The sequence below is a fragment of the Pleurodeles waltl genome, chromosome 6 (genome assembly GCF_031143425.1).
Source record: "Pleurodeles waltl isolate 20211129_DDA chromosome 6, aPleWal1.hap1.20221129, whole genome shotgun sequence".
Taxonomy (NCBI): Eukaryota; Metazoa; Chordata; class Amphibia; order Caudata; family Salamandridae; genus Pleurodeles; species Pleurodeles waltl.
Window position 1 is genome coordinate 1,656,046,174 of NC_090445.1, and position 72,089 is coordinate 1,656,118,262.

Genomic DNA, 72,089 nt, shown 5'->3' on the forward strand with positions numbered 1-72,089 from the left:
GCACACATAGAAAAAGCAAAAATGAGGAGAAATAAAAGTATTTCTCCTCGTTGTGCCATGATAGCACCTCCCCTGGTGTGGCGTTAGTTTTTGGCTCTGCCTCAGATTTATGTTTTTCTTGTAAATATGGGGCAGTGTCAAAAAGCAATGGGTGTTGCATTGGTATTCCCACCCATTGTACGCCCCTCTGCAGCAGAAAACTGGGTCGGAGGGGCCCACATTTACAAGGTGGCGTGAAGCCACAAAAAGTTAACCTTTCTTCTTACCTCAGCCAGAGGTCCATGCCTAGGCAAGAGGAAATAGTCCAAGCATGTTTACAGGATTTTGTAGCTTGTAACATGATGCTTATATTGTGTGCCATCAACTAAGCATCAGTGATATGGTCTTCCCCCATCACATATGCGATTTTACTGCAGTTCTGTAAATGTGCTATTTGAAAAAGGGGTGGACATAACTTTCATAATTTGCTGTAGCATGATTACTCATAATTAAAGCAAAATTACAGATTATGCACATTTAGACAAGGAGCGTAAACCTGCATTTAGTGCAATTTCTTAATGCAAAATTTACTCTCAAAATGGACCCGAGAATGCATTTTGTGTTAAGAAAATAGTGCTAAATGCATCAGAAAGGGAACAGCAGCAGCCAGCAGCCTTTTGAGCTCTGTTATAGTGCTCTTGTGTAGGCATTTCTGCCTGAACTTATGTAAAATTACGCAAGCAAGTGTAATCACATAATTTTCTGTAATTTTGCATCACAAGAGTAAAGCAAAATTATTCAGAACACTCTGGAGTAATTACAGTTTTGCCCATGCCTAGAAATAATGTGTGGTCACAAGGTGACCAAAGGATTTTCCTGGCAAAACTGTATGAGGCAGATGTACTGAGTTACGATTTGCAAAACGTGGGGCAAGTTGCACACCACGGTTGTGTGAATCCTATGGTATTTTGTGAACTGAACTCTATACTAATAGGTGGGTTCACAAGATACCACAGTTCGACTTATCTCATGGTTAATAATGAGGCAGGTTGCCAATTGCGACCTACTGCAAATCCCTGCTCTCACAGGGATGATGGGTGGGTGTGATAAGCAGACCACAATGTCTGTGATTTGGTTATAAATAATGCATCATTTTTTTAAAGAAATGAAGCCCATTTTCTTTAATTGAAAACAAGATGTATCTAAAAGTAATGAAAAGTTTAGGGGTAGGCAGTGTTCCCATGGGCCACTACCTACTCATAAAATTTTTTTGTCAACATTCACAATGGTAAAGGGGTCTTGAGGATCCCTTCATGTTTACAAATTGGTTACCACTACCTTTGTGCAGTCTGTAAAATATTATTGTTTTGTGACTGGATTTTGACCTCAAAGCATTTATACATTCCATTGGGAACATGCTTTTTCTAGATAGCTATTCGATATGTGCCTGCAAATGCAAATTATGATTCAGTAACATGTTAACGAATCACTGTTCGGGTTTGGCACATACCAAAAAGCTATTTTTGCAGTTAAAAACGCTCCAGTTTAGCAAATCGGAGTCTTTGTAACCACAAAATACATCTGGCTCTTTGCACTGATTCACAAAGCTATTTGCATATGTAAATTTTGACTAAATGCGCATATAACAAACACCATTTAGTGGCGCAAACCTACTTGGGTGATTGTTAAAAATTAGTTTTGTACTCTTAAAAAGATGTACTCACAGAAAAATCCTCATGAAAGCAAATCTACCTAAGGGACAAAGATGGCATTTACAGAGCAGTAATACTCTCCAAGTTTGTGACTACGTAAGGATTTGTGGATTTTAATACATTTCTGTCTGAACTCTCCCCACTCTGCAAAAGATTTTTTCCTCTCAATCGAAAGAGTAAATTTGTTTCCAAGTTAGCAGTACCAAGGGGACACCTTACGAATGTATGGGGTGAATTGAAAAGAGTTTCTCTATGCAAAAAAACATTTTTCCTTGGAAAAAAATGTATTTTAAGCGGAGTTGCACCGAGGCAGAATAACTTTATGGGGCAAATTTAAGAGCCCCACTGCCTCCTTTCACCGTTACGCTAATGTGGCCCAAAGAGGCCAAAATCGAAGCATCAAATTTACAAAGTGGCGAAAAGCATGCATTGCACCACTTTGTAACCCTTCGTGCTACATTTTGCTTGGAGCAGGTGTTAAAAGGATGCACACCATTGTTTACAATGGGCCTCAATGGGCTTTGCAGGATTAGTGTCACATTTTTTTACACTAACCATGCAAAGCTCTGAACTAGCATTAAAAAATTCTGACGTGGTTCCTTAACTACATTCATGGTTACGGCGCACACATTGTGGCATTAGGGGGCATTAAGGGGCTCAAGAAAGGAGACGCTGCACTGGATGCAGGACCACTTTTCTTAAATCTGGCCCTACCTGTGTAATCCACTTTTTACAATGATATGTGTAAAAAATACCATCACATTTCTGTTAATGGGAATTCTAAACAGTGCCCAGGAGTGCTTCCGGGGACCTCTGAACATTACAGCTATCGAAGAGTAAATCTACACCCAAACATACATAAAGTAATAATCAATTTAGAGTGTCGATTTTCTTTCTGGAACAGTCCCAAACGGGACAAAAGGTTCTTAAAATCATACCGATACGACATGGAGTAAATTGTTGCCAGAAATTTGCCAGTGTCTGAGTGAATAAAAAGTATGAGTGAGCAAATGAATAAGGAGCTAGATCTCATAACATTGCATTTTTTAACTGTAATGCTTGTAAAGTTGTTTTTAAACACTTTGGGCAAATAAGGGAGTACGTTCCCAGTGCCACGCAGAAGAGTGAGCGCGCCGCTCACCGTGTTTTTGCCATTACTGCACACCTCTCCTTTCCTAGCTGCCACACATCCCATGGTTGAACTTCTGGCAGCAGGAAAAGGAGATGACATAGTTGTCGAGCAGCTACTCAGAGCGAGTCAACCCTGAGTGACGTAATAACAACGCAATCCCTAAAGCATGATTTACTGTCCATGTAGGCCAGGACATCCACCTGCCAGGAATTAGGACTGGCAAAAGTGAAACTATCACTGGGGCGAGGTAACAAAACGTCACACTTCTTCACAAATTTCCAGACTACATCTTATTTCTCAGATGTATGGATTACCTTCAACACCGCCTCGCAGAAAGACTGCACACTCTGCATTAAAGTGGAAGCTTGTTAGCACCCGAGAGGAGGTTCGTCATTAGAGGGTTTACACACATTGCTTAATTTATAAAATAATAAGCCCTGGGGCTCAAAGACCTTCAGCCAAAGCTACAAATATTGGGGGATGGTGAATACCACAGCTTTGTAGTCTTGATTTTGCCTCATGCTTCTTTAATTTTACATCAGACCCTTCCTGCTCGTTTTCTCAACCTTTCTGGTTCCTTCTCATCTCTGCTTTTCCCATTGTCTCTCGATTCTGTGTAGTGTTTTTCATCTCTCTTGCTTTGGATGAAAGTCTAATGAGAAAGCATATGTGCAGGTCCCCAAAATTGATGGCTGTAGCTAAAGATGGGCGAGCCACTGAAAGTCGGAGCCATACTGAAGGCAGAAGCTTGGCTCTGGCTCGGAAAGAGGTCATCTTGCCAGTGGAGCTGGATCAATTTTCAGAAAGGGGGTTTACCACCAATAGTACAACACTGAGGTCATAGGGATTGTGAAAAATACAAACATCACACAAAGAGCATGGGTAGCAAATGTGCCACAGCCATTGAGCAGGAGAGCTGTAAGGGTGTTGTATGTAGCCAGCTGTGCATTTTGGAGCACACAAGCAAATATATTACTAAAAAAATGGAGAGGATGTACACTGTCATTCACAGACAGCACATGTTCTACTGAAATTGCCACTAAATTTACACAGACATACAGTTTTACTGATAAAGCTACATAGAGAACAAACAATGTTTGGAAAGTGTGTTTCAGCGAATACCTATAAGTTATGCATCACCAACTATCTTCATTGGTTGTGATTTGGTTAATACTGTTCTTTTCATGACACTTCAACATTACAAAAATGTGCTTCCTTTGAGTTTCTCTTACTGCAGATACGCTTTGAGCTATGTGCATAGTTCATATACACGTATTTAAACTTTGTTGTGTGTTAAAAGAATGACATTATTCAGTCTTTTCTTTCTCACTCCCTGTACCTCAGCACAACAAAAGCCTCTCCATTTGCCGTTGGAGAAAGAAAAGTAAGTACAAATCTTGATGACAAAAACTAAGCAGCAGTTTGTCAGATACAGCCTTACATTTGACCTCTATTTTTAAGCACATGTGAGTAGAAAAAACAAAAATCTTAAAGGCATCTTTGTTGCTCATGCTCCTTCTGAACTCCAGCACAGTTGTTCTTCACGCCTCTATTTCCAGTACCTATGTCCCTTGGAGCAGCGAGCTGAGCTTTCACACGGCCTAATGGCCAGAACTGCTAACCATGCAGCACTGGGAACCAAGATTGAATCCCGGCCTGGGCTCAGCCTCCTGTGAATCCCAGCAAATCGCCCTGTTCATAACTGTGTCTGTTTTGAGACCTCAGACAAGACTATCACATGTAAAAATACCAAAAATAAAATGTGTATTGTGTTTGTCTCTATGCGCGGAGCTTATCCTCCAATTAAAATATTTGAGTTCAGCATGTGTGCTTTACAAAAAACCTCATGTTTGATTTAGTAGCCTGTGTTGTTGCTCCATTTATAAGAATAATAATGTAGGCCACATATAGGGTACACATGACAACTAAGTTGCCTCTTAGTTCACAAACAGCATCATCATCAGGGTCAGGGCAGAAATGTTTCTCAGGCCATGTTTAAAAACTCTCAGTTTTAATAAATACTTTTCAGTGCAGACATACAGGGGGTCATTACAACATTGGCAGTAAATGCCGCCTACCGCTGTGCAGAAGACCGCCAACACACCGCCGCGGCCGCGGAATTCCGCCACAGCTATTGCGACCCACAGCTCGGAATCCGCCAAAATCCAGACACCCACACAAGTCCGCCACACCAAAGGTCAGTGATAAACTGGCGATAACAAAACCTCCACCGTCACACCAACAGGAATACGCCCACACTATCATGACCCACAAATCCACGCGGCGGTCTTTCAACCGCAGTATTCCATTGGCGGTACACACCGCCGCGCTCAAAATACACACACATTTACAAAACACTACCACATTGGACTATTCCAAATACACATACACACACCACACCCACACACTCAATACAATATAAAACACACACCCACATCACCCACAAACCCTTACGACCAGAAATTTAGACGAAGGCCAGAGAGACAGCACAGAAAAGACAACCCCACCATACAGAGGCACAAAACACCATCACACATACACATCCACGCACAAAACACCACACACCCCTAAACATCACCCCACACATCACAACACACACCGCCTCACACATCACCCACACCACCCCATGGCACCGCAAAGACACCCCAGATTTTCTGAGGAGGAGCTCAGGGACGTGGTGGAGGAAATCATACGGGTAGAGCCACAGCTATTCGGATCACAGGTGCAGCACACCACCATAGCTAGGAAGATGGAGCTATGGCGCAGAATCGTGGACATGGTCAACGCAGTGGGACAGCACCCAAGAACTAGTGATGACATCAGGAAGAGGTGGAATGACCTACGGGGGAAGGTATGTTCCGTGGTCTCAAGAAACCACATTGCGGTTCAGATGACTGGCAGCGGACCCCCACCTCCTCCCCCACAACTAACAACATGGGAGGAGCAGGTCTTGGCTATACTGCATCCTGAGGGCCTTGCAGGAATAGCTGGAGGAATGGACTCTGGTAAGTCAAATCTTTCACTACTTCATCCCCCACCCTACCTGCATGCTATCGCATACCCCCACCCTCGCCCTCACCCCCATCACTCCAACTCCTCACATATGTCCCACTATTACAACCCACCCATCCCAACACCAAGCCCTGCATGCAACACCAAAGCATGGACACCCATCACCAATGCATGGCCACTGCACATACCCACACACACCCCTAAACAATTATCACACAAGGACCTACACAAGAATGCAAGCACCGGGGTACAGGGTCACCCACCGATTGCACACTATGGCACACACAGATACAATAATTATGCCTTTGCACCCCTGCAGGACCCCTACCCAACGTCACCGGATAGGAGGTTCCAGACATGTCCACTCCCCCCACAGAAGAGGCCCACAGTGATGATAGCAGCTCTGTCCAACTGGATCTAGATGACCAGCCCGGCCCATCTGGGACCTCGGGACAGTCGGTTACCCTCACACTGGCACAAGCCACAACAGAGCCTCTCCCCTCTGGAAACACCAGCACAGCACCCACCCAGCGGGCCCAAACCTCTGTCCCCAGGACACGTCAAGCAGCAGTGTGTCCACTACTACAGGGAACCCAGGCTAACCCAACAACAGCTGGGACCTGGGGGCAGTGGCAGTGGGCACACGGTTCAGGGGACAGAGGCCCAGGAACACAGGGGAACTGGGAGGGCTGCTGTGCGACAAGGGGAGGACAGGCCCAGGGAACCCACTCTCGACGAGGCCCTCGCCAACATCATGGGAGCCTACCACCATTCCCAGGAGACGATGGCAACAGTACTGGCCAAGTTTCAGGAGACCCAGCGGCTGCAGGAGGAACAGTATTTGGGGTTCAGGGAGGAACTCAAATCCATCAATACCACCCTGGGCACCATTGTAGGGGTGCTAAAGGAACTCGTGAACACCAGGAGGGACACTGTGGCACACAAGGGGCCCCTGACACTAGCCTGGATGATGAACTGCCCACCACCTCCGCCGGCGCTAGTGGACAGGAGGCACCGCCACAGTACCACAACACCAGCACCTCACCCCCTGCAGATGGAGAACCACCCTACAAATGGTCCCTGAGATCCAGGACAAAGACAAATGCTCACACGGAAGGGCGCTCGACATAGCCGGAATGAAATCTAAATAAGGTAGGAGACCGACTTCGAGTGGTCTATGAATGTGGACTTACCTTGTGTATGCATATTTACAAAACAGCATACATATGTAGTTATTTGGATGTCTTGGATGCTTAGAATTACTGAGCAGTAGGGTTCATGGTTTTATTTGATTACTTGCTAGAAGGCTCTGCGGAAAAAAACATCAGCAAAGTTTACTGTTTGTTAAATATGTTTGAGGCTGTGCATTGTGTGAATTTTTCACACTTGGGAACGGTACAATCGGAGTCGAAAGATAAATAAGTACAGGTCACTGTTAATCTTGGGTTATTGACACAAGGGAGCACTTGTCGCTATTTTTATTCGACATGGTCTATTGACGTCACTCTATTGGAATTTTGCAGTGTTGCTGCGTACAATTTGGCTAACCTAAGCCTTGAAAATGGAAACTAATTCTTAAAGAGTACAGATAAATAAGGTACTTAATCGAAAATATTTCTTCTATATCACCAAGCTCTAAACTAGAGCTTTCTACTCATGGTTGGATGGAGTATTTCCTTCTCCTTTAATTTATGGGGACCGGGCATATCGAATTCCAGTTCACCTTGTATAATAATTAACATCAACTTGCATGAACACAGCATGCACATCACTCTTCTCTTTGGTTATTTGATAAACAATGTCTCCTTTCTGGGATTTCTAATAATATAGAAGCCACTGGCTTAGACAGACTGGATAGGTTTTGAATTACTTCGAACATATAAAGATTTAGTGGCATGTTGGCTGGTGTTTTTGGTGTAGTGAGTTTTCTCTATTTGCACTTTCTGTTGCTCGAAGGATTTTACACGCATTGGGTGTTTGTCACCACACCAGATTTCAAAATTTCACTTTTTGGGGTTAAGATGGAAAATGGTTGAAGTATTTATGGGAAAATAAGTCATATTAAGGATTTACATGATTTATTTTGTAGGCCTTGATAAAGTCCCTTTTGGGACGAAACACGTGTCGGCTGAATTGGATCATTAATCTACAAATTGATCTTCTACATCGGGTTTAATTGGATCATCAATCTACACATTGATTTTCTACATCGGATGATAAGAACTTTCAGTGCTACAAGTCAACGATTTGGACATCATTTATTTTGCTCTATGGACTCATTGGAGCATGATGCTTTGACGTTGTAGTTGCTGAAAAACGCTAGGCTTTGATTAGGCCAGAGGTTTTGGGTTAATTGTGGATTCTTTATGTTTGTTTTTGACTTGGTCATGGTATATATGTTTTTTCTGTTGTTTTGTTCCTTACAATTATTTTGTTTTATATGTATAATACATCTGTATTTTTTTGTATCAAAAGCACAATTGTAATAGTGTAGTTTCTGATACATCGTACACCTACACCATTGCCATATACATATGTTTTCTTTTTTTCTTAATTACCTCATGGTTATGCACCAAACTTTTCAGTATAATTTAGGATTTTATGGACTTGATTAGAAAATGCAATCCCATTTACTTTTTTAAGTGTGCTCCATTCTTAGTTCAAGCTACAAAGACAAAGAACAATGCCAAGACCCCCGCCAAGAAATGAGACCACCCTGATTGTCATCCTTTTGTCCCACTTTGTCACCCTGTCCATCCATCAACTGTCCCAGCTCCACTTCCTATGTCCCTTTGGACAATGCACCTGTGAGACTAATAGACTGGACTCTGCCATGGACATTCCTCCACCATCACCCCTGACCATTTTACAACCCACTCCACTATTTAAATAAACACCCTTAAATCACAAAACTATCTGGAGTCAGTCTGTGCTTTCGAAAATGTGCATTTGCAATAACTGAGGAAAAATGATCTATCCATTGTATTGTCAACATACCTATGTCACACAGCTCTAGTCCATGAAGAAACAAAGAAGATGTCACACAGTGGGACCCACATCTGTGAAATCGAAAGGGAAAGTGACAACTCAGGGTCCATACACTGGGTGAAAGTGACAGACAGATGAGAGGTAGAACAAGTGTATCAGATGTAGCAGGCAGTGATGTCATCTTACCTGTGTCTCACTGGAAGTATTGATGAATCATGGTGTTTCTGTTGTCGATATCCTCTTCTTCTGCTTCCTCGTCTTCTCTGTCCACAGGCTCCACAGCTGCCACAAGACCTCCATCTGGACCATCCTCCTGCAGAAAAGGCACCTGTTGTCGCAAAGCCAAGTTGCGAAGCATACAGCAGGCCACAATGATCTGGCACACCTTCTTTGGTGAGTAGAATAGGGAACCACCTGTCATATGGAGGTAACTGAACCTGGCCTTCAGGAGGCCAAAGTTCCTCTCTGTAACCCTCCTAGTTTGCCCATGTGCCTCATTGTAGCGTTCCTCTGCCCTTGTCCTGGGATTTCTCACTGGGGTCAGTAGCCATGACAGGTTGGGGTACCCAGAGTCACCTGCAAATGTCGAGGGACAACTGTGAGACACACACTAGCCCTTAGGGACAACCCCAGACACCTAGTCACACTGTATAGGGTCCATGTCCTCACCTAATAGCCACACACGGTGCCTCTGGAGTTGCCCCATCTCATAAGGGATGCTGCTATTCCTCAGAATGTAAGCGTCATGCACTGAGCCTGGAAATTTGGAGTTCACATGGGAGATGTACTGGTCGGCCAAACACACCATCTGCACATACATAGAATGGTAACTCTTCCGGTTTCTGTACACCTGTTCTCTCCTGCAGGGAGGGACCAAGGCCACATGTGTCCCATCAATGGCACCTATGATGTTGGGGATACGTCCCAGGGCATAGAAGTCACCTTTCACTGTAGGCAAATCCTCCACCTGAGGGAAAACGATGTAGCGGCTCATTTGTTTCAACAGGGCAGACAACACTCTGGACAACACGTTGGAAAACATAGGCTGGGACATCCCTGATGCTATGGCCACTGTCGTCTGAAAAGACCCACTTGCCAGGAAATGGAGTACTGACAGCACCTGCACTAGAGGGGGGGATACCTGTGGGATGGGGGATAGCTGACATCAGGTCCGGCTCTAACTGGGCACACAGTTTCTGGATTGCGGCACGGTCCAGTCTGTAGGTGACAATTACATGTCGCTCTTCCATTGTCGACAGGTCCACCAGCGGTCTGTACACCGGAGGATGCCGCCATCTCCTCACCTGCCCCAGCGGGCATGCTCTATGGAGGAGAACAGCGAGCAGAGGGTCACCCAACACTGAGGTACGAAAACACTACTTTATTGCACTCATTTTTCAATCCGCTATGTCCCTGTCTTAATGTGTACGCAAGGCCTAGATATGCGTGACGCATTTAAAATTAATGCCATGTGGCCCCCTGAAATGGCGGCTGCCTGACCTGTAATGTGGGAGAAGGGGATATGAGGTAACTGCGCTGGCGTTGTACACCGTCGCGGTAGGCAGTCGAAGACCACGGCGCAATCCTGCATCGGTTAACATTGGACCCTATGGGTCCCAGGAGCCAATGACGATGTACGCCGGCGGTGACTGTACGCACCGCCGCAGACCTGACCGCCATTTTCTATCTGTTCACTCTCTTGATACCTGATCTTTGACAGGAGAGGACCTACACTGCAAGTGCTGCTGTTACCTCAGTCTGGAAGAGACAATGGCTCATGTGTCTGGGGAAAGGGCCCCTGCCTTCACCACGGAGGAGTTGGAGAAACTAGTGGATGGGATCCTCCCCCAGTACATGCTACTCTACGGTCCTCCAGACAAACAGGTAAGTACGCTGTGAGCATGCTGTATGGGCAATGCCTGTGTTGAGTGGTGTGGACGGAAGATAGGGGGAGAGAATGAGGCATGCATGAAACAACGGTGAGTGCATGTGCATCATGGCAAGGGTAGGAACGCTGGCCAATGACTGTGATGGTCCGGACGGTTATATCTTCTCCTTTTCCCCTGTAATATTCCTGTAGGTCAGCGCCCACCAGAAGCAGGATATTTGGCGTGCCATTGCCAAGGAAGTCCGGACCCTGAGGGTCCACCACAGACGGAGCACTCTCTGCCGGAAAAGATGGGAGGACATTCGCCGCTGGTGCAAGAAGACGGCGGAGGCCCAGCTGGGGATGTCCGTCACACCATGACCCCCCTGATGTTCCGGATCCTGGCGGTGGCGTATCCGGAGTTGGATGGGCGCTTGAGAGCATCACAGCAGCCACAAGGGGGTGAGTACACTCTCATTCAGCTGATTCAGCGCGCATTACGAGGTATCTGGGTGGGGGAGGTGGGCTGTGGGTTCTCCTAGGCCAGGGCGAGTTTAGTAGGCAAGGTCCCTTCGTAAGGCAGGCCATGTGGCACCCCACCTCACCAGTGTTCAGAGCCAATTACACTTAGTCAGGCTTGTGTGACTTCCAGGTGTGCATCAATCGGGCATAGGCCTTGTACCCCATGTCCCTGTGATTAATTAGGGAACTCTAAGTGCATGACATAGTGCAGAGGTCTTCTGTGTCTGTAGTGTCCTCCAACGGTAGCGGTATTGCATGCACTCAACATGTCTTTCTTCTGTCTTTCCCCCCCTTTTCTTGGTCTCCCTGTTCTAGTGTGCAATAGCATCATCAAGTGGAGGAGCAGTGGCACCGTAGCAGGAGGGAGCTGCATCCTACAAGGCCCTGGAGGGCGAGACAACAGAGTCTGAAGGCACCAGTGGGATGGAGGGCGAGGGGAGCTCCACGGCGGGGACAGGAGCTGAGACCAGGACACAGACTCCTCCTCTGATGGGAGATCCCTTGCGGTGGCGGGCCCCTCTGTGCCCCCCGCATCTACAGGTACAGCCGCCACCCCCCCACCAGCACCGCCGTTCCAGCAGCCCCTCAGCATGTGCCCCGTGGCCACTCACCCAGGAGGGTGGGTATCTCCTTCGCCCCAGGCACCTCAGCCCCTGCCCCTGTCAGCACTGCTGCCCTCAGTGAGGAGGCCTTTGACCTCCTCAGATCCCTCACTGTTGGGCAGTCTACCATTCTGTATGCCATCCAGGGTGTAGAGAGGAAGTTGCAACAGACCAATGCATACCTGGAGGGCATTCATTCTGGTCAGGCAGCCCAACAGCAAGCTTTTCAGACACTGGCCTCAGCACTGATGGCAGTCATTGTCCCTGTGTCCAGCCTCCCCCCTCCAACTTCCTCCACCCAGACCCAAACCCCTGTAACTCAGCCTATCCCAAGCACACCATCAGACCAGCATGCACACTCCTCAACACGCAATGGAAGCTCTGGCAAACATAAGCACCACACATCCCACAGGCACTCACACAAGCATCATACCCATGCAGACATTCCAACAGCCACTGCCTCCACTGCGTCCCCCTCCTCCTCGTCTCCCTCCTCCCTCCCTGTCACGTCTCCACTCACACCTGCATGCACTACATCTTCATCCACTACGTCCATCACCAGCACACCCACCACCACACACCGCTCACGTGCACTCACCACCCCCACTACCATTCGCACATCCCCTGTGTCCTCTCCCAGTGTGTCTGTGAGCCCACTCCCAAGGTACACAAACGCAGTCACACACCCACCCAACAGCCATCCACCTCACGACAGCATCCAGCCCATGTACCTACACCCAAAGTCAGCAAACGTACACCTCCTACAACCACTACCTCTTCCCCCACTCCCAAACCCCCTCCATCTACCTGTCCCAGTGTGTCTAAAAAACGTTTCCTGTCCAACCTTGACCTCTTCCCCTCACCTCCCCCACCCCTTCAGTCCCCTAGGGCACGCCTTTCCAGGTCCCAACCCAGCACCTCAGCCACCACAGTCGTGCCAGCAGTAACCGGCCTCTAGAGTGCGCAAAGCAGCAGGGCAGCCAGTGTGCCAAGGAGCCAGACCACGGACAGTCCCCAAACCTCAGAAGCATAAGAAGTTGGCCACTGCCCAGAGGGAGAAGGGTAAAAGACCTGCCACCAAGGGCCCTCCCAGGACTACAGTTGGGAGTGGGAAGAAAGCTGCGCCACCATCCAAGGTGGGGAAGGGGCACAGAAAGAAAGGGAAGTCGCCGACAACCTGCACGGCGGACAAGACCGCTACCAGCACCGCTGCCCAGGACACCACCGCCAGAAGCACCGCTGCCCAGGACACCACCGCCACCAGCACTGCTGCCCAGGACACCGCCGCCACCAGCACCGCTGACCAGGACACCGCCACCATCAGCACTGCTGCCAAGGACACCACCGCCACCAGCACCGCTGCCAAGGACACCACCACCAGCAGCACCGCTGCCCAGGACACCGCCGCCACCAGCACCGCTGCCAAGGACACCGCTGCCACCAGCACTGCTGCCCAGGACACCACCGCCACCAGCACACCGCCGCCACCAGCACCGCTGCCAAGGACACCGCCGCCATCAGCACTGCTGCCCAGGACACCGCCGCCACCAGCACCGCTGCCCAGGACACCGCCACCATCAGCACCGCTGCCAAGGACACCGCCGCCACCAGCACAGCTGCCAAGGACACCGCCACCAGCAGCACCACTGCCCAGGACACTACCACCACCAGCACTGCTGCCAAGGACACCGCCGCCACCATCACCGCTTCCAAGGACAACGGCGCCAGAAGCACCGCTGCCCAGGACACCGCCGCCACCAGCACCGCTGCCCTGGACACCGCCGCCAGCAGCACGCTCACTGAGCCACCCACCAGCACCGCAGACCAATGAGCGCCGCAAGCACCGCCGCTACTGAGGCCGCCACGAGCAGGATGAAGCACTCTGGGCACGAAGCCCCCTCCAGAACCAGTGGAGAAAGGCATCTACTACCTCTGTCCTTGGCAGGATGAAGCACTCTGGGCACAAAGCCCCCTCCAGAACCAGTGGAGATTCACATTCACTACCTCTGTCCTTGGCAGTATGAAGCACTCTGGGCACAAAGCCCCCTCCAGAACCAGTGGAAAAAGGCATCCACTACCTCTGTCCTTGGCATGATGAAGCACTGTGGGCCCAAAGCCCCCTCCAGAACCAGTGGAGACTGTTATCCACTTGAGAGACTGTGGCTTTGCACTCCCCAGGATAAAGCAGTGGGCAACCCACCCACTGGAGAGACTTGAGAGACTGTGGCTTTGCACTCCCCCAGATAAAGCTTGTGATTTGTGTATCTGTTGTAGTGGGTGAGGGTGGGGGTGTTTCGTGTTGCATGTGTGTGTCACTCTCTTTTCTCTCCCCCTCCCCTGTGTCGTAGGTGCAGTACTCACCGTGGTCTTCGCCGCCGGCGTTCGTGCTCCTGGTAGAGGAGCAGGAAGACAAAGGCAGGTAGAATATGGAGTTCTGGCTCCATGGCGTCCTGGTTCCTCGTGGGGTGTGTAGAGGTGAGCGTTTTCCCTTCTAAGTCCTGTTTCCGCCATGTTTGTGTTTGCGGTGAAACCGCCCCGGAAAAGATGGCGGATTAGCCTGTTGTAATACTGTAGGCGGTACATTGTCTTCCGCCTGCCTGTTGGCGGTTACCGCCGCGGTGTTTGTTTGTACCGCCGTGGCGGTCGGAGTGTTAAAGTGGCTGTCTATGTTGGCGGTTTCTGCCATGGTCGTGATTCCATTTTTTCCGCCGGCCTGTTGCCGGTTTTACCGCCACTTTAACACCGACCGCCAGGGTTGTAATGTGGGCCATAATCTGACTACTAAGGTGAAATACCGTTTTTTTGCACTTGACAACATTTTATATTAGTCTAACGTGATGTTTGTTGCTTGATTTAAAAGGCAAATGCTTTCAGGGCTCTGCTCCTGTGCGGGTTCTTAAAGCCAGAGCAACACTTGGCTCTGGCTCGTATCTCCCCATTAATTTGTTGGCATGTCCACTTCTACAAGAGGCTCCCACATGCAACCAACTCATATTCTGAAATTAGTAACCTTTATTTTTGTATATGTAGTTTAGATTTTACATGCAATAGCTTTATCAGGTTTATTTCCATGTGTATGAACTGAATTGCCATTTTTCTTGCCCGAATGAACACCTGTAATTGAAAAAGCAATGGATTTATTAATTTACATTCTGCTCCATGACAACGCGCTCTTCGGAATAATTATTTTTATCAGACTAGGCAGTGTTTTAGCACAGGCAATTGCATTATATTACACCCTAAAACCAGGAGGGCACCGGTCCCCAGTCATAGACAAGATCTGATCAGAAGGAAATTAACTTCCCGTTTTTTAGCTTTCATTTTTTATATTTCTATGAATAATGTTTGTTCATCTGCCTCATTGACCAGCGCCTGGAAGCTACTATATATCATTTGCAAGTGCAATTAGATGAGAACATTATACTCCAGAGGTAGATGTAAGACTTAGCTGAAATAGGAAATTGCAAGTATTCTTTTATATTTTGTCGATTTAAGCCCTCATTAAGAGGGAAACAGCCTTTAGAACACGGTTATTACCACTGAATACCATTAGCAGGTATCCATTACAATTCATATGCCTTTTCCACGCGTACCTTTACCACCCAAAATTTTACCACTGGTGCTTCTATCACGCATGCCCTTACAATGAAAATGTAAGAACTTCGCAGGTAAAATTATACATATATATATATATATTACTTAGTAGCGGATGCCACTAGGTAGTTATAGTTAGGACAAGTTTCTATAGAAAGATTGGGCCATATGTATCATGAAGGCCTTTTGCAATTCGGAAATAGCGATTTTTAAGAAATCGCTATTTCCGACTCGCAAAATGCCATGTATCACGTTTGCGAATCGATAATAGCGATTTCTGAAAAATCGCAAATTATATTACCGAATCGCAAATTGCAATACCGGCCCCATTCGCACCTATGGGCCTGTTGGCCCATGTCTGCGAAATGTTTGCATTTCCAAAAATGCGATTTCTTAACCAGAAATTGCAATTTTGGAAATGCAAAACCCCAGGGTGCTGGGGGGCCTAAGGCCCCCTCTGCTGCACCCCAAAAAAAGTTTTGGGGACATGTAAGGGGCACACATGCCAAAAGGGCCTGTGTGCTTTACATGTGCATTTTAAAAATGCATTTTAAATGCATTTTAAAATTTTGCACATGGTTACCACCAGGTTCAACCTGGTGGTAAATAGTGATTCCTAAATGCCCAAATCGCATTTAGGAATGGCTTCATACATGTGCTAAGAAATCGCAAATAAGGAATCCTTATTTGCGATTTCTTATTTAGAGAGTCGCAATTTGCTATTTTAGCGATTCCTTAAAATTGCGTTCAGAATGTCTTTCATACATTCTGAACTGGTTTTTTGCATTCGCACCGTTTGCGAATGCAAAAAACCTTGATACATCTGGCCCTTTGATTTTTGTTTTGCTAATAACTTTAGTGCCGCTTGACAAATCTTCACAAATTCTTTTAAGAAAATACGACGCTCACTTTAGCTGTTGTCTGGAAAGTTTTGAGGTGATCCGTCTGGGGGTGGAGGGGGGCAAGGAAAAAGAGGGGATGCCAAAACACTTTTTCACCATTCATTTTTCCATTGGAAAAATTAAACATCAATAGCACTGAAACTACTGGACGGAATTATACCAAATATGGCAGAAAGGTAGCTTCTGGTCCAGGAAGTGATCTTTGTTTTTGTTTTGATGTAAATCCATTTAGAAGTTTTTGAGGAATTAAGGGGAAAACACATTTGTATATATATAGGGACGAAAGGTTTTGTGACCCCTCTTGGAATGTTGCAGTGATAATATCAAAGATGCCACACAAGATCTCATCAATGATATAATAATGTGTGGCGTAATTAACTGTGCATTACAAAGGCATGAGTCATAGTTATCTTAGGGCGCTAGTTGTAGTTACTTGAAAAAACTCTAACTATAACTGCTAAATATCTATGGTTTTGTACCAGTAAATTCAGAAACTAACTATATAGTCCCTGTAACTTTTGTTTTTTTCAGTGAATTTGTATGTTTTTTTAACATAAAGTAATTTTAATTACTATACATTATTCCAATCCCCGCCACGCACAGCAGCGGGTTGGCCGCAAGGCCTGGCCTGCAGCTCAGCCTTGCAGTCAAGCCCTTATAACCATCCAACCCTACACCGCACATGGCCTTTGGCCGTGCTCAGCACAGGTTGGTCGCAGGGCCTGTCTCTTGTCAGTGGATCTTTAAGTGGGTGTGTGAGTATCTGAGTGGGACTGAAAGTGAATGTTTGAGTCTATGAGTGGGTCTGAGTGGGTGAATGAGTGTCTCAGTGGGTGTGTGAGTGAATGAATTAGTGTATGAATGACTGTCGTTTTTCTTTAAAAAATGTTCGTATTTGCGAATATTTTGGAAATTATTTGTGAAAATATTCGTGGGTACCACGCAAGGTGATGAAAAATGATTTAAACCCACAATTTGCTGCTAAAAGACACCTATATATCACACCCCTGGGATCAGGGTAACTCCACCCTGACCCCTTATGCTATCTTTCATAATTTGTTCAGAACCATGGACTGTGTCTACTTCCCTAAAATGGCAGCCGCAACTTTCTACTCAGGTTGCGGCCAGCCAATGACAGCATGCCCATTGTACTTCGCGAACATTCTGAAAAAAGTTGGGATCACAGCTACACAAATTTGCTTCCCCTTAAATATCTCAAAAACTACTGAACAGATTTACACCAAATAAACAAAAGCACAATCTGCATGCAAAAATGCTAGCTTTCTGCCAAATTTGGTGGAATCCCGTCCAGCGGTTCGGGCTGTAGTCCAGTTCAAAGGTCCTATGAGAATTAACATAGGCAACACTACTTTTTTTAACCCTCCTTTGTTTTGGCCCCTGCTTGACAGATCACCCCAAAACTTTCCACGCACAACAAGAATCACCGCAACACTATTTTTGAAGAGTTTCGTTAAGATTCGTCAAATGGTGCCAAAGATATAGGCAAGTCAAAAAATGTTTCTTCTATGGAAACATGGTCCCAACTATAACTACCAATTGACGACCACCACTAGGTTTTAGGCTACAGGGACATTATACTTAGGTTCTGAATTTACTCGCACAAAATCCTTAGAAATTCAGCAGTTATAATTAGTTCAAATAACTATAACGTGCACCCTCGACATGCACAGTTTTCTGTTCACTAATTTTAGTAATTAGCTGCGCATGGTGAAGACAAGAGTTACAGTTATCTTAGGGCACAAGTTCCAATTATTTGAAATAATTATAACTGCTGAATTTCTAAGGATTTTGTGCCAGTAAATTCAGAATCTAACTATAATTTCCCTGTAACCTTTGTTTTTTACAGTGAATTTCTATGTTTTTTTTAGCATGCACAGGCATGAGTATAAGCAGTGCTGTGCATGGCCTTCGTGGTGTGCAGAGGTATTTGTCCACAGCGCCAGGCTTGTGGCCAGGCCCAGTGACCAGCCCTCCAGGATGCACCCCAAACCCAAGCTGCTCACGCCCTTCAGCGGTGCACAACATGAGTTTGAATACAGAGGGTGGTTTGTTTTTTGCAATTTTTCTCTAGATTCAACAATCCTCAAGTATATTTGCAAATCTAGGATTCATGGATCCAATCATGAATCCGCAGATCCGTGAATTGGATGAAACAAAATGGGCAATTTTTGCCTATGAGGAGTCCCTACCCTTCTATGTGTCCTACGGGGTCAGGATACCTGTATCCTGACTCTTTAAGTATTTTTTCTCCCTTGTTTTCCCACCCCCAAGTCGATACAACAAGTAAAATGGCAGGTGCAAATTTTCTGTCAGGTTGTGGCCAGCCAATCAGATTCTTCTTGTGGCGCGGGGATTCAAAGATTGATCCGTGGAGGGTCTGCATCCCTATGTATCTCTATTTTTTGGCCTTAAATTACACTAAAACTACTTATTTGCACCAAATCACAACAAATTTGATCTGTGCAACAGAATCTACCTTTGTGCAAAATTTTGTGTAATTCCGTTCAGTGGTTCAGGCTGTCAGCATGTCTGAAGGTCCTATGAAAAAATGGGGAAATGGGGAAAAAAGTCCCAACTTCACAGATCACCCTAAAACTTTCGAGACAGAAGCTGAACTTAGCAAAGTATAAGTTTTGAAAATTTTGTGAAGATTCATCAAATGGTGCCAAAGTTATTAGCAAGAACAAAAAACACTTTTTCTATAGAAACTAGGGACCATATGTACGAAAGCTTTTTCCCATAGACACAGAATGGGCAAAATCCTTTGATACATCTGGCCCTAGGTCCTAACTATAACTACCTAGTGGGGACCGCCACTAGGTCAAAAATATATATATATATAGACTTTTTACTTACCTGAAAAATATTTTCAGAGTTAAGGTGTGCATGGTAAAGGTGTATTTGTCGTAAAAGTTTGCATGGTAAAGGCATATGCTTTGTAATGGACACATTGTGATGCATGCACGGTAATGACATGCATAGTTCCAACATTTCAACATTAGGGGTAGCCCCTTAATTTATACGGGGATGGTAATGTAAAGATTTTTAGTTTCAAACTGAAATCACTGTGGTTGAAAATGTAAAAGTCTGTGTAAAATGAGGATTTCTTAATTTTAATTCAAAAGAGCTGTAATTCCTGATTCTCCCAGTAATTCCTCATTGGTTAGTGAACATCAGGGTCTAACTCATAATGGGCTGATTTTTCATCACCCCTGAATTTACTAGTTCCTGTGGTATTTGTAACTACAGTGGTGGGCAATGTGTAATAGATGCATTAGAGGAACTAGTTTCAGAACCAGTTCAGGGATTTTTTGACTCCAGGCAAAACTGCTTTTAACCTAGGGAGCACAACCCTTACTCTGAAAAATGACAATTTTTCTGACCTTCTGCTCTAATTCTGTGTTCTCACTGGGATATACCTTTAGACTTGCTGACTCATCTCTCTTTATAGATAAAAATACTGGCTTTGGTTGTCCTAAAATTTGCAGTACCATATAAAAAGGAAAGGTGGTAGTAGCCTGTAGACAATATCTGGAGAGGATAAAAGTTGTGTAGAATCTGGACTAAATTAGTGGTGATTGAAGCTAGTTTCTTTCAACTTCATAAAGGTTAAAAAATGAAATAGGGAGTCAAACTCACACAAAAACTAAAGTTGATGGAAGAGAAAATGTTTTTGCAAGAACTGTCTATACTGAAACCACTTCTCAGGTAATTTTCTGTTGAGAATACATTTGCTCAAATCTGTCAAACTGACTGCAGTGGCTTACTGGAAGTGAATTGTAGGAGGGACACAGAATGGTCCACAGATAAAACAGGGTGGGCCGCCTACAATGGGCAACCATATATTATTGACAAAACTAAATGGTTCAGTGACATTTTAGTTAGGTAAAACAAACATTTAAATACCTAAAAAACACTGAAAGTCACCAGTTATAGCTTCCTGAGCTCACAATAACTTTTATCCCCACTATAAACTGCTTATGATCAAAAATATTACTTTAGTTATGGCATGTTAAATATCATCATTGATGACATCATTGATCTTTTCGGTACTGTAGGAAAAGCACCAGTACTGTGATACTGAAATAGGCAGTGGGAAAAAAGTTTCCTTGACCATTCAGATGTGAGTATCTTTAAAAATGTTGGTCCCTAGATACTCTTGCCGTACAGTGCCGAGGGTCTACTGTGGGTCCAATTGTCCAGGTATAACAACTTTTTTCTCAGGGTTAACCTCTTCATGAGTAACTCAAACATATCTTTAAAAGCTGATTTCTCAAAAACAGCTTTACATACTTACACCAAATCACAAAAGAAATATTTTCTGAGTATGGTGCTTTCTTTGTGCCAAATGTTGTGTAGTTCCATTCAGATGTTTTTTCTGTATCAGAAAGCACAGGTTGCTATGGAAATTAACATGGGAAATCATACTCTTGGGACCCCATCCCCCTTTAACTTTACCCCTGCATACCGCTGGGTCCAAAACTGAGATGGCAGAATGGGAGAATAATGATGGACTGGAATGTGGCCCAGGGCGCTTACCAGTGGCAGAGAAGAATTCAAACATGAATGTTTATAGAAAAGTTCAATGCAGATTCATCACAAAGAGTCATGTTTATTAAGATAACAAAGAATCCGCTTCCTATTGAAACTCTGACCTAAGTATGAATACATAGCGTTGACTGCCACATTTATTTACACATAGTTAAATGAGAGTTTCTATAGAAAAGCATTTTTGTTAAGCTAATGACATTGGAGGCATTTGACAAATCTTCAAGAAACTTTCTGAAGAAAACTACCTCCAACTCAGCTCCAGCCCTGAAACTTGTGGGGGATTCGCTAACCACGGCGAAGAGCCCAAAACATTGATTTCCCATGTCAATTCTTATTGGAACTTTTTGGGAAGTGATACAGAAAAGATGGATGAACAGAATGACACCAAATTTGGCAAAAAGTTAGAACTTATTCAAAACCTGTGTACTCTTTATTATTCATGCACTCATCAGCAGCAGACTGGACTACGGCAAAGCCCTCTACGCCGGTGTTAACGCGTCCTTTTATGTTAATTTATACACATTAGGACTCGTTTTAGGCCGATGAATCTTTGGACCCAGTGGTGAGACACCATAGGATGAGACAACTAATTAATACATCAAGCAATATATCAATAACGTTGTCAACATATACCACCACAATATATTTCACTTTAAACATTAGTTAAAACTTCGGCGCAACCATGACCTTTCAGTCATGAATAACCACACCTTATTAGGGTTTTGCGAATTTTATTCCCTATTGATTACAATCTAAATAGCAAACGTATTAATCTCAAACCATGAAGCAAAGGGCATAGTCACAATACGGTAATAGTGCAAAGATCTTAGAGATAAGATAGTAATATGGAGATTAACAACTCTAACCTATAGAACCCCGTAGGTTTTTAGTTCAGCATAGCACCACGTCAGTCTCGTCAGTTATGTCAGTCAAAATGAATGCCTCATCTACCCACTAATTAGCATCGGCATGTTGGACTTCATGCAAAACAATTTAGAACACCAATTTGGAAAACATCTAGCTAAGGTCTCTAATCAAAAATACACAGCAGTTGGTACCTAGAAAGAAAAGGGAAATAAGTGAATTTCAATAGGCAACAATATAATTACCCTCCTCAGGATAGGTCAGCATACAGGATCAGTCTTCGTCTTCAGGAAATCAGTTTGATCGCCGTCAGTCACTAACCCCTTACAACTCATACAAACTAACGCAAATTATTGCGAGCAGCTTAAAATGACAACACAAATCTGTCGGTTTACTACAGGAAGGGTAACACATTCGCTTCAGAACTTTACAGAGTTTTCACTTGAAGCCTCGGCCGCTTCTCTCTCCTTCTCAGTTCCCACATACGCAAGCAGAATTCGACCTGCAAATCCTACTCTCGACTTGTCAATGACTCCTTCTAGTGCACTTTAGAATTTGTCAAATCTCCATCGAAGGTTTCACACATAAATCATAACTCAAACTCGACTTGTCAACCACGCCCGATTGACCTATTAAACTGCACAGATTACAACATAAACCACATTTATCATCATACTCCGGAGTCTTAGACCTCAACAGGTCCGTATACGATAGTCAACCATGTGGATAATTTTAAGCAACAAGCGCTACATTCACATGAAGTATGCCAACTTCCCTACTCTCATACTGTGGAGTACGCCCACTCCTGCTAAACAACACTTAGGGGGTCATTCCGAACCCAGCGGGCACCGCCCGCCGGGCAGAAACCTCCAAAAGACCGCACCGCGGTCAAATGACCGCGGGGGTCATTACAACTTTCCCGCTGGGCCGGCGGGCGATCTCCAAAAGATCGCCCGCCGGCCCAGCGGGAAAGCCCCTGCAAAGAGGAAGCCGGCTCCGAATGGGGCCGGCGGATTTGCAGGGGTGCGACGGGTGCAGTGGCACCCGTCGTGATTTTCAGTGTCTGCAAAGCAGACACTGAAAATCTTTGTGGGGCCCTGTTAGGGGGCCCCTGCACTGCCCATGCCAGTGGCACCGACACCCGTTCCCGCCAGCCTCTTCCTGGCGGTGTAAACCGCTGGCGGGAAGGGGGTCGGAATCCCCATGGCGGCGCTGCAAGCAGCGCCGCCATGGAGGATTCCCTGGGCCAGGGGAAAACCGTCGGGAAACCGCAGGTTCCCCTTTTCTGACCGCGGCTTTACCGCCGCGGTCAGAATGGCCCGGGAAGCACCGCCAGCCTGTTGGCGGTGCTTCCTCCGCCCTCCACCCTGGCGGTTTGAAACCGCCAGGGTCGGAATGAGGGCCTTAATTTGGCCTAAATACACACACATTTTCACAATCTCCTGCAAGATGCATAAGCTTTAAGCAAGCGCAAAGACCCTAACCACACATACTATAGCGCCGAGAACATTCCCAACTCATTTAGGCAGGCTCCGAGATCCCGGGAAAGCCATAGCGAACCTAGAAACCCATCATCTCTCCGAATTGCATTATCACAGAAAAACAAATTAAACAATGAAACTCCGTCCTAGGGCCCTCAAGGGCCAAACCGTCGCTCTGCTACCAGAACTGTTAACGCGTCCTTTTATGTTAATTTATACACATTAGGACTAGTTTGAGGCCGATGAATCTTTGGACCCAGTGGTGAGACACCATAGGATGAGACAACTAATTAATACATCAAGCAATATATCAATAACATTGTCAACATATATCACCACAATATATTTCACTTTAAACATTAGTTAAAACTTCGGCGCAACCATGACCTTTCAGTCATGAATAACCACACCTTATTAGGGTTTTGCGAATTTTATTCCCTATTGATTACAATCTAAATAGCAAACGTATTAATCTCAAAACCATGAAGCAAAGGGCATAATCACAATACGGTAATAGTGCAAAGATCTTAGAGATAAGATAGTAATATGGAGATTAACAACTCTAACGTATAGAACCCCGTAGGTTTTTAGTTCAGCATAGCACCACGTCAGTCTCGTCAGTTATGTCAGTCAAAATGAATGCCTCATCTACCCACTAATTAGCATTGGCATGTTGGACTTCATGCAAAACAATTTAGAACACCAATTTGGAAAACATCTAGCTAAGGTCTCTAATCAAAAATACACAGCAGTTGGTACCTAGAAAGAAAAGGCAAATAAGTGAATTTCAATAGGCAACAATATAATTACCCTCCTCAGGATAGGTCAGCATACAGGATCAGTCTTCGTCTTCAGGACATCAGTTTGATCGCCGTCAGTCTAACTAATCTAAGGACAGGGGACATCTCCCTCATAAGGAGGGAAATGTAATGGGGCGACTAAGGGTGAGGATGATTTTATTAAGTCTCAAGTCACCAAATAAAGTGACAGAGTTTCGGGATGCAATCAATATCATTCCCTACCTAATGCTCTCGAGTCTCCTGTGTCAAGAGTTTTTATCCCTTTTTCGTAATACATTCCCCCAAAATTCTATTGGACAATCACTACACCCCACTATCTGTGGCCTATTAAATTATACATTAAGTAATGAATTTGTCATTCTTCGATAATTTTCCACACTTTGATTGGTCTTCGTAATTGACGTTTTTCGTAGGTGGCACATCCGGGGTTACTTCATTTTCTGGCACCCTCTTCGGGTCAAGAGTTCTCTTCTCCGCGATTTAGTGTCCTTGAAAGTGTCCATGTTTGTTGCAAAGCCTACATTTTTTATACTGAAGCTGCTAGTATGCGGATGAGAAAATCTAGCAATGTTACATATAACGGAGAAAAGAACAATTGCTGGGTCATGGCCTTTTGCGAGTCAGCACACTGAAGAAACAGAAAAATACGCTTTAATATGAGAGCTGCATAGCTAGTTTTTCGACTCACGCTAACTTAAGATGTATGAATTCTAATGCAATCTTTATATGTGTTAATAATTTTCCAAACAATTAATTCCTACAGTCAACATTAGTTTATGCATATGAAAAATTCTCCACATTAAAATACGTTTCAATGAATAATATTATTAATGCAGCATTGTTAAATATAGGCATTTCACATCTAAAATAGGTAATGTTTAAACTACGCTCTCTCAGTCCCTCCTCTGATGACGCTCGTCATCACACAATTTTCTCTCTAGTTTTAATTTTTCACCTTGCGCATAATACGCATTTCAACATCTTGCCCTTTATGTGAGCTTTCCCATATTTCATTGAACATTTTCTCTCTTTCACTTTCTTCATTTCTTCTGGTTCTTTTAGTCCAATTTCTTTTTATTTTGTCATAAATTTTACATGCCCCCCATAATCCTAATAAACAAACCAAAACAATTAATAGACCCATCATAATTTTTGCAAGTACCCCATTCCAAATGTTGGTAAACCAGCTTCCCACTCGGGCAATTCCTTTCCCAAATTTCTCCCAAACACCAGGTTCTTTCAGATCCTTCAAGTCTGTACTATCTCTAGTAAGGTTAGTAAGCATGTTTCTAATTTTCTTACTGGTATCTAGAATAAATGAGCAACAATGACGCTCATTAAGCATTTTGCAAACACCTCCACTCTTTGCTAAAAGAATGTCTAAAGCAAGTCGATTTTGGAGAGTCATAGCTCTTTCTGCAGCAAGTTCAGTATCCATCAGGAGTATTGCTCCTGTAAAGTTTGTCAGCATGTTATCCACAATAGTGGACAACTTTTGAATTTTCATAGAATTCAAGATAACCCCTACTGATGGGATTAGCGCTCCAAATATATCACCAATGACAGCCGCCACTGATTCTCGTTTTTGTCTAGGATGTTGTAATTCAGACGTTTTAGGTATTTGTTTCAAGTCATCAATCTGGTATATCTTTGGAAATACTATTCCCAAATAACATGTCCCATACCATCCCTTAGGGAGACGGTAATATGCATTGTGGTTCTAAAAATTCTGGACCCATGTAATTTACTTTGCCACAGCAGTACGATTTTAGTATCAAAAGACCGATAATGACTAGTACACTAAGCATGAGCATTTTCGCTCAATTCCAGCAGCGTTTTCACCTCGAAATCGCCATTTTTGTCCTGCACTCGTGGCTCCCATTTTATACACTGCAGCCATTTTTAAAAGTTGCCCTCACATAGGCTTATAATACAGTCAGATTTGATTCCAAGGACACGTACACCTTGATTGACTTTTCTCTGACCTGGGCAAGCTGGAACCATTGCCTCAGGCCAAACCTGTTTGGTCAGTCCCTCTCCCAGTGGCCGAATCAGATAGCATCAAGGCACACCATGCCATAAAACCCTTATTATCGCTCACACACCCTGCCTAATCTTGCTCACACCTGCACCTGCCCTTTTCTTCTTCTTACTTTACGAGGGGGAGGTGCCCGTTTTTATTGGGGGTCCACACTTATCTGATGTAAAATACTAGGCCTTGCCAGGTAATTTATTATGGGTTGGATGACATGAAATATGAGGTTTCATCATGACACTGTTTTTTCCTTTGTAGTGAAAACATGTGAATGACCAACCAAAATGTCAAGAATGTTTGCCTGAAGCTTAAAAAACTGTATATAAGGAAACCTGACTTTGTATTGGAGAACAGTCTCCTGAGAACATACAAACCGTGCTGTTGTACTTCTAGGACGCTTGTTACTTGGCTGCAGCCAATAAATTTGATCTTTGACTTCACCTAGAAGACTCTGAGTTTCTGTGGTCTGAATCAGGAAAGTACCCGAGGTCTTTGGGTGTACCCTGGCACCGCTGGGTTACCGGATCAGTACCGGTTCTGAAAAACCCAGTACCTCAGTTGGCGCCCAACGTGGGGCAATACCAGCGGTACCGGTCCAAGCCTGAGGTCCGTGGGGAGCTTTGTGTGAAAATTCTGGAGGAAGGCCGCCACTTCATCGACCCCTGCATGTCGACGTGGTCCGAAAGTCTTTGCTGCGAGGTTCCCCGCTTCCCGACGGCTATGAAGGACTGCTGCTCTGGCTATCGCCCTGATTTGGACCCTTGATGTTTGGTAGAGCGAAACGATAAGACGAGTCTTCTGGTGACGTCATCGATATTTTCAGTTAAGTATAAGTGGAGCGTCTCCCAGTCCTTAGTTGGACACTTGGTTTGGTCCTTAGTTGGACATTTGGTTTGGTATCCCTTTGGGATCACTTTGATTTGGAACTTGCAAGTACCAAAGCCGAAGGACTCGTGTATTCACGAGACTATCGTAAACGATAATCCTTTGAAGTTTGAAGCTAGACTAGTGAGCGAAGATGCCTGGTTTTAGCAGACTTGGAAATTTGTTTTGTCTTGGTTGTAAAAGGGACTCCCGGTTGGAGGACTCATGTCCGGTTCCTCCGATTGGAACTCCAACCTATGAACTATATGTGAAGCACGGAGTAGACCCCATCATGTTTAATAAAGTATGGGTCCGCTATTCTTGGAAATAATTGAGAAAAGTTTTTTTTTCTTGTAAATATGACTTACAACTAGGATCTGCAAACGGTTCTGTAAGTAAATTGCGACGGCGCTATTTATGAAAAATGGCTAAAGCGCGCTGTATTGTGTGTACTGAGTGTTTTCTGTTTATATCTGAAATGAGCTCAATGTGTGTTTGTGGGTCTTCTTGATGTTTACAGTTTGTTAAGTAAAATGTTGGTTAATTAATATTAAGTAGAAACTTAGAAAAAATCCAGAAATGAACCATGTGATGTGCTAACATAGCTATATGTTGCTCTTTAATTTATAGAATGAGCAATTGTGCACATATACAAAACTGCCGTTAAATGCTTAATAAATTAGAAAACACATTCAATAGATATAAATAGGGCCTCAAAAAAAAAAAAAAAAAAAAAAAAAAAACGAAATTATCTATTTTCAATTCAGCCAGCACTTTCCCAGTTAAACATGGGTGGAATTTTGCATAACCTTCCTTTTAAATGAAAGTGGCGCAAAAATGTGACGCATTTCAAGTTAGGCTTATGCGCTTAGGCTTGTGAGTTAATGTATCCCAAATAATAGGCAAGGGATGCAGCTTGCTTTTATATGTGGAATTATCACCAAAAAAAAGAATAATTGTTTTTTTTTGTTATTTTTTTTTTTAAAGAAAATTATTAATTATGGAAAAATTATTTAAAAAATAAGTGCCTTTCAAAATCGTTTTTTAATATTTATAAAGCTTAATACCTATACTATGACCTCCTAACATTAAAATTTAATTTAAGTTATATTGCACCGCTAAAATGACATTTGTATGTGCAATTTTCCCTTGGCGCAGGAGCAAACAAGCAAATTTCTATAAAGTATAAGTTAATATTTTCAATGGCTGACTCATGGATTGTGTAATAGACATTCTGGTAATGCATATTATGCAAGAAAATTGTAGGATATTGATTTTTTAATGCCTAAAATATCAAAGTCGATTTTGGGCAAAAGCACTGTTTAAACTGCATTTTCTTTCATTCAGAGTACTTTTTAAAGTGTCTCAGGCTTCAGTAAATGCATACATTTAGGTTTGATATATATTTGCAGGTTGTGCCTTCTTATGATTCAATGAGTCAATGTGCCAGTACAAAGGCTTGTTTTAATATCAAGGTTGAAGGTTCTAACTTCAGCTGGGCCTACTGAGACGTTCATTCATTCAAGGTTGATGAAATATATACCATTGCATGGGATTGCAACAAGCATTTATTCTAACAACTGGTATGTGTGTTATTAAGGTTTGTGAATTATTCACAGTAAATGTAGTTTAATAATCTGGAAATAGAGATAATTTTTTTAGCGCCTAAAAAGGAAAAAAAATTTTTTTTTAAATAGAGTGAATTATTACAGGTTAGAAGGAAAATAGGAAGGCCTACTGTCTTTGACAGATTCAGAGTGGCAGAAGCTAGGAGAGCCACAGAGGCTGGCTCAAGTCATGCTGCTGAGATGCTATCTTTAGTTTTCCCATAAACAATGGAGGAGGCTGTCGTGTTGACACTTGTGACCTTTTAAATTAGGGCCTTGTCTCTGTAAAATGCAGAATGACCCTACGGGCCTCTAAAAGTGGGATTTCTGGTTTCTCCAGAAGAACATCAATACAATTAAAGAACTTAATTCCAAAGGGAAAATATAAAAAAAAAGGGGTTTCTTCGAAAGTCCCAACATCATGTTAAATGCTCTGCAGAACTGATACATTTGTATCTCCGCTCTAAAAAAATAAAATGATGCCTGCTAGTTGCTTTTATTTGACAGAAAACGAAGTGTTGCATTAAGTCTTAGACAGAAAATAAGATGCAGCCCTTTTTCTCAAATTTTGAAGGCTACATGCCTTAATGAGAACGATTTGCCAATTAAGACTTATTTTTCACATTGGAAATTGTAGGTGCCAAATTAATATGGAGTGTCAGTGTAACAATTTGTACTTTTAGAAAGGTAAAACTAAGGTGGCTTGATGTTGCAAAGTAACTGACAAGAGGGTAACAGTTAAGTAATGGAAATTTATTTTCATGTATTTGGTCCTATCATGAATTGTTCTTGCTGGTCCTGTATGTTAGAAGAGAAACAGTAAAGTTATAATTGACAGCAGATTTCCATTGCCTGGTGATCTACTGTCAAAAGGAGGGTAAGGATTTTAAACCTGACAAATTAAACAGGCCCAAATATTGGGTTTTGGGCTGCAGGTTTACAGTGCATAAAGTACATGACATGGTGTTGTGTGTCACCGCTTATTCACACATGCTATTATTTTGTCTATGCTTTTTGTGCTTGATACACAGCAAGTATATCTGATGGCTTGACGTTTTGTGCGTTTTTATTATTTTTTTTATTTGTTTTTTGCATGTTTGTTGCTGCTTTTGATACTATTACAAGCTCCCCTGTGTTGTGAGGGGATGGTCATGACGATGCCCATCGCTACGCAACAGTTGGTTGAACTTGTTCTGGTTACTAAATTCCACAGATAATGATATTTCATGCTGTGAACATAAAAGACAACACTTCATCAGTGCATGTCTATTTGGCTATAATGGTATTGAAGGAAAATAAAAAGAGATATACAGGATCAAAGTGTGTCACCTGCAGTTAGTCATGTTACTGCCCCTTCCCTTAAAGGAACAGGCAGCCCTACATTTATGTATCCTTGATTGGACCTAAGGATGAAATTATAGATCTGTGACTCAAGGTGGCCTAATTTCTATATTACATTAGTTAATGATGGTCTGTTTCCTAAGTAGCATATGGCTTTCGTTCCTTAAAAGAAAAGCAGGTTTTAATTTTTTCCTGAAGAAGGAACTGAAACATTAGCTAGGAGTACCGTATATGGTGTAGTCGCCAACGGTAGAGTTAAAATTTGTGTAACTTTGGCCTTTGTGTATCACCCGTACACTCGGTGTTGTGTCACATGCCTGACTATCACCCAAATATTTTTTTTTGTTCTTCCTATAGATTTTTTTCTTTTGTTACTTCCCCTGACCAATGTCGCATCATGCTTAGTTATTGAGATTTTAGCTATGTCCTAGTCCCATTTCTCTTTTTCGAATTCCTTTCACCAGTCAGCCCTTTTATTATTATTGATGTATTGTTCAGGTTCACATTTCCAGACTGCAGTGATGTACCAGGGACCCCCATGTTATGTATAATTCCCTTTGGTATGACCAGACTGGTTTTCAAGAATTTGCCTGCTTCAATGTTTTCCAGCCTGACTGTCAGGGTAGCGATAGACTGGTTAACTGACTCAATATTATAGTAAGACAAGTTTTCCATTTCAATAGGAGATATCTTATGTTTACCTTTTTGAACATGACGAATTTTCAATGTCTATTTTTATTTGGTTTTCGGTTCCCTTCTGTTCCTGCTACTTTAATTTTTGGTGGGATCAGATGTGTCCTAATCATGCAAATATCAGGACCCTCTAGTTCCTGTCTTTTTGTTTGCACATTTGACTATTAGCCTGTGTATTGCATAGTGCACCTGATGCACAGTTTTTAAAGGAAGGTTTCTACATGTCCCTGATAATCGGTATCATGTGATTTCTCTATTGAGATGTTCTAAGGTAAGGAGGAACACCTAGACTTAATCATTGAGGAAAATATGTGTTTACCCCATTAGACAATGCCACTGTGTGAGGAAATCCATTCAGATAGAATTCTCATGTAGCTATAGATGGCAGAGAATAATGGAGAGAACTGAATTAAAGATGCTACAGACCCTGTTTTGCCCTCCTGCCTTTGTCTTTGTATTTTATGCCCATGGTGTATGGCTACTCCTTTGAAGATTGCAGACCACCTGCTTGCAGTCCCCTTGTTAAAAACCATGAACTGTTTTTGTACTAAATTGAAGGAAACTAACAACTGTGGCACACTTCCTACGTCACTAGATTCTGCGGGTATCAAGTCATAATAACCTGCAGGACATTGATTTAAGCCTAATTCCCATCAGTGACAGCTACAGATGAAAGACGGACGTCTTGGCCCTACAGTCTCAGCACCCAGAAAGTAGCAAAGCTGGACAGCGATCGCCAGCGCATGGTATCGTACTTGCTCCATCAGACGGCGTTGGACATCACAAAACCAAAGTTTCAGTGTAAAAGAGCTAAAGAGAAGGATTCCTGTTGTTGATAGCAGAGCTGTTTTGAGGTTTCATTTCTCTACCTGTCATGTGCTGGTAACCTCTGACAGTGTGCAATCCCTTGAGCCCCTTGGCCTGAGTTTTGGCCACACACCCCCTTTTCTTTGCTCCAACGGAAGAAGGGCAGTGCACCGGAGATTTCAAGTTTGGAAAAAGGCACTATATTGTGGTGCCCATGAAAGAGCAGCTTGAGCGTCCTCTGACACTAAATAATGAGTGTTGGAGTCTGAGAGTGCTGCTGAGCTTGAGCTATTTCCCAATTAATGGTGCTTGGGTCTGCACGAGATGATTTGTGCCCTTGATCAATGAAGAGCACATTGTTTGTAGTATCTGCCACAGAGGAGGGACACTGGTGCATTGCTTCAAGACATTGAGACTTTCGAGTGAGCTGTGGGTGTTTGCCAGGAGGGCACTCCAACTAAGCAGTACTTTTCTCACGAAGAGGCCTGAATTGAGAGGCCCATGCGAAAGAAAACAACAAAAGAAAATTTGATGGACAATAGAAGCCTGCCAGAGAGGCTTTTTGAACGGACTCTGGGCATAGTTGGTTTCACAAGAGGTTTCCGTGTGATTGTATAGACTAGGTGTTAGGAGACTGATTGTTTTGCTGGCATTGTTTTAAAGTACTATTCTGTTTAGTAAAGGCAGAATAAAGTCCATTTTCTGTGGAAAGAGTACCCCCTTTTCACCTTAGAGCATTGATGAGAGTCACCACTGTTCCACCTGAACATACAAAAATTACTGAAATGCAGAGGAGCCCTAAAAATGTTACTAGATAATTTTAGGATTTGCTTTTTGGCTAGGGTTGTGAAAAATTATTATTTCATTTGTAATAGTGGTCACAACTTTCTCCCGTTGTCTATATGTTCTTCATAACGTGTTTTCTAGTGTCTTTTAAACATGACGTTGTCATTTATGGGTGGGATTGTTTTTCTCTACTCAATTGACTTCTGCACCCACTTTCCAACCTATGTCTTTTCCTACTATTGTTTCTTTGCACTCTTTTCACCCTTTTCCTGAACATGAGCAGGTTAGAATATCAGAATTCGTAAGCAATTCTTTTGTACAGCTTCTGCATCAACACTAGTTAGTAGTGAACATCACTAATTGTTGGGTGTGTGATCTTATGCCACCTACTGCAGATAGAGGTATTCCTTATTTTGTCCTACCATATGTGGCCTTTTTGTGCTACTTCATGTTCGAGGAGACCTGTCCAGAGGGAGTTACCAAGTACTAGAATTTTGCTCCAGCAACATCTCCATGGCCTTATAAACATAGACCTGGACTCAGATTAGCATGAGAATAGGTTTATTGCCTATGTAAGGGCAAAAGGAGGGTTTGTGGTTCTAAAAATTCTGGACCCATGTAATTTACTTTGCCACAGCAGTACGATTTTAGTATCAAAAGACCGATAATGACTAGTACACTAAGCATGAGCATTTTCGCTCAATTCCAGCAGCGTTTTCACCTCGAAATCGCCATTTTTGTCCTGCACTCGTGGCTCCCATTTTATACACTGCAGCCATTTTTAAAAGTTGCCCTCACATAGGCTTATAATACAGTCAGATTTGATTCCAAGGACACGTACACCTTGATTGACTTTTCTCTGACCTGGGCAAGCTGGAACCATTGCCTCAGGCCAAACCTGTTTGGTCAGTCCCTCTCCCAGTGGCCGAATCAGATAGCATCAAGGCACACCATGCCATAAAACCCTTATTATCGCTCACACACCCTGCCTAATCTTGCTCACACCTGCACCTGCTCTTTTCTTCTTCTTACTTTACGAGGGGGAGGTGCCCGTTTTTATTGGGGGTCCACACTTATCTGATGTAAAATACTAGGCCTTGCCAGGTAATTTATTATGGGTTGGATGACATGAAATATGAAGTTTCATCATGACACAGTTTTTTCCTTTGTAGTGAAAACATGTGAATGACCAACCAAAATGTCAAGAATGCTTGCCTGAAGCTTAAAAAACTGTATATAAGGAAACCTGACTTTGCATTGGAGAACAGTCTCCTGAGAACATACAAACCGTGCTGTTGTACTTCTAGGACGCTTGTTACTTGGCTGCAGCCAATAAATTTGATCTTTGACTTCACCTAGAAGACTCTGAGTTTCTGTGGTCTGAATCAGGAAAGTACCCGAGGTCTTTGGGTGTACCCTGGCACCGCTGGGTTACCGGATCAGTACCGGTTCTGAAAAACCCAGTACCTCAGCATTCAGTCCACAAATATAATAGATTCCAGGGATTGCTGGATCTTGTCCATTTAACATAAAGGTCCATTTACTCTGAAACAAAAACACATGCCTACATTCACTCGTACCCACAAATAAATCGTCTTGATCTGAGTTTGGTCTACATATACAGAGCCTACCTACGTGTAATGCATCTATAGCTAGTTTGCCTTGCGTTTTGATTGCAGTGTAAGCATAATCATTTGCATAAGTACGTTTTTCTAGGCCTTTTTCTAACCTTTCTTTCAGTGCTTTGCGTCTATCATCTGTGTGATCTAAAAAGCTTTTCTCTACAGGAGATAATAAGCAGGTCAAATTATTGCGATGTGCATAAGCAGTTCCAAATGTAAGTGTTGGCTCAAAGAATCCTCTAACTATTTTAATATCATGCTCTTTAGCTAATTTATTTAGGAATTCAATCATAGGCACAAAAGAAAACACAACATCCAAATTTGAATAAAAGTATTGCACATGCTCTCGATTATAGAATCTTGTTAATAGCAAGCTGCAACTAATTCCATAAGTAAGAGGGAGGCTATGATAGGTAACTCCCTCCTGTACAGATGAAGGAATTTTAGTACATACATAACAATCTTTGGCATCCATGGTTTCCACATACTCATTTAGTAAGCGATAGAAGACATTAGTAGAAAGTTCCCCTTTTGCATTAGTTCCTTCATGCATATGTCTGGCGTCTTGCTCAAATCTCTCCCACGGTGATAGCTTAGTAGTAGTAGTTTCAGGTTTTGAAGTTGCATTAATAGTTTCTTTCTCTCTCCACGGCATTCCCACAATTACTCCTACAACCATTACTGCACATACAACACCTATTATAAGACCTAACCAACCACACACCTTACTTCCTTTGCTACTATAAGCCATGTTTGTATAGAATCAGAATAGCAGATCAACAATCAACTTGAGAAGAAAAAACTATTTTTTGCGTATATTACAGCGTCTTCACTCACTCCAGGACCCTTTTCGTCAATTCAGGTTAGCAGCTTGTCATAATCAGGTTTTCCTTAAAGTCAAATCCAGGTTTAGTGTCACTTTCCAGTAGTTTATAAAGTCTCTTTCTCCTTTTTAGTTTTCACAAATTCAGTTTTAGCCGAGTTTTTCCTTTTGAATATCTTCAGGTACCGTAGTATTGGCATGGTACTTCTCGATCAAAACAGAATGCTAAGAATTCTTGTTGCCATTCAGAGGTTGTAGCATATGCCCATTCAGGACCTGTATATCTTCTGTTTGCTATTCTTTTTCTTTTTAGTCTTCGTTCACCTTGTTGTTCTCCTTCACTCAGATCATCTGCTTGTGAAGTATCACTTTCTTCTATTATTGTCTCATTTGATACCTCTCTTATTTTAGGATGTGACTTGTCTGGCCAATTATCGCCTCTATGTGTCTTGGTTCGGTGTTTTCCTTCAGGACGTTGGACAGCACCCTCCTCTTGTGATATGGTGTTTCCTCTTGACGGAACTGCAACTGGTTCAGGAGATTCTGACACGTTTTGATTTGTATCTACAATTTCTCCTTCTCTCTCGTCTTCTGGTTCTATGCTGAGTTCGGGCTCTAATCTGTATTCGTCTACTGCTGGGAGAACCTCTCCTTGACTGAGTTCTCCTGCTGCCTCAACTGAGATAGGCACTCTGTCACCTCTCTCGAACTCATTGACAGTTTGAGGGACAAGGCTGTTCTCAGTGGGCTCTCCAGTAGTCTCAGTTCCTTCTTGACTGATCTCTGACTCTGAGATTTCTCTTCTTGAAGTTGCTGTACCGGAAACTTCAAGTTCCTCTTCAACAGGACACGTTACCCTTTTTGTGTGACTGGCATGTATTCAGTTGGGAACCCCGGCACACTTCACAGCAGTGGTGGTCGTCAATATTACTTGATACGGCCCCTTCCAACGTGGCTCAAGACACGATTTTCTCACGTGCTTCTTGACAACCACCCAATCTCCAGCTTGCAGAGAGTGACCTGGTTCGCCAATTGGTGGCAATGCGTTAGCTTCCACCTGGTGAGAGAAAGAGCGAATCACGTCAGCCAAACCTTTGCAGTAATCCAACACCATATCATCTGTAATATTCACTAGGGCATTGGCAGGTACCGCTGGTAATCTCATTGCTCTGCCCATGAGGATTTCATGGGGGGACAGTCCCGTTTTCATATCTGGGGAGTTTCTCATAGACATGAGTACAAGAGGCAAAGCATCTGGCTATTTCATGTTTGTTGCAGCACACATTTTTGCTATTCTTGATTTTAAGGTACCATTCATCTGTTCAACTAGTCCTGATGCTTCAGGGCGATAGCTACAATGCAACTTTTGTTCAATGTTAAGCGCGGCGCACAGAAGTTTAATCACCTCATTGTCGAAGTGTCTTCCCCTATCTGATTCTATAGAAACCGGAAACCCGAATCTTGGTACCAGTTCTCTGAGTAGTAGTTTTGCAACTGTAAGACTGTCATTCCTACGTGTGGGATATGCGTCAATCCAATGACTGAACACACACACAATCACTAACATGTATTTCAATCCTCCACACACAGGCATTTCGATAAAATCCATTTGCATTTTGTTGAATGGACCTCCAGCTCTCCCAATGTGGCTCAAAGTTACCACGGTCCCTTTTCCCGCATTCATCTGTTGACAGATGATGCACCTGTGACAAGTGATCTCTGCGGCATGTCTGAATTTTGGATTGAACCAATCAATCTTAAAGGATCTGATCATGGCGTCTCTTCCTAGATGGGCCTGCCCATGGTATAACCGTGCAAACTGCGACAAAAGACTATTTGGCAGAACCAGTTTTCCCTCTTCTGAAACCCACAGATCATCTGCCCTTTGTATACACTGCATCCTCTGCCAGGAACGGTTTCTTCTTTGCTAGCACGACTTTGTAGTGTCTTTAGTTCGTCTAAGGTATCAACCACTCGTAATGCTAGGCTTAAACTCATGTCATCTTCCGGTTGTGGTAACAATTCCCACTGCTCCTTAAATGATATAAAATTTAATGCACAAAATCTTGCAACCTGATCTGCATAACTGTTTCCCATTGACACAAAATCTTGTGATCTGGTATGGGCACTGCACTTCACCATAGCAATTTCAAGAGGTAACTGAATCGCATGTAACAAATCTCTTATTTGTTCGCCATTTTTCACAGGAGAACCAGAGGAGGTCATGAAACCCCTCTGTGACCAAAGTTGGCCAAAATCATGCACAATTCCAAATCCATATCTGCTGTCAGTATAGATGGTAACTTTCGAATTTACAGCCGCGTGGCATGCTTTTGTAAGAGCTATCAATTCTGCCACTTGTGCGGAAAACACTTTCTTGAGCCAAGAGGCTTCGACAATGCCAGTTATGGTGCATACTGCGTAACCGGCTCTCAATGTTCCTGCTGAATCTCTTAGACAGGACCCATCAACAAACATAATGTAATCGTTTTCTTTTAACTGGGTATCCTGTATGTCTGGGCGAGGTTTGGTACAGAGCTCAGTCACCTCAAGACAATCATGCTCAAACTCTTCCCCATCTTTGATCTCTGTATTTTCATTGGGAAGTAAGGTTGCCGGGTTCAGCACAGTGTATCTCTTTAGTGTGACATTTGGTGACCCCAGTATAATCGTCTCGTATCTAGTAAGTCGTGCATTTGTCTTAGTTCGTGTCAACAGAATTTCAACTGAATGTGGAACCATTACTGTCAGAGGGTATCCCATGACTATGCCTTCACATTGTGATAGGCTTTGACCAACTGCTGCAACTGCTCGCAAACAACCCGGCAAGGCTGCTGCGACAGGGTCCAAAGTAGCTGAAAAATATGCTACAGGGCGATTTGCATCTCCGTGGACCTGTGTTAAAACAGACAAAGAACAAGCATCACGTTCATGACAGAATAACAGAAAAGGTTTTTCATAGTCAGGCATTCCTAATGCTGGTGCCCTGCACATGCATTCCTTCAATTCTAGAAATGATTCAAGCTCCTCTTTTGTCAAAGTTATGGTGTATGGTTCGTCCTTGACTTCTTTTCCTGTCAATTTTATTAAAGGTTTTGAGATGATCGAGAAGTTGGGTATCCACTGACGACAGTAGCCCACCATTCCCAAAAACATCCTGACGTCTCTTTTTGTTGTTGGGGGATTCATTTGTAAAACAGCTGTTATTCTTTCCTTTGATATTCTACGGGACCCTTTCTCAATCAGATGTCCCAAGTATTTCACTTCTTTTTGGCAGTATTGCAACTTTCTGGGTGACACTTTGTGCCCATTCTTTCCCAGATGATTCAATAATGCAATGGTATCGTATTTACAGCTGTCTCTGGTCTTTGATGCAACTAGCAAGTCATCAATGTACTGTACAAGTGTTGAATTAAAAGGCAGCACAAGTGGTTCCAAATCCTTTTTCAATATCTGATTGAAGATGGATGGTGACTCAGAAAACCCCTGAGGAATTCTGCACCAACTGTACACCTTATCCAGGAATTTGAAACTGAACAAAAATTGACTGTCTTCATGAAGTGGTACCGAAAAGAATGCTTGTGACAGGTCTATCACAGTAAACCATTCAGCATCACAAGGGACCTGGAACATTATTACTGCTGGGTTAGGTACCACAGGGCAGCATTTTATCACAATTTCGTTTATTTTTCTCAAATCCTGCACAATTCGAACTTTCCCACAGGGCTTCTTCAAACCGATAATGGGAGAGTTACACGGACTGCTCAGAACTTCTTTCAGGACTCCCTGTCTGAGGAAATCTGCAATTATTTGTGTTACCTCAATGAGGACATCCTGGGTCATGTGGTATTGTGGTACTTGTGGGAACACTGCATTCGGCTTTATTTGTACCTTGACTGGTTCTACTCCCTTTATCAACCCTACTTCTTTCCCAGTCAAATCCCACACCTTTTCTGTTACAGTCCCTTGTAGATCGGCAGGCAAGTCGATCAAGATGTGCATTGGAAATAAAGTAATCAAAGGGTAGTCTTCATTTGTCTCTCCCCCTTCCTTTATGCATTGACTTTCATCCCCCTCATCGTCACTGTTTGTCTGTACTTCTATTCCATCATTGGAACAGGTAATCGAGCATTTTGTCTTACACAGTAAGTCCCTTCCTAGTAAGGCTACTGGACTTGAATCGCATACAACAAACCTATGCAGGCCTTGGAAATTACCAATTTCAACCTGCACCGGATCAGTAATCGGATTAGTCAGGTACTGGTTTGCCACACCAACCACTCTTATAGTACGCCCTGAGAGAGGTAATCTCAGGACTTCTGCACTTCGAACTGTAGAGCGTGTAGCTCCTGTGTCGACCAAAAATTAAACCTTATAGCCCATTACTTTTCCCTCTACATATGGGCCCCTCTGATCCACCTCTAAAGATGCTGCAAGCCTACACTCTTCACTGTCTGAGCTGTCATCTGACCAATCCTCATTCATGCCATTTTCACCTCGTAATGGGAATTGTTGCACAGTGTTGTTTTGATTGTTTACCTGGCCTGTGACCTGCTGAGGAAGCATCACCTGTTGCTGTCCCATCGGAGCCATGGGTAATTGCATTTGCTGTCTAGGCACCATAGGAATCTGCTGCTGCACTGGTTGCATTGACACTGACTGGAAACGCGGCATTTGCAACTGTTGCATGGGCTGTGCCCCTTGCATTTGCACTGAATTATTCTGAAAATTCGGGTTCTGATGTCTCACTTTTGGACCTCGTGTATTTTGTAATGAACCGACATTAATGCTCTGCTGAACTGCACTGTCCTGTATCATATTCGGACAATCCCGTTTCCAATGCCCCATGCCCCCGCACGCATGACATGGTGACATCTTTTTCATTCCCTGACCGTCGTTTTGGATAATAACATTATTTATGTCCGAACCGCGGTTCACAAACCCTCGACCTCTGCCTCTCGGCTGTGCCTGAAACACACCATTCATTTGCGGTTGTTGCTGTATCATTTGCTGAACTCCATTCCCCTGGATTCCAGCTTGTGCAGCTCTTATCTGCATCACCATCACTTTCTCCTTCAACTTTTTCTGCTTCAACTCAATCTCGTCACTACAGTATTTCGCATACTGCAACACCTCATCAACCGGTTTAGCTTGCCAACAAATCAAATGGTTCTTAATCATCTGGCCAACCTCTGGCCTCAGCCCTTCGACGAACCTAAACACAAGGTGGTTCATGTCCTTCGGTTCAATAGTCTCAGTACCACTGTAGTGTTTGAACGCTTTTAATAATCTCTCGTAATACGCATGTATTGACTCCTTAACCTCTTGAGAAGTCCAGTCAATTTTCTGCCAATCGGTCACCTTCGGCGACACCTTTTGCTTCAAAAACTCAATTACTTTATAATAGTATTTCATCACCTCTTCTGAAGGTGCTCCAGTCACCTTATCTCTCGCCGGCTCCTTCGTGGGCCAATCTACCCCTCTCTTGCACTCGAGCCACAAATCTGGCGGGAAAATAATCTCAAACAAAGTATTCGAGTCTTCCCAGAGACACTTTGCAAGCTTCACAAACCTATCCATCTGTTGATACCACTCGATCGGCTTTTCTCTTAGCCTAGGATAATCATTCGTAAAGGATAAAATGTCTCCTCTAGTCCATGGCACATGTACCAAAACACCACCAGCTGTTTCTCTCATAGGTAAGATTTTTACTGAATCTAGATTAGGTGTAGTCCCACCTTTATTAGATCCTGGACTATCTTCCTTTCCCTTATCTCTTTTCTTTGCCCATCGGCCTTCCCATTTTTCTAATGCGCCCCAATCTTGAGCATTCTGCAACAATTCTCTCAAGTGTGCCTTCATGCCTTCAGACCTCATGTGTTCAAAATCTTTTGAGTCAAAGTCTAATCTGTAACTCCTTTTCAAATGCTTAGTGTTTCCGATATCGATGTTATATTTGTCTGCCAAATTTGCTAATCTCTGATGTATCTTGCCCACCTCTTTGGTGATCTTGGGACATAAGTATCTCAATTCTGCCTCAGTGTAGGATTCCAACCTATTTACTCCCATAGTTCCTTCCACTAACTCGGCAGCTTCTGCCCCCAATCGTCCAAAATTCAAGTATTCGTCTTGTTTTTCTTTTTCAGGTTCATCTGTGGTTACTGCAGTCTTTTGTGAGGTGTATGTTTTTTCTAACCATTCATTTAACTGTTGTACGGTAAAACCCTGCAGTGAAATGTTCCCTGCATGTATCATTGGAGTGTGTGAAGTATTTGTACTCATGGTTTGGGGAGTCAAAACTCCCAACCCTGCTTGACGCATTGCCTCGAGAGGTGCCCCTACTGGACTAAGGTCCATTAAAGATCTCAGTGGCTCATTTGCTTGCTCTCCAGGGGCCATTATCTGTGGAGTCCCCATAGGTCCTCCTCTTATCGCTTCCTGTGTCGTCACTCCCTGTTCACACACCCCTGTTTTACCTTGTGCATATAACGGCACTGGGGGACCAACAGTAATAGGTAGTGATATAGCAGCAGGTGTCTGACCTGGACCCAGACTCCTTGGAGCAGCAACACCATAGGTCTGCTCCAGCGTACCCGGAACAGGTACTAACGGTGGTCCCGCTACAGGGTTATACCCAGGTATAAGCTGTGGTGGTTGAGACACCAGTTTTGGAGTCGATTCAATCTGTATTAACTTTGGCTTTGTGTATATCGGGTCTGGCGGCACTATCAAATTTGTAGTAGTCTCAAGTACTGGGACATCAGGGTAAATTATTTTTATACGCGGTGGAGGCTGCAACTGTATCGGCAAGTCTGGTGCAGTGGGTACACTGACACCATTCTGTATCAAAGCCGTATCGCTAGTCTGTACCGTATCAGTAACTCCCTTCTGTACCGTATCAGTAACTCCCTTCTCTTGCGTCTGGTTCCCAGGGTCTGGTTCCCAGGGTCCAAGCTGGTACTTGGAGCACTATCACTCACCGCATAGGGTGGCGGACGATCATGTAACAATCTATCCATAAATTCTTCATCATCTGAATCATCTTCCTCTTCCCAGGACCTTTTATTCTCTTTAGTTTTGCCTGAATCTTTGTCAGTTTTACAAGAAGCTTTCTTTCCCTGTGTCTCTTCTCCTTGTGTTATTGCTGGGAATCTACAATCCCCCCGTCTCCACATCTTGCTCTCATTGTCCCATCTAGCTTCGGCATATGATTTTTCTGCCCTTGTCAGCCTTCTCTGAAACCTTTCTTGTCTATATTTAAGAGCCATCAAGTCCCAGATCGCCAAAGCCTCGTATTGTGCCGGTCTCGGAGGTGGTTTCTGCGTACTTAACATCCACCTCAAATTTTCTAGCACCTTTGGATTAAATGTCCCATGTTCTGGGAACGCTAGACACCCCTCTTTCTCTGTTAGTTTGCGCCATTGTTTCATCCATAAACAAGGTGCAACACCCTTTTCTTCCATAACCGTGTAAGCCGGAGTACCCTCAGGTGGTGTAGGTTCCCCATTGGTTGCGACAATATATACATCTCCCTTTAAAGCGCTTTTGAATGCCTTGACAAAATTCATTTCTCAATTCTTTATTTCGTTTTTTAATCAAAAATGGCTTAATTCCCAGGGAAACTCTTCACCTGCCCTTTCTCAACCTATTGCCTTTCACGGACGGCAGCCAATCCGTGCGCGACCCCCTCTCGGCATCTGTCCTATCTCAGCGAGGCACCACTGACGTCACACTCACACACACTGCAGCTGACAATGTCTTGCGGCTCGTCCGCTCTTCACTAACCCCTTACAACTCATACAAACTAACGCGAATTATTGCAAGCAGCTTAAAATGACAACACAAATCTGTCGGTTTACTACAGGAAGGGTAACACATTTGCTTCAGAACTTTACAGAGTTTTCACTTGAAGCCTCGGCCGCTTCTCTCTCCTTCTCAGTTCCCACATACGCAAGCAGAATTCGACCTGCAAATCCTACTCTCGACTTGTCAATGACTCCTTCTAGTGCACTTTAGAATTTGTCAAATCTCCATCGAAGGTTTCACACATAAATCATAACTCAAACTCGACTTGTCAACCACGCCCGATTGACCTATTAAACTGCACAGATTACAACATAAACCACATTTATCATCATACTCCGGAGTCTTAGACCTCAACAGGTCCGTATACGATAGTCAACCACGTGGATAATTTTAAGCAACAAGCGCTACATTCACATGAAGTATGCCAACTTCCCTACTCTCATACTGTGGAGTACGCCCACTCCTGCTAAACAACACTTAGGGGGTCATTCCGAACCCAGCGGGCACCGCCCGCCGGGCAGAAACCTCCAAAAGACCGCACCGCGGTCAAATGACCGCGGGGGTCATTACAACTTTCCCGCTGGGCCGGCGGGCGATCTCCAAAAGATCGCCCGCCGGCCCAGCGGGAAAGCCCCTGCAAAGAGGAAGCCGGCTCCGAATGGAGCCGGCGGATTTGCAGGGGTGCGACGGGTGCAGTGGCACCCGTCGCGATTTTCAGTGTCTGCAAAGCAGACACTGAAAATCTTTGTGGGGCCCTGTTAGGGGGCCCCTGCACTGCCCATGCCAGTGGCACCGACACCCGTTCCCGCCAGCCTCTTCCTGGCGGTGTAAACCGCTGGCGGGAAGGGGGTCGGAATCCCCATGGCGGCGCTGCAAGCAGCGCCGCCATGGAGGATTCCCTGGGCCAGGGGAAAACCGGCGGGAAACCGCAGGTTCCCCTTTTCTGACCGCGGCTTTACCGCCGCGGTCAGAATGGCCCGGGAAGCACCGCCAGCCTGTTGGCGGTGCTTCCTCCGCCCTCCACCCTGTCGGTTTGAAACCGCCAGGGTCGGAATGAGGGCCTTAATTTGGCCTAAATACACACAAATTTTCACAATCTCCTGCAAGATGCATAAGCTTTAAGCAAGCGCAAAGACCCTAACCACACATACTATGGCGCCGAGAACATTCCCAACTCATTTAGGCAGGCTCCGAGATCCCGGGAAAGCCATAGCGAACCTAGAAACCCATCATCTCTCCGAATTGCATTATCACAGAAAAACAAATTAAACAATGAAACTACGTCCTAGGGCCCTCAAGGGCCAAACCGTCGCTCTGCTACCAGAACTGTTAACGCGTCCTTTTATGTTAATTTATACACATTAGGACTAGTTTGAGGCCGATGAATCTTTGGACCCAGTGGTGAGACACCATAGGATGAGACAACTAATTAATACATCAAGCAATATATCAATAACGTTGTCAACATATATCACCACAATATATTTCACTTTAAACATTAGTTAAAACTTCGGCGCAACCATGACCTTTCAGTCATGAATAACCACACCTTATTAGGGTTTTGCGAATTTTATTCCCTATTGATTACAATCTAAATAGCAAACGTATTAATCTCAAAACCATGAAGCAAAGGGCATAATCACAATACGGTAATAGTGCAAAGATCTTAGAGATAAGATAGTAATATGGAGATTAACAACTCTAACGTATAGAACCCCGTAGGTTTTTAGTTCAGCGTAGCACCACGTCAGTCTCGTCAGTTATGTCAGTCAAAATGAATGCCTCATCTACCCACTAATTAGCATTGGCATGTTGGACTTCATGCAAAACAATTTAGAACACCAATTTGGAAAACATCTAGCTAAGGTCTCTAATCAAAAATACACAGCAGTTGGTACCTAGAAAGAAAAGGCAAATAAGTGAATTTCAATAGGCAACAATATAATTACCCTCCTCAGGATAGGTCAGCATACAGGATCAGTCTTCGTCTTCAGGACATCAGTTTGATCGCCGTCAGTCTAACTAATCTAAGGACAGGGGACATCTCCCTCATAAGGAGGGAAATGTAATGGGGCGACTAAGGGTGAGGATGATTTTATTAAGTCTCAAGTCACCAAATAAAGTGACAGAGTTTCGGGATGCAATCGATATCATTCCCTACCTAATGCTCTCGAGTCTCCTGTGTCATGAGTTTTTATCCCTTTTTCGTAATACATTCCCCCAAAATTCTATTGGACAATCACTACACCCCACTATCTGTGGCCTATTAAATTATACATTAAGTAATGAATTTGTCATTCTTCGATAATTTTCCACACTTTGATTGGTCTTCGTAATTGATGTTTTTCGTAGGTGGCACATCCGGGGTTACTTCGTTTTCTGGCACCCTCTTCGGGTCAAGAGTTCTCTTCTCCACGATTTAGTGTCCTTGAAAGTGTCCATGTTTGTTGCAAAGCCTAAATTTTTTATACTGAAGCTGCTAGTATGCGGATGAGAAAATCTAGCAATGTTACATATAACGGAGAAAAGAACAATTGCTGGGTCATGGCCTTTTGCGAGTCAGCACACTGAAGAAACAGAAAAATACGCTTTAATATGAGAGCTGCATAGCTAGTTTTTCGACTCACGCTAACTTAAGATGTATGAATTCTAATGCAATCTTTATATGTGTTAATAATTTTCCAAACAATTAATTCCTACAGTCAACATTAGTTTATGCATATGAAAAATTCTCCACGTTAAAATACGTTTCAATGAATAATATTATTAATGCAGCATTGTTAAATATAGGCATTTCACATCTAAAATAGGTAATGTTTAAACTACGCTCTCTCACCGGCACCACACTCAAACTCAAACACAAACTCCAAAGAATCCAGAACACAGCTGCGCGCCTCGTCCTTGGCCTCCCCCGCCACGAACGAATCTCTCCACACCTCAAATCCCTACACTGGCTCCCCATAGACAAGAGAATCACATTCAAGATCCTCATCCATGCACACAAATCCCTCCACAACACCGGCCCAACCTACCTCAATGAAAGAGTAAACTTCCACACTCCCACACGCAACCTCCGATCAGCCGACCTCGCCCTAGCCACAGTCCCCCGCATCCAGCACACCACCACAGGAGGCAGGTCTTTCTCCTACCTAGCCCCCAAAACCTGGAACTCCCTCCCCACCGACCTTCTCAAAACCAAAGACCTACTGGTCTTCAGAAAGAACCTCAGGACTTGGCTGTTCGACCAGTGACCCTCCCTGCCCCCCCCCCAATTCCCCCGTGCCTTGAGACCCTCACGGGTGAGTAGCGCGCTCTACAAATTTCTTTGATTGATTGATTGATTGATTGATTATTTGGTGTAACTCCATTCAGCCATAAGGGGGCAGGGTGAGCATTCCTTAGGTTAATTTTAAAAAGTAATAATTTTGGTCACCAGTACTGCTGTACCCAGAGAAGCTCTCTTTCTCATTTCATCCTAACAGTACTCCAGTACCACAAAAAAACATAAAAAATGAAAAGGGTCTGGTCATAGACCAGACACTACAGCCAACCACCATTGTGCAGACTGTAGGCCATTCTCAGTGGAAATGTGTTGCCTGCACTAGGTTGGGTACAAGGTCAACCCCCTGCTGCACATGGCTGAAGGATGTGACAGCATGGGATTGGAGTCTTTGGGGGGTTTAGGCACGTATGGGGATATGGGCACAGGGCCTGGCCAGAGGCCTGGATGCAGTAGAGTATTGGGGAGTGGGCACCCATGGGGGTTGGGTGCATGGCCTGGCCAGAGGCATGTCTTTCCAGTCAGCTTAAACTCCCTGCAGTCAAAGGCCATACACTGAAGGTCTTGGCCGTAATGCATGTGGTTGGGCACAAGTCCTGACCACATACTGGTGGGTTAGGTGCATGTTGCCCTAGGGCATATGCTCAACTTTGAATATAATTTAAAAAAAAATAGAACTTCACTGCAAAACCCAAAGGTAAACTGACATTATACTAATGTGTTGATTTGAGATACAAACTAAAGTTTAAAAATCATATCTCCCTGATATTTACCAGTTATAGTTCAGTGAACTAACTACAATTTGTGCCTTCTTCATGCACTGCTTATGAGCTCACATTATACATCACTCATGACATCACTGATGACATCTCAAATGACATAATTAATAACATCACTGATTGCATCATCCAGTCATTGTGACTGCATCATTAGCATTTGTGTTCTTTAAGTAATTCATGGGTCATCCGTCAAGAAGGGGCAGAGAAAAAGAGGAGTTTAAAAAAGTTGTGTTTTCCATGTTCATTCCCATAGGACCTTTAGACATGACTACAGCCTGAACCACAGGATGGAATTACACAAAATTTGTCATAAAGTTAGCTTTCAGTATGCAAATTATGCTTTCACTTATTTGGTGTAAATCCATCCAGTACTTTAGGAGATATTAAAGGGGAAACAAATTTGTATATCTGAGCTCACAAATAAATTACAAATATTCGTGAATTTTCACCAATGCATGCGTGAATAGAAGTACTGTAATTGGCTGGCCACAACCTGAACAGAAAGTTGCAGTCACCATTTTATGTTATGAGAGAGGGTCCCTGGGGCTGAAAAACAAAATGAAAAGTAGCATAATGGGTCAGGGTGGAGGTATTCTGATCCCAGACATGTGATATAGGGGTGTGTGAGGATCAAATTATGGGTTTAAAATGATTTTTCTTAACCATGCACGATCTAAGCAATTAATCAATATTAGTCACAATTAATCAAGATTAATCATGAATAAGCAAAAAAGGTTTTAAAAATTCACAGACTCATTCATACATTAATTCATTCTCTCAAAGGCTCATGCACCCACTCACACGCCCACTCAGACACTCATGCACCCCTCAGACCCACTCATCGGCTCCCACACCCACTTTTAGACCTAATCAGACACTCATGCACTAACTCAGACCAACTCATAGACTCCAACACCCACTCACAGACCCACTCAGACACTGACACACCCACTCACAGACCCAATCAGACATTCATGCACCCACTCACAAACCCACTCATACCCTCATGCACCCACTCACAGACCCACTCAGACATGGACGCATCTACTCACAGACCCACTCAGACACTCACAAACCCACTCACAAACCCACCCAGACCCTCATGAACCCACTCACAGACCCACTCAGACATTGACGCACCAACTCACAGACCAACTCATACCCTCATGCATGCAGTCAGAGACCCACTCAGACACTCACGCACCCATTCAGACCCTCATGCACATACTCACAGACCCACTCAGACCCTCACACACCGACTCAAAGAGCCACTCAGATATGAATGCACCCACTCACAGACCCACTCAGACCCTCATGCTCCCACTTTGAAACCCAGACAGACATTCTCACACCCATATATTCTCTCTCACACCTATTCTCACAGGAAGAGAGACAGACACTTGTGCATGGTGCGAGGTTGGGTGGTTATGGGGTTGGCTGCAGGGCCTGGCTGCAGTCCAGGCCCTGTGGCCAAACCCCGCTGTGCATGGCCAAAGGTTGTGTGTGGTGCTGGTTTGGGTGGTTGTCAGGGGTTGGTTGCAGGGCTTGCTCGCAGGCCAGGGCCATGCGCAGTGGGGGTTAGATTAACGTATAGTAATGAAAATTACTATACTGTCACGGTCTACTCGTCACTTACGGCTTTGGTCAACTGGAATTGAAGGATAACCTTGATTCTTGTAGGTCCTGCTCTGACCAAGGTAAGGGCGGCCCGGTACGTCAAAGGCAGTCTGTGCCCTCCAGAAGGAGTCCCAGAGGAAAACCCCCAAAGGGAAAAAAACTCTATGACTGGAACTCCCTGGAAAGGAAAAATGTCAGACTTCCAATCAAGGAAAAATAACAGGAAGGAAACCGGAATGAGCAAGGAAAAAAGGCTGGAATCAGAAGAAAACAATCGGAGCGTGATCACCACCAAAGGAAGTGTTGCAGTAAAGAAGAAAAGAAGAATGAAAAAGAAAGAGGAAAGAAGATAGAGGAAAGGAAGTCCAAAAAGGAAAAGCCAGTCACCAGGTAAGCAAGGGGTGGGGGGTGGTGCCAACTGCTAAATCCGAGGGCGCGCCGTGCCCGAACTCGCCGAAGGCCCGATGCCTATTTCAGGGCCTCGGGTGATATTAGGCCAGAAAAAGGGGCCGCGGTGAGCCCCGCGGCTGGGAAGATGGACCCCAGCCGCGTCCCGAGCCAGCTTTCACCCCTGGGCCGTGGTGGCCCGTGGCGCAACACCATACATTAAAAAAAAAAATAGAAATTGTATGAAAAAACAATGCTATAGTTAGGCTTAGATTTTATAGGTACAAAACCATAGAAGTGCACCTGTTATACTTAAAGTTATCTCAAGTAACTATAACCTGTGCCTTAATGTAACTTTCCCCCGCTTAGTGCTGTGTGTGGGGCCTACTGTGGAGATCTGCATGCCCCAGGGGGTTCCTTGTCTGAAACTCTCTGGCATCTGATGCCTGGAGTGGGCCTCCACTTCGCTGCTGTCTCGCCCCTGTGAGTGGGCTGCGCTTCTGCTGGTGGGACTGCCAGAGCCCACGGAGGTGAACGTAGGCCAGGTCCAGGTCTTCTGCTGCCGGAGATGCCGTGGGTCACCTGGAGGGCTGTGGCGTGCTGCTTGGCCCATGGTGGAGGCAGGAACTGGCCCTTGCCCTGTGTCCCCCATCATCCGTCCTGAAGAGGAGATGAGCAATCTGCTGGGCCCCGGAGGGACATCTGCCCTTCAAGCGGTGGCGCTTAACGGCACGGTCTGCCAGTGATCGGCAGCCCGGGCCGTATTTGCACAACAGTGGTGCCAGCTGCTCTGGAATATCTGTGGGCCTACCACTGTGACAGGCCCACAGCAGAGGTGAGGAGGTGGCAGTTAGGACTATTGGTCACAGTGCTATAGTTGGAGGCCCTGCTGTTATTAAACCCAGACATGCTTCCCCTCTGGTTATGTGGGTGAACTGAAGCCACCGTCCCCAATTAAATTTGTGCAATCAATACCAGCTGAAGGCCTGCAGCTACTGGGATGATCTAATTTTACTTTGATTCCTGAACTTTTCAAATACTTTTTAAATAAATTGTATGCATAAATCAGGCTGCTGTGCCTCCTGCATGCCCCCTGCTGATGGCGCCTCAATACAGGGTGCCCCGTAGCACCACATGTTGCTCCTCTGGGTTACCATCTGTGGAGCTTGTTTTATTGTCCTTGACTTCTGCTGTGGATTTAGTACCATTGGTCGCAATTGGTAAAGCAGCCAAAGCTGTAGTTTGAGCTGCGGACCACTCCCAGACTGCATGAAGAAGGTGAGACGGCACCGGAAGTGGGACCTGATACCTTTGGGCCAGAGATGGGGAGTGAACTGCACCAAATCTTGACAGCCATGCAGCTAAGTTTCACCAAGATCAATGGGAAAATTGATGCCCTCTCCTATCGGATTGACAGGATGTCGTAGCACATCAAAAAACATGCGGAGCATCTGGACATGATGGAGAGCAGCATGTCGGAGGTGGAGGGCTAGCAGGTCTCCACCTCGGGGAAACAGAAGCAGCTAGAGAAGGTGTTTACTACACTGCAGGGCCAGGCTGAGGACTTGGAAGCTTGCTCCTGATGAAATAATCTTTGTATCGTAGGCCTGGTAGAATCCACCTATTTTGGGAATATGGAGACATTTGTGGAACAACTACTTATTGAGTTGATGGGGTGAGAGACTCTGAACTTTCGGTGGTGGAGCGCACCCAGCATTCTCTTGCACCTCAGCTGGTGCCAAGGGCCAGAACCTGCTTGATTATTGCAAGATTGCTCAAATACCGCGACCGAGATGCAGTGCTTCATCGATTCTGGGAATTGCAGACACTTCACTACAAGGGTGCTGAACTTTTCCCAGATTTTAAACCACATGTTCAGGAGGTGCCGAGTCAGTTTCTTCCTGCTAACGTAAGCTGCAAGAACTGAAACTTGATCATACTATGTTTTACCTAGCTTGCTTACGTGTGACCAAGATTTTCCGTGACCCTAACCTCCTGCAGAAGTTCCTCAAGCAGTGAGAGATGACAAGTATACATTGATGGTCACTGAGGTCAGAATAGATGAGCCGGGGGCCTCACTGGACCATGAGTGCCTGGACTGATGCCTATATTGCACTCTGTATTGCATGACTTTGTAACTGCTACCCTTCTATTCCTACTGTTATGGTGTCTGGTTTATCTGTATCACAATCTCTAAGTTGAAGGATGCAGCACTTTGATAGGGTGTGGAGGTTGTTTGCTGTGTGGGTCATCCGTGGTTTGCCAGGAAAATTACCTTTGCAGCCTGGCAGTAGGTCCTGGGCGATGGTTGAGGGGGTGCTGGAATTCTACCAATGTTATTTTCCCTATGGGTTGTCAAAAGGTGATATGGTATGTCAGAGTTTGATTGAGGGAAGGTTGGCACACATATTTGTGATGCGGTTCTCTGGGACTCTGTGTGGTGGTGGTGCTCAGCAGACACAATCTGTCCCCATGTGTATACCACAGTGTTTATCTTGGTGTTTCATATTCAAGGTAGGTAGAGGTAAATGTACTGCAGTGCCATTTGTTGGTATCATAGCATGGTAGGGGTGGATTGTGGTATGTACAACAGTATATTGCACAGGCGAGTACTGATAGTTTACATGACTTGCAGGGTGATTGCTGTCTTCTATTGCACTGCACGGATATGACATACAATTCATAAAGTGGCGCTGTGTCTACAGTGCCATAATATTGATGTTTTTATTTTACAGAAAATGCACTTAGACCGAGGTAGTGGGCTTCTTACACAGAGATGCATGAAGTGTGCTTGCTATGCAAAGGGCTTTACTGTGCATGCACGCAGAATTTTTATTTGGATCTGGCATGATTCTGGAGTAAAAATACAAGAAGTCTGGGTGGATTAGGGGAGCTGTTTTGTAGTGGCACATTGTTATAAGGATCACTTCGCCTTATTGTTAGTGAATGTATTTGGCCCCAATTATGATGGTTATATATGACAGTTTTATTACATATTACACTCCAGACTTGCACAATGTAGTGACCTACCCAAGATTTGGGGTGGTGACTTTAATTGCATCTTGTCTCCAGACTTAGATCGCTCCAGTGGCCCGCCAAAGCAGCCTTTGGCCACGCTGTAGCTCTTATAACCGAACACTGTAGATTATTGGACGTGTGGTGCTATTGCTCCCCTTATGGGCAGAGAGTATACCCATTACTCCACTCTCCATGACACACACATTGACTATTGGCCCTTGTCACACAGCCTGATGTCTTGGGTCCGATACTATGAACATCTGCTGTGAACATACTCTGACCACTCCCCAGGATTATTGGTTCTGGGTTGAACAGTGTGTGACTTCCTATGTTCTCCTGGCAGCTTCTGCAGTACTCTTTGGTGGAAGCTGCCTTTCGCAAAGAACTTGCTCAGGTGATTGATGAGTATCTCTATACATATTTGGGGTTTGTTGAGAAGTTCCCCACTATCTAGTAGGTGTTTACGGTCTTTATCCGAGGAGTCACCATCTCAAAGCATGGCAGCATGCTCTGCTCAACTCAAGGCATCCTGGCATGGCTGGAAACAGAACTAGCGGACTTGGAGCGTTCCCATAGAGAAGCAACAGAACAGTGTCTGCTCAGCGATAGCAGGGCCAGATTAGTCGATTAGAATGATTTAACTTAGAGTGAGGTCACACACTTGGGCAAGTATGCAACTGTACAGATTTATGGTGAGGGAGAATGGCTGGTCACTACGCTGGCAGCCCTTGTTCAACCTAGCAGTGAGGACATCGAGGTGCTATATATTTCGCATACGAGGTGCGCCTCTTCATGAGGCTGATCAGGTGGCAGATTGGTTCCGCTGTTACTATTCCGACCTCTATACATCATGGATCTCTCAAAATGAGACGGCCGCGACAGACTACCTGTCCCAGATCACCATGAACTGACTGACAGCAGCGCATAGGGAGCATCCCAGGGCACTGCTCCGCTCTTCAGAAATTGTAGCGGCGCTGAAAGATATGCAGGGTGGGATGGCGTCAGGCACGAACGGGCTGATGGTGGCCTTTTATACAGGACCAAATCATGCCCCACCTTGTCTGCCTTTTTCAGGAGATGGTGAAGGACAGATATATGCCCCCAGGGATGCAGGAGGTACTATTAGTCATCTGACCACTGCTCGTCCTACCGGCCATTGTCACTCTTAAATACCGACAAAAATGTTTTTGAAAAGAAAATACTTGCTTACAGCTTAGTGCCTTGACTCCCAGGTATTTTAGGTCCTGAGCAGTTTGGCTTTATACCTGGTTGGGCTGTTTTATACAATCTCTGTACCCTGTTCGGTGTGGTCTCCCGCATTGACACCCGACGTGTGTGCCACAGCAATCTTTTTAGACACAGAGAAAGCATTTCACTTGGTTGAGTGGGAGTTTTATCCTCTCTGTGCTCCACCACGTGGGGGTGGGTGATATCTTTCTGAAACTGTTCCAAGTCCTTTACACTGAGCCAATGGCATGTGTTTGTGTTAATGGCATAGTTGCTGACCCAATACCTATTAAGAGAGGCACATGCCAGAGTTGTCCCTTGTCGCCGCCATTGTATGTGCTCATTCAGAGCCTCTAGCCTGTGCACTGCATAAATGTTATGCCCATTGGGGTGTACGCTTCCTCCATTACAGACTGATAGTGTCTGTCTATGCAGACGATACACTCTTTATGTCTGAAATCCAAAACAAAACAAAATCTCTCTCCGGTTCTTAGGGATGTCATTCTCTTTTGTGAGCATTCCGGGCTGCAAATCAATGGGATTAATAACCGCAGCCATGATGCAAATGCAACTGGAGTATTCCCTACAATGAACAACAGACCCTGGGTGATATTTGGGTAGCCATGTCCACAGGGACCCTGAAGTAGTAATGTTGGAGGGCTATGGGAAGGCAGTGCATGCCTAATAGAGGCAATAGATCATTGGATCTGCCTACCCCTCTCCATCTGTGGGTGCATAGCCATCATGAAGATGCCTTCTTGCTAACATCCCTATACTTTTGCCCAATGCAGTGTTGCAGAGCTTGCATGCCTGATGGTGTGCTTTCCACTGGTTGGTAAACAGCCACAGGTGTGACGGGATACACTCAAGCTCCTGTATGCGTTGGAGGGTGCTGAATCCTCAAAGCTTATGATAGAGCTGCACAGTGCATGTTCGTTCACTTTTGCATTCACGTTCCAGCAGATCTTCTGTACCACTTCCTGGAGCAGGATGCTGATCTTCCCTTGTCCCAGCTTTTGTTTAGCAAGCCTGTGCATCATTTTCACACTGTGGACCTTACTGTACCACGCAATGTCTTTAGAAGAAATTGGTAAATTGCAGGCTGGGTCCCTGGTCTATTCCCCTGAATTACCACTGGAGAGTGTATGTGGTTTCCATTGTGACAGGAGAGGGCTGCGGCAAGCGCTCTTCAGGGCCTTGGAGTACAGCACATGGGTAACTTCTTTGAGAGGGAGTCCTCTGTGAATCAGCCCAGTTGAGTACACCGTGCAAAGCACTAACTATTCTAGAGCAGTTTTATTTCTATGGGGTGCATCACAAGATGCAGGCCTTATGGTGTGAGTCACTAGCAGAACCCTTGGAGTTTCCCGCCCTGACACGTTTGCTGCAAGTAGCATTACTGCAGTGGGTCTTCACCTCATATTATGCATTTTCGCAAGCAGCCTAGTGCAGTGGCGTAGCGTGGGGGGTGCAGGGGGGGGCGGCCGCACCGGGCGCAACATCTTGGAAGAGACTAAATCCACGAGTTAGGGGGCGCAAATTACTTGCCTTGCCCCGGGTTAGGGGGCGCAAATTACTTGCCTTGCCCCGGGTGCTGACAACCCACGCTACGCCACTGGCCTAGTGGCTTGGTGTCACTTTGGTTCACCTGGATTGGCAAGAGGACTTACATATAATTGTCAGTGATGAACAATACGCTTACTGTTGCTCTGTGTTCTGAACCATTTCTTTGAAGGGCCATCATTGACTGCTACATTTTGAATTATCTTAACTGGGTGTATTACACCACGGCTCGTCTGTCTGACTATGGCCTGCGCAATGATTCCCGCTGTCCACGATGTGGTAAGGACAGTGCCAGATTTGCACATGTGGCATGGTGTTGCCGTGTAGTACAGAGCTTCTGGCTTGCGGTATTCCGGGAGCTGCATTAGATCATGGGTGAGACCATGGCACATACTCCTCTGTTAGTACAACTAGGCTATGACAGGGACATTCTGAAGACTTGTAGTCAGCTTTTCTTGTCATTTTAGGGCTATTGCTGGTGCAGTATATAATAGCAATGTGTTGGATGAAGGGTCCTCTCCCCACATTGCAATAGCGGCATACCAACATTACGTACTGCAATACCCAATCAGATGCCTATCATGATCTCATGCCACTTCACAACTGCCCAAGAGATATTTAGGGTCCATGCCAGGAGTACCTTGCGTGCTCACGGAATGAAGAAACCCAGGGTTCAGGGTAGCCATCATGTAGCCGTGAAACTCAAACTGACCAGTGTCTAGCACATGCATTAAAATGGCTGCCTTGTTCACTTACTATGTCTCAGGTTTGGCAAGGACACAATAGGGGCACATTGCTCATGTATCTATGCCCACACATGCCATATCGTGCACCCAGCTTTAGGGCTGGTTGCATCATAGATGCTTCCTGGAGTTATCATTATATGCTTGTTTGGGCAGGTGTTAACATGCCTATTGCAGTGTTAGGCGTTGTTAGGAGATGAGGTGAAGACTCCTGCTTATGCTCTTGCATGCTGATGCAAGAAAGGGGGTCATAAACTAGACCCCCGGGGTTGGTTACTGTGGAAGATTTCCTACCAGTAATGGGAAATGCCTGTGTTATCATTGCATAAATTCCATTGCACTGTCTGAGCCTCTTGGATTATGTCCGCACTCAATGAGAGCTAGTAATCTCTACCTTCATGTCTTCTTTATCTCGTCAGTAATAGACATGCCACTATATTCTGACTGGTTGTTATGAAAAATGAAAATGAAGATTTAAAAAAAACATTTTTTAAGTTAAAGGCATTAAATACGTAGTGATATCTCGGCTGTGGTGTTTTCATGAGATTTTGTTGCATTTTGCAGTATTCATGTAAGTCCTATGATATATAGCGATGAGAAGTCATAGTATCACTGGTTAATGATTGCCTTTACAAAAGCTAAAGGCAGCCATGTTGTTTCTAGGTACACTTTCCCTGTGTTCTCTGTTACGCCTTTAGGTACAGGGAAGCGTTAGATTTGATATTTTTCGCCAGTCCATTACCACTTTACTAAAGTGGTAATATGTATGGAAAACTATTAATGAATATATATTTTTTTTAAATGTACAGAGCACTGCAGTACTTTTACAGGAGTAGTCACGGTATTTAAAATACATTTTAAAAAACAGTAAAAAAATTAAAATACACTCTACCACACTATATTTTACAATTAATGTGTACTACAGTGTACTTTCCATTTTTAACATATTTAAATGTGCACAAAAAGTGTACAGAGTACTGACTGAATCCCTACCAATTACCATGCAACGTAAAAAAAAATGAAACCGTGCACCGTTCTCCTTAAACTGCTGCACAAATTTATAGAAAATTATAAATACATTTTCTACCTATTACCACTTTACCAAAGTGTTAATAGGTGGGAACAAACAATAAAACCTCTACTTACCTATGTCTAGGACCCTAACCCAGAAGGAAGCGAAACGTGGAACGCAGACAAAATGTGACAAAAACTACATGGCTGCTTTTTATGTTTGGTTGTAGAAGGCTGGCCTCTATGTAGTCTGCAAAACTAGGCACATTGTGCAGGGGGTCCAGGCAACCACACATTGATTTACAGGGGTAAAAACTAGACCACCTAATGCTCTAATTTTATGGGAGCTTGGTCAAGCAGTTAGGCTAATTTAGGAGAAGCGCAAAGCAGTTGTTGTACTCACAGTATCAATAAATGAGGCCACACACTCAAAAGAATAACACAAGACCAATTTACAAAAATAGACCAAGATCATCAAAATCGGCTAAGTACTTTTTAAGTTATGAATTTTAAAATGTTAATAAAGTTAGTATTTTTGTGCGTAATTACACGCCATAGGAATCAATAGAGAAATACTTCGAAAATTCACAGTAAATCAGGCAATGAGTGTACTAATGTATCATTTTGCAGGTATGTCGAGATCATCAATGGGTACCCTACACCAGCTGGAGAAGTTCTGTTAACTCCCTGTTCCGGCATGAGCAGCTGTAGAAAGTCGACAGAGCTGGTGCCAGGCCACTTGGAAAAGCACTGCATAGGCGGACTTAAAGGTAAATCTGGTGGGTCTCCTTGGAGTGTTGAGGTCACAAGGGGTGGGGGACCCGAAGGGAACAGATGGATCTTCGGTGCAGGGCACAGGGCGACCAGGTGCAGAGCAATCGGTGAGCCAGGAGCTGTGCGCAAAGGTACCCTTGGAAGCAGGAGGGTCACTTCAGGTCAGCAGGAGCATCCTGGTGGGAGGTCCAAGTGGTTCCTGAAGTCATTCGACTGTGGTTTCCTCCTAGTCCTTTTTCAGTCCAGAATGGACTGTCCTTCTGGGTGTCCAACATGAGGTGATCACTTCCTAGGGCTATTGCGCGGTCTAGCCACTTGAGGGTGCAATGCCACCAAATTTGACACACTGGTAGTTTTTGCCCTCACAGTCTGTCAGGTGAAGTTTGGTCCAGCTGAGGCATCTGGTTCTTTGGTCAGCAGCCGGTCAGTGAAGTGGCCTTCACTGGGTCTTTGGTTTCTTAGTGTTGCAGAGTGATACCTTCACTCTGGAGGGAGATCTTTGGTGATTTTTGAATAGTGGAGATCCTCTGGTGACTTGAAGAGTCTGTCCAATGTCCAAGTAACCTTTCAGCGGTGATTGTCAAGTACTGGATCAGCAGGCAGGGTTTGGTACCTTTTCTTGGTCCAGCAGGACATCAGTTCACGAGCCTTGGGTCTTCTTTGTCGCTGGTCATCTTTGGTCCTGGAATCTGATTTCTCAGTCTAGGGATGCCCACTGAATACTATATTTAGTGGGCATTTAGGGGAGTACCTAGTAGTGACCAATGGGTCATCTACCTTTGGATGTCTACACCCACTAAGTGACCACTTCCTGTTGACAGAGGTAACTTCCCTACACCTGATTGGCTATTTTCCTTTCATCCAAAATGGAGGAAAATGACATGCAGAGGTCATTTCGCATGCAACACCCTAAGGGTGGTGCAACCTGGGTGTGACCACTCCTCCTACCCTTTGTCTGTTTTCCCGCTGTTTCTCCCTCCAGAAGTGTGGGTTTGCAACAAGGACAGCCATATGCTCCTAGTAGGTGGCCTGGGGGTCAAGTTTCAAAGGCAGTATGCTCTTTGAAGCTCGCCAGCAGGGCAATGCACATTTCTGAGGGAGGGGGTGTTAGCACCTCCACCCAGGAAGGGATTTGTTCTGAATCCCAGAGAGGAGGATCTCTCACCCCAGGGATTCAGATTCTTGTCTGGTGGTGGCAGGCTGGGTGTTACCAGCCAGCAACCATGCCAGGGTAATTAGCTTTTTCAGGGGGCACCTCTAAGGTAAACCCTGGGTACATTTTGTAATAAATTAAATTCTGGTACCAGTTTGGATTCATCCCTCTGAGTTGTTTGATACCAAACAACCCAGGGTTCAGGGTAGCCATCATGTAGCTGTGAAACTCGAACTGACCAGTGTCGAGCACATGCATTAAAATGGCTGCCTTGTTCACTTATTATGTCCCAGGTTTGGCAAGGACACAGTAGGGGCGTATTGCTCATGTATCCATGCCCCCACATGCCATAACATGCACCCTGCTTTAGGGCTGGAAGGCCTGCCAGAGGGGTGACATACCTATAGTGCATGCAGTGTATACTGTGCCATGTCAAGTTTGTCTTTTGGGTTTGCATCAGGACACTCAGCCTGCAATGGCAGTGCTGGGTGCCTCTGGATCCATGGCCCTTGAGGGTGGCATAGTCTATGCTGCTGCCCTGAAGGGCCTACACTTAGTACCCCATGCCCTGGGTACCTACGTACTATTTACTAGGGACTTATAGTGGCAGTTAAAGGTGTAGCCAAATGTGTTAGTGCACCACAACAGTTTTTAGGGAAAGAGATCTGGCCCAGGGAACCTTGTTAGCAGGGGTCCTGACACTAACAACTTTGAGACTACATCAAATACCTGGCAAAAGTGGGGCTAACCATAACAAAATAGGCCTTTTCTCACATTCGTGAACACAACCATTAGCCAATCACAGTCTGCCTTCTCATTGCATGTACCAGCAGCACAAAATATAACTAAGTGCCTGATTTTGGCGGATGGCTTACTCTGTCACAACGGTGACAGATATCCTGTCCGGTGAAATATATATCCCATAGGAAATCATTTGAATTATATTTCTGTGGATGGGCTATCTGTCACCGTTGTGATGGAGTAACCCGTCCACCAAAATTTGAATCAGGCCCAAGGTTTAAAAAAAATTATAACTTTAACGCTACTTGCACTATTTAGACATACTACCAAAAATTAACATTTGCACCTCAAAATGTATATTCCTGGAATATTACATCTACGTACATTTACACATTTTGATGGTATGGCTTTTTCAATTACCAGACTCCACTCTGCGTCACTCTACTTTATGCCACTCCACTCTACACCACTCCACTCTATGTCACTCCACTGTATGTCAGTACACTGTATGCTAATTCACTGTTTTTAACTCCACTCTACTGCACTCCACTCAACTCTACGCCTCTCCAATATACGCTATTCCACTGTTGGCAAATCCACTCTACGGCACAACACTCTATGCTATTCTACTCTATGCCACTCCACTATAGGCCATTTCAGTGTACACAACTGCACTGTACACTATTCCACTGTACGCCCCTCCACTGTAAGTTCTCCACTGTATACCACTCCACTTTACAGCAATCCACTTTCCTTTGTTACACTGTACTCCACTTCATTCTATGCCACTCCACTATGTACCCATCCACTCTTTGCCAGTTCACTTAAAGCTACTACACTGCACACTAATCCACTGTACGACACTCCACTCTAAGCCACTCCACTCTATGTTATTTCACTATGTTCCACTCCACTCTACATCAGTACACTACAGCAATAAACTGTATGTTACCCCAATCTATGCCACTCAACTCTATGCTATTCCACTGTATGCCAGCCCACTCTACCACATTCCATTCTATGCCCCTGCATTGTACACCACCCCACTGTATGCTATTCCACTGTATGCCACTCCATTCAACAAAGCTCTAGTAAATTTGCCATTCCAATGTACATCACTCTACTTTATGCTAGCCCACTCTACTCTCTTCCATGTATGCAACTCTACTGTACGAAACCCTACTCTATGCTATCCCACTCTATGCCACTCCACGGTATGCCAATCTACGATATGCTGTTTCTTTGTACACCACTCCACTGTACGCTACTTCTCTCAACGCCACTCTACTCTATACCACTCCATGTCACTCTATTCTATGCTACTCCACTCTGTGCTACTCCTGTTTCTGCCACTCCACTGTATGCTACTCCACTGTACGTTATTTCACTGTATGCAACTCCACTGTCTCCACTCCACTCTAAGCTATTCCACTGTACACAACTCCCTTTTATACCCCTCCACCAGATGCCATTCTACTCTATGCCATGCCACTAAATGTTGTTCCACTCTATGCCATTCACCTTTATGCCCATTCCACTACATGCTATTCCACACTACGCCACTCTTCTCTATGACTCTACACTATTCTACTATATGCCGCCACATTATATCTCACACTACTGTACACTGCTCTACTCTACGCCACTGCACTTTATGCTACTCCACTGTATGCTATTACACTCTACCAGACTCCATTCTAGGCCTCTCCACAGTTCACCACTCCACTGTTCGCTATTGTATTGTACACCAATCCACTCTATGCCTCTACATTCTACAACACTCCACTGTACACTATTCCCTTCTATGTCACTCCACTGTATGCCACTCTACTCTAGGTCACTCCAGTATATGCTATTACACTGTAGGCAACTACACTCTACAACAGTCAAATCTGTGCTATTCGACCCTACGCCACTCCACTCTGCCCCACTCCACTGCAGACCACAACACTATATGTTATTACACTGTACGCCACTATTCCACTGTGCACCACTGCACTGCACAACAATGTACTCCAATCAGTGCCAGTGTACAGCACTCTAATTAACTCTGTAGCACTTAACAGCACTTTATTCCAGTCTACAACACTCTACACAACTTCCTTTATTTCGCTCAACCCTGGTTAATATATTCTAATCTATGAAGCATTACTCCACTGTACTCCACTGTACTCCACTACTGATGTCTATGCCACTCCACTGTATACTACTCTATGCCACTCAACTGTTCAACAGTCTATCCCACTTCACTTTACCATACTGTACAACACTCTGCTCTACTCCACACCACTCCACTCTGTGATTCTCTACTCTACTCCACTCTACAGCACTTTCCAACACTCTACAACACACCACCCTGTGTTACTGTGCCATACTCCACTCCACTCTACAACGCTTTACTCCATTGAATGCTATGCCATTCCACTCTAATCAACACCACACCACTCTACTGTAGAACAAGCTACTCCACTCTATGCTATGCCAGTCTACTGGACTTTACTTCACTGTAGCCCACTTTATGGCTCTGGACAACACTCCACTCTGCACCGCTCCAATGGACCAGACTCTTTTCCATTCTATGGAAATCCACTCTACTACACTCTGTGCCACCATAAAACAAAGTACTATACTCTATGCCCCTACACTATACTGTACAACCCTCTACTCCACTCTATGACCCTCTACCCCAGTGTAGAATACTGTACTCCACTCTACAATATTTTCCAACACTCCACGACACACCACTTCACTGTACTGTACGAGACATCACTCCAGTTTATAACACTTTCCTCGACTCTACACTACATCTGTCCACTCTAGTGCATTCCACACTATACAACATGTCACTGCACTATGTAACAATTTACTCCACTGCAAGCTACGCAACATTTGGACAATACAGTTCATGGTGGAGTGGCGGGTTATAGTCAGTGTAGTGAGTCTACTGAGTTGAATGCAGTGTGGATGGAGTTACGCATGTTTTAGACTTGGCATCATTGGCATGGTATCCCCTAACTTTTTGCCTCTACTTCCCAGGTTGTTTCTGTGTGCTGGGCTCCGTTTTTGTTGTTTTTGTTTGCTCTGGACACTTTAGCACTGCTGACCAGTGCAAAAGTGTAAATGTTCCCTGTATAAATTTAGGGCCAGGTGTATCAAGAATGCATTTTGCGAATCGGAAATAGCGATTTTTAAGAAATCTCTATTTCTGATTCGCAAAATGCAATGTATCACATTTGCGATTCGGTAATAGCGATTTCTTAAAAATCGCAAATGCTATTACCGAATCGCAAATTGCGATACCGGCCCCCATTCGCATCTATGGGCCTGTCTGCCCATATTTGCCAATATTTTGCATGTCCCAAATTGCAAACTCCTAACTGGAATTCGCAATTTTTGGAAATGCAAAGTCCAGGGTTCTAGGAACCTTAGGCCCCCTCTGCTGCACCCCAAAATATTCTTTTACAACATGTAAGGTGCACACATGCCAAAAGGGCATGTGTGCTTTACATGTACATTTTAAAAATGCATTTTAAATGCATTTTTAAAATTTGCATATGGTTACCACCAAGTTCAACTTGGTGGTAAATAGCGATTCCTTAATGCCCAATTCGCATTAAGAAATTGCTTCTTACATGTGCTTTAGAAATTTGCGACTCTCTAAACAGGGTCTCAATTTTAATGAATCGCTATTTTAGTGATTCCTTAAAATTGCTCTCAGAATGCCTTTGATACATTCTGAAATGCCTTTTTTTAGCATTCGCAAACAGGCATTCGCACTGTTTGCGAATGCAAAACGCTTTGATACATCTGGCCCTTAATGTGTACATTGGCTTATCCATGATTGGCATATTTGCCTTACTAGTAAGTCCCTAGTAACATGCACTAGAGGTGCCCAGGGCCTGTAAATCAAATGCTAATAGTGGGCCTGCAGCACTGAGTGTGCCACCCACATTACTAGCCCTGTAAACATGGCTCAGACCTGCCACTGCAGTGTCTGTGAGTGCAGTTTTAAACTGCCAATTGGACTTGGCAAGTGAACCCACTTGCCAGGCCTAAACCTTCTCTTTTTTATTACATGTGAGGCAGCCGTAAGGTAGGCCCTAGGTAGCCCCATGGGCAGGGTGCAGTGTATGTTAAAGGTGGGACATCTACTTATGTATTTTACATGTCCTGACAGTGAAATACTGCCAAATTTGGTTTTCACTGTTGCAAGGCCTATCTCTCTTATAGATTAACATGGGGGCTGCCTTTAAGTATGAATAAAGTGCAGATTCCCTTTGGGAGCAGATAGACATGTGGAAATTGGGGTCTCTGAACTAACAATTTAAACATACATCTTTCAGTGAAGTTGGTTTTTAGATGGTGTGTTTGAAAAGGCAACTTTTAGAAAGTAGGCATTTTCTTGCTTAAGCAATTCTGTGACTCTGCTTGTTTGTGGATTCCCTGTCTGGGTCAGTTTGACAGTTGGGTTGTTTGCACCTCTCCTCTAGACAGTGACATAAAGAGAGCTGGGGTGTAGCCTGCACATCCTGAAGGGCCATCTGGGATGAGGAGAGGGGAGGAGTGGTCACTTACACCTGAAAGGGGTGTACCTGTCCTCACACAATGCAGTCTCCAATCCCCTGGTGTGTGTCTGGGGCCTGGCCTGGGCAAGGCAGGATCTTGAAAACAACAGAGACTTCTCTTTGAATTAGGCCTACTTTAAGGGCAGTGAGAGGTATAAGAAGAGTACCCAAAACCCCTGAAAATCAGATTACTTCTGGAACCAAGAGGAACCTCTGCCAAGGAGAAGAGCTGGAGAAGCTGGAGGAGGAGTACTGCCCCTTTGCCTGTGACTGTGCTTTGGTGGTTTGGCCTGCAGTAGTTGCTTCTACCTGAGAGAGGACTCAGACTGACTTTTGTGTGGCTTCCCACTGGTGAAGAATCTCCTAGGACTTGAACTGAGTTTGCCTCCTGTTGCTGAAGTCTTAGGGACATCAACGACTTCTCTCTGCCAGCACTTGGGCTTTCTGCTGAGAGTCCTGCCTGCCAAGTGGTGCCCTAACCTGCCTCTGGCCCTTAAAAGGTGCAGCTGGTGTAAAAGTCCAAAAATCCACGCAAAGACCGCCGTGTCGGGAAACTCTCGATGCACCACCCGCCTCGCAGCTCAGAAACGATGACCCGCCGGTCTTGCGGCTAAAATCGATGCTCCACCTCCATCACGGCTGGAAGATCGATGCAACGCGACTGTAGAAACGATGCACAACACCCGCAGCGGCTACTGTTAATGACATAAGCCCCCACGCAGCGCAGTTTCTTGACACCGCGCAACCGGATTTCTACGCAATATCGCTGGGCGCAGAAACATCAACGCAAAGCCTCTCCGGACCCGAGGTGCCCATCCGGATCGACACATCGGAGAAATGACGCATGTTCTCACTTGTGGATGAGAAATTAACGTATAGCGGGACTTTTTCGACACACACTCACCTGTGCGGCTTAATTTTGATGCTACCCAGGTGCGGCTTTCTCACTGTTTTCTAAGGATTAAGACTCTGATTCTTTTTTAAATTCATAACTTGACTTGTGTATGTTGGATTTTTGCCATTTTTGTCTTGTTTTGTTTAGATAAATATTACATATTTTTCTAAACCTGTGTTGTTTCATTTTGTAGTGTTTTCACTGAGTTACTGTGTGTGTTGGTACAAATTCTTTACACATTGCTTCTGAAGTTAAGCCTTGCTGCTGGGGCCAAGCTACCAAGGGAGTGAGCGGGGGTTAACTGAGGTTGATTCTCCTTTACCCTGACTAGAGTGAGGGTCTTTTCTTGGGCAGGGGGTAACCTGACTGCCAATCAAAGACCCCCTTTCTAACAGTGTGTTATATTAATTTAATGGTGGTACCGTAATGTATAAATTGAAGGTATAACTATAACTTTAGAATTTGTAATGTTTGTGTATTTTAGGTTTGATTTGTATAGAAAGAATAACACACACATACATATATATCACCTAGTGGTAGTTATAGTTAGGACTGTGGTTCCATAGAAATATATCTTTGGCGCCGTTTGACAAATCTTCACAAACTTCTCCCCAAAAAGTGTTGCAGAGATTCTTATTGCGCACAGAAATTTTGGGTGGGATCTGCCAAGTGGGGGCCAAGAAAAAGGGGGGGGTGAAAAAAGTTGCATTTCCCATGTTAAGTCCCTTAGGACCTTTAGACACATCTGCAGCCTGAACCACTGGATGGAATTACACCAGATTTCACAGAAGGCTAACTGTTGCTACGCAGAATGTGCTTTTGCTGATTTGGTGTAAATCCATTTCGTAGTTTTTGAGAAATGTAGGTAAAACCAAATTTGTATATCTCTGGCGTGGTGACTTCACTAATATTTCATGTACATTTCGCTAAAATTTATGAATTTTCATGACTGCTCATGCAAAAAGAAGTGCTGTAATTGACTGACCGCAACCATACTAGAAAATTGCGGCCGCCATTTTATTTCACAGGACACAGACCCAGGGGTGAAAATCCTAATTGAAAGTGGCATAAAGGGTCAGGGTGAAGGTACCCTGACCCCAGGGGTATGATATAGGTGTATTTTAGGGGCATATTATGGGTTTGAAATAATTTGCATCACCATGCATATTTGTGAAAATTCAAAACGTTTTGCAAATTATTCGCAAAATATTCACAAATGTGAAAAACTTTTAAGGAAAACCCATGGACTCACTCATACACTAATTCTTTAACTCATACATGCACTCATTCACACACCAACTCAGAAGCTCATGCACCTACTCAGTCCCACTCATAGACTCACAGAGCCACTTCCTGACCCACTCTGACACTCACACACCCACTCACAGATCCACTGAGAGAGACAGGCCCTGTGGCCAACCTTCGCTGCACAGGGCCAAAGGCCATGATTGGCGCAGAGAGGGGTGATTATAAGGGCATGACTGAAAGTCCTGACTGCAAACCAGGCCTTATGACCAGCCCCTGCTGTACACCGCCAAAAGCTGTGCACGGCGGGGGTTGGAATAATGTATAGTAATGAAAAGTACTTTACATTAAAAAAAACATCGAAATTTACTGAAAAAAACAAAGGTTACAAGGATGTTATAGTTAGCTTCTGAATTTACTCGTATAAAACCATCGAAATACAGCAGTTATAATTAGAGTTCTTTCAAGTAACTATAACTTGCTCCCTAAGGTTACTATAATTTGTGCCTTCGCCATGCACTGCTAATTACTTCACATATTATATCATTGATGAGAACTTGTATGGCATCTTTGATATGATCACTGCAACATTTGTGATAAGATTATTGATAAGAAAACTGTGCATGGCAAGAGCGCGTGTTATAGTTACCTTAAGGCACGAGTCAAACAGCTCTGACTTGCTGAGAGCAGAGATTTCCTCTGTTGCTCTCATAGAGAGGGAGCTGCATCTTTAGCAGCTCCCTCTCTGTGACAGCAATGCCTGCTCCTGCAGGAGGTGGGGTGCCAGCTGAGTCCATGGGAGCGTTGAGGCTCTCCCCGGGGTCCCATTGTACACTAGGTGCCCAGGAAGGCCCTGGGGATGGGGTCCCCGGGGCTGAGATTGGCCAGGAGAGGGGGACCTTATGCCCCCGCCCAAAAAAAAAAACATATTCTGAGGCTGGGCCTCAGGGGATGGTGTCCCTAGGGATGAAGTTGGCCGTTGGAGGGGGCCGCACAGCCCCCTCCCCAAACTATAAAAAAAATGCAGAAGGCCAACCCCGGGGGATGGGATCCCCAGGGCCAAAATCAGCTGGGAGAGGAGGCCACACGGCCCTCTCCCCAAAAAACAATAAACATATTATAAGTCTGGGCCCAAAGGGATTGGGTCTCCGGGGCTAAGATTGGCCGGGGATGGTGGCCTCCCCAAAAAACAATTTATAAGGCTGGGCCCCAGGTGATGGAGTCCAGGGGGCCAAAATCAACTGGGAGAGTGGGGCCACATGGTCCCCATCCTCCATTTAATAATGGCCGATATGAGAAAGGCCTCTTTTGACATGGTTAGCCACCCACTTTTTGCCTGGTAAATGATGTAGCTCCAAATTTGTTAGTGCCCAGGTCCCCAGCTAGCCAGGTTCCCTGAGTTAGATCTCTTTCCCCATGTCTGTTGTGATGCATTGGCACAATTGGAGACACCTTTAGTTTCCATTGTGTGTCCCTAGTAAATGGCACGTAGGTACCCAGGGCATGGCGTACTAAGGGTAGGCCCTTGAAGGCAGCAGCACTGATTGTGCCACCCTCTAGGTCCATGCATTCTGTCACACCCAGCACTACCATTGCAGGCTGAGTGTCCTGATGCAAACGCAAAAGACAAACTCCACATGGCACACAGCCTGTGTGCCCTGTCCTCCATACACCACATACCCTATAGGTTAGTCACCCCTCTGGCAGGCCTTTCAGCCCTATGGCAGGGTACACTATATGGTACATGTGGGCATAGATGCATGAGCAATATGCCCCTACTGTGCCTTTTCCAAACCTGGGACATAGTGAGTGAACAGGGCAGCCATTTTAATGCATGAGCAGGACACTGGTCAGTATGAGTTTCACAGCTACATGATGGCTACCTTGAACCCTGGGTTGTTTGGTATCAAACAACTCTGAATGATCCAAACTGGTACCAGCATTGGATTTATTGCAAAATGTACCCAGTGGCTTCTTAGAGGTGCGCCCTGCAAAAGCTAACTACCCTGGCATTGTTGCTGGCTGGACACAACCAGCCTGCCACCACCAGACAAGAGTCGGAATCCCTGTGGTGAGAGACCCTGTTCAGAACAAACCCCTTCTTGGCTGGAGGTGCTAACAGCCCCTCCTTCAGGAATGTGCACTGCCCTGCTAGTGAGCTTCAAAGGGCATACCACCCTTGGAACTTGTCCCCCAGGCCTGCAGCTAGTAGGAGATGGCTGTCCCCCTTTGCAGACTCCCGCTTTGGAGGAGAGCAGTGGTGGTAAACCAGACAAAGGACAGGAGGTCAGTCCTGGCTTGCACCACCACTAAGGTGTGCCATGCGAGGTGACCTCTCCATTTCATTTTTTTCCATCTTGCATGAAAGCAAAAAAGCCAATCAGGTGTATGGAAGTGACCTCTGCCCACAGGAAGTGGTCACTTAGTGGGTGTAGCCACCTTAAGGTAGATGACCCATTAGTCACTACTAGGTTCCCCCCAAAAATGCCCACTTAGTACAGTATTTACTGGGCATCCGTAGACCAAGAAATCAGATTCCATGGACAAAAGAAGACCAGCAAAAAAAAGACCAAAGGCTCGAGAACTGAAGTCCTGCTGCACCAAGAACAGGCGCCAAACCCTAGCCTGCTGCACCTAGGACTCGACAATCACTGCTGAGGAGATGCTTGGACATCGGACGGACTCTACAAACCACCAGAGGACATCCACTTTTCAAAAATCAAAGATCTCCCTTCACAGTGAAGACATCACTCTGCAACACTGAGGAACCAAAGACCCAGTGAAGGCCACTTCACTAACCGGCTGCTGACCAAGGAACCGGATGCCTCAGTCAAACCAAACTTCACTCAGACCATGAGGACAAAACCTACCAGTGTACAAGTTTGGTAGCAGTGCGACCTTCAGTGGACAGACTGTGCAATACCCCAGGTACTGGTCACCTCACATTGGACACCCAGAAGGACAGTCCATTCTGGACTGAAAAAAGACCAGGAGGAAGCCCCTGTCGAAGGACATCAGGAGCAACCCAGACCTCCTACCAGTGTGCCCCTGCTGACCTGCAAGCGACCCTCAAAGTGACCTACATCCTGCTTCCAAGGGCACCTTTACGCACAGATTCTGGCTCAGCAATTCCCTCTGCACCTGGCTGCCCTGTGCCTTGTGCGGAAGATCCAGCTTTGACCCAAGGATCCCACACCCCTTGTGACCTCGACACCCCAAGGGGACCCACTGGACTTATCTTTAGGTTTGCCTGTGCAGTGCTTTTCTAAGTGGCACCCCGCAGTGGCCTATCACCAGCTCCATAGACTTTCTGTACTATAGACTTCTCCAGTTGGTCCAGGGTACCCCTGGACGACCCTGACATACCTGCAAAAGGAGACACTGGTAAACACATTGCCTGGTTTACTGTGAATTTTCAAGGTATTTCTCCATTGCTTCATGGTAGAAAAGGGGTCTCTGGTCAGCAGTCAGTATGCACTCTGTCCAAACAGGGACCCTCACTCTAGTCAAGGTAAGGGAGATACACACCCACGATAACCCCTGCTCACCCCCTTGATACCTTGGCACAAGCAGTCAGGCTTATCTCAGAGGCAATGTGTAAAGTGTTTGTACCAAAACAAACAGTAATACAGTGAAAAACACTACAAAATTAACACAATACCAGTTGAGAAAAAATAGCCAATATTTATCTAAATTTAACAAGACCAAAACGACAAAAATCCAACACACACAAGCAAAGTTATGAATTTTTAAAGACTAAACATCGATATATCGCTTAGAAACACAAATGCTTCGAATTGGTGATATCACGGCATTGTGATGGATTTGTTCCCAACAATCCAACACTAATGGAGCCAGTCACAGAGTCACACGAACTGTGGAGGTGAGGTGGCGTCGGTGTGAAGAGTTGGATCCGCACACTTCCAGCGGGGGCGATATCTGACGGTCACGGCGTGGTGGGGCAAAGTCATGTGTCATTGACATCGGTAACACAGCACTTCGGGACTCACATAGTCATGGACTTCAGCAAGGCTGTGGTGGTGTCGGGCCTGCGGGGTCATCGCAATCCAGCGAGGACCACGGCTTAAGTTGCAGGCGGCGTCACAGGATACAGCATTAGTCCGGGGTCATCCGAAGTTGGTGTACTTTATTCTTCTTAGGCACCACTTGGCAGGGTAGGAGTCTCAGCAGAGAGTCCTGGTGTTGGCAGAGGAAGTCTTTGATGGCCCTGAGACTTCAGAACAGGGGGCAAGCTCAGTCTAAGCCCTTGGAGACACCTCACAAGCAGGAATATACCACAAAGTCCAGTCTTTGTCCTCTTTTAGGCAGAAGCAGCAAATGCAAGCCAACCCAGCAAAGCACAGTCACAGGCAAAGGGGCAGTACTCCTCCTCCAGTTCTTCAGCTTTTCTCCTTGGCAGAGGTTCCTCTTGGTTCCAGAAGTAATCTGAAAATCTAGGGGTTTGGGTCCACTAATTATACCCCTTTCTGCCTTTGAAGAAGGTAAACTTCAAAGGAAAGTCTATGTTGTTCACAAGATCCTGCCTTGCCCAGGCCTGGCCCAGACACACTCCTGAGGGTTAGAGATTGTACTGTGTGAGGGCAGGCACAGCCCATTCAGGTGTAAGTATCAGTGCCTCCCTCTACTCTAGCCCAGATGACCCATCAGGATATGCAGGCAACACCTCAGCTCCCTTTGTGTCACTGTCTAGTGGAGATTCACAAACAGCCCAACTGTCAGTCTGACCCAGACGGGAATACACAAACAGGCAGAGTCACAGAATGTTTTAAGCATGAAAATGCCCACTTTCCGAAAGCGGCATTTTCAAACAGATAATTTAAAAGACAACTTTACCAAAAGATGTATTTTTAATTTGTGAGTTCAGAGACCCAAAACTCCATATCTCTATCTGCGCCCAAAGAGAAACTGCACTTAAAAGATATTTAAATCAGACCCCATGTTAACCTATGAAAGAGATAGGTCTTAGAGCAGTGAAAACCGAATTTGGCAATATTTCACTGTTAGGACATGTAAAACACATCAGTACATGTCACACCTTTAACATACACTGCACCCTGCCCATGGGGCTACCTAGGGCCTCCCTTAGGAGTGCCCTACATGTATAAAAGGGGAAGGTTTGGGCCTGGCAAGTGGGTACACTTGCCAGGTAGAATTGGCACTTTAAAACTGCACACACAGACACTGCAGTGGTAGGTCTCGGTCACATTTACCGGGCTACTCATGTGGGTGGCACAACCAGTGATGCAGGCCTACTAGTAGCATTTTAGCATTTAATTTACAGGCCCTGGGCACCTCTAGTGCACTTTCCTAGGGACTTGCTAGTAAATCAAATATGCCAATCATGGAAAAGCCAATTACACATGCAATTTACACAGGAAGTACCAAAACCAGCAAAAACAAAGTCCATCACACAGTCAAAACATAGGAAGAAGGGGCAAAAAAGACAGGGGAGACTACACCAAGGATGCTAGGTTTAAGAATACCTATGGTGCGTAGTTAAGCACAAAAAGACTACGTTCATTAACACTTGAAAAATTCATAGCTTAAAAAGCACTTACCCGATTTTGATGAACTTGGTCTTTAAGAAATTATAAAAATCCTAAGTATTTTTTCTAAACTGGTCTTGAGTTACTCTTTTGAGTGTGTATCTTGGTTTATTGATACTGTTAGTGCAACAAATGCTTTGCACTTCTCAAGATTAGCCTAACTGCTCAGCCAAGCTATCGTAAAAATTAGGGCATTAGGTGGCCTAGTTTTTGCCCCTGTAAATCAACATGTGGTTGCCTGGACCTCCTGCACAGTGTGCCAAGCCTTTCACACTACATAGAGGGCCAGCCTCCTACAGCCGGGCACAGGGGGATGGGGTCTCCGGGGTTAAGATCAGCCCATGGAGTGGGGCAGAGCACCCCCCCCCCCCATTGAATTGTAGTGACCCCCAGGGGATGGGGTCCCTGCGGCTGTAATTGGTCAGGGGAGGGAGGCTGCACAGGTCCTCCTCCCCCAAACTGGCCATTCACGCAATGAGGTGCACTTACTAACTAACCAGTAGAAAGTGCTCTCTCTTACACCCACTCTCACAACCACATAGACCCTTTGACACTAACTCTCAAACCCAGACACTCTCACACCCAGAGACACCCTCTCACACCTATTCTCACATCCAGAGAGACATGCACAACACAGGCAAGCGATGTGCGCAGTGTGGAGTTGGTTGGTTAGGAGGGTTGTCAGCAGGGACTGGGCAGAGGCCGTGCGCAGCACAGGGTTGGGTAGGTATAGGGGGTTGGCCACAGGTGGTTGGATTAACGTATAGTAATGAAAATTACTTTACATTACAAAATCCATAGAAGTTCACTGAAAAAAACAAATGTTACAGGAACATTATAGTTAGGAAATAGAATAAAACAAACCTTAGAAATTCACTTTAAAAAAAACAAATTTTGCAGGGACGAAATTTTAGGTTCTTAATTTACTCACACAAAACCATAGAAATTCAGCAGTTATAGTTACAGTTATTTCACGTAAATATAATTCACGGCTTAACGTAACTATAACTAGTGCCCTCCCCATGCATTGCTAATTACCCCAGATATTACAGCACGTATGACAACTTTCATAATGTTAATAAAAATATCAATGAAACATTAGAAGTAGGCCTG